General features: G+C 38.6%; 1 protein-coding gene across 1 annotated transcript; it reads left to right on the plus strand.

Moving 5' to 3' along the window:
• The first annotated feature begins 32,978 nt into the window (after positions 1 to 32,978).
• On the plus strand, positions 32,979 to 57,040 carry TMX3 (thioredoxin related transmembrane protein 3). The gene is made up of 16 exons (XM_070747462.1): positions 32,979 to 33,091; positions 35,680 to 35,737; positions 36,993 to 37,032; positions 37,599 to 37,722; positions 38,781 to 38,826; positions 39,151 to 39,231; positions 41,452 to 41,551; positions 42,323 to 42,400; positions 45,404 to 45,470; positions 46,355 to 46,453; positions 48,012 to 48,069; positions 50,220 to 50,273; positions 52,130 to 52,186; positions 53,015 to 53,144; positions 53,715 to 53,783; positions 55,289 to 57,040. Exons 1-16 carry the CDS (start codon positions 33,046 to 33,048, stop codon positions 55,550 to 55,552), a joined length of 1,371 nt encoding a protein of 456 aa, XP_070603563.1. The 5' UTR covers positions 32,979 to 33,045; the 3' UTR covers positions 55,553 to 57,040.
• The last annotated feature ends 15,049 nt before the right edge of the window (positions 57,041 to 72,089 follow it).

A 72,089-nucleotide genomic window follows, 5' to 3' on the forward strand; every position in this document is an offset into this window, starting at 1 on the left:
ACTTTATTATTATTTACATTGTTGTAACCTTTAGTAGTAAGACCGTGAGGGAAAAAAATTTAATTTAGAATTTTAAGAATTGCTAATATTGTATAAAATTAACAGAAAATTTTATACAGGAAGAGAGATAAGACCTGCCACGGAGTGAGTAATGAGAAAAGAAAAGTTTGTATATGATTGATTTTAAGCATTGTTGTTGGGTTTATAACCATATGTATTGTTTTATTTTATGGTGGAGAAAAAAATAAAAAAAATTATACCGAAAACAACAACAACAACAAGCAGTTGCAAAAGGAAAAGCCAAAAACTTCAGCATTTTATATAGCCAATAAGGATGCAATATTTGAGGCAACCAAAATTTGATACAGGAAATCTAGCATATATTTCACTATTAAAGACACAATAGACAGAATCAACAGTAGAGAGGATAACAGAATACTAGCATTTATTTATTTATTTATTTTATTTTATTTATTCAATTTTTATGCCGCACTTCTCCTTAGACTCAGGGCGGCTTACAACATGTTAGCAATAGCACTTTTTAACAGAGCCAGCATATTGCCCCCACAATCCGGGTCCTCATTTTACCCACCTTGGAAGGATGGAAGGCTGAGTCAACCTTGAGCTGGTGATGAGATTTAAACCGCTGACCTACAGATCTACAGTCAGCTTCAGTGATCTGCAGTACAGCACTCTACCTGCTGCGCCACCCCGGCTCTTAAAATTTAATAGAAGTGAAGTCTTAGAACCTTAAATGTATATATCTTTAAGATATCCTTGGTGTGGAAACCTGGGACCTGAAGCTGAAAAACAGCAAAGAAAAAAACTGTTTGAAGCAGTTTGAAACTACAGTACTAGGATTCTGCAGAAAAATTCCTGGGAAACTGAAGAATTAGCACAAATAATATTACTCTTTGGTACTGTTGAAACATACACATATTATTTTTGTACAATGTCCATTATGCAATTATTTGCCTATGAGTAAGCAGTGGTATGCAGACTAGAGAAAACTGCTAGAAATAACAAGGCAAAGAAATTAAAGGCATGAGATTTTTTTAAAAAAAGGAAACACAGCAAAATGGAGTTTACACCAAACCGTTGTTGCTTATCCAGCATTTAAATACTGCTTCATATATGACTTTTTAACTCTTGTCTTTCTCTTTTTCAGGGTCTCATCAACTCAATCCAACCACAACTTCTTGGATCTTCTCTTATTTTCTTAAGTATTTAAGATTTTTAAGTAGTCATTTCTCCTGCCATCAATTTACTTTTATGTTTCTTCTGACCTACCCAAATCTCATATTTATATGAAGATTTTATTTTACTTCTTTTGAAAAACATTTATTCATCACAATAAACCATTCACATATTTTGAAATTTTTGCATCCTTGTTTATTTCTTAGTATACTTCAACCAAGGTACACAAGTTCATCTACTTAGTTTGTGGGGGGGGGGGGGGTTACTCCTGGGTTGAGTTGCTCCTGGTTCGGACTGTTTATATAAAACTGGTAGCAGGAATTTCCACCTACTAGCTAAACTCGGGCGATCACTGGTTGGCCACGCACCCAAACCAGCTTCCTCGGTGGCACCATGGGCACCACCATCTTGTTTTGTGCTCTTGTGCATGTGCAGAAACTGTTTTTTGCTTCGCATGCGCAGAAGCTGGGCTTTCAGTACTGCACATGTGCACCCATGTGGTGTGGCCACATGGTGTTCAATGCATGCACACCCACATGGCACGGGAGGAAGCCAACTGGTGGTCAGGTAAGTTAGAATCCACCCCTGACATTTATATATAACTTGCAGATGTCCACTTCATTTTTTCCATTTAGCACAACTATGTTGGGTTCTAATTTATTAATTTTCAGATACATACTTCTTATTACAATTGAACATTCAATGCAAATCCTTCAGATTATCAGCCAACAATAGAGCAACATCAATATATAAAAGTACATGCTCATTTATGTCCCAACCAATACATTTTGGGGGCTGGGGGCCAGGGGGAGATTTAAAAAACTAAGAACTGAGGAACTGAGGATTACTTCTCCAACTTCCCCCCCCCTTCCCCTCTTAACCTTGATTCATGATTCGTGTGTATTTCTGCGTATCATCGCTGAGAAACTATGCCCCCTTGTGGATTGTGGATGGATTGAAGAACTATGTGGATTGTGGATGGATTGAAGAACTATGCCCCCTTGTGGTCTGATTTTAAAAGACAACCAGAAAGAGAGGAGGTTTAACATCAAGACTCTTTGAACTGAACTAGATTAAGACCTTAGACCATGGAGACCGAGGAACACCGCACCTGGACTGACTGTTTGATTACTGATGATTATAAAATGTTTTAAGATCTGATTTCATACCATCAAAAGAAAATCAATTTTTACTAATTTATAATTTTTATCCTATATTTATATAAGTATAATTTTAATGTTATTGTGTTTTAAATTTTTATCAATTGCTATTTTATACTGTTATTAATCTAATTGTTTTTTAATATAATTGGGGTGTTAAGTAATGGATGACTGGGATAAGTATACTTGTGGGTATGAATGGAATGATTGGTATAACTGGGTTGGTGGGGGTGGGTGGGGTTATGGTATGGATGAGTTGATTGATAATAGTATGAATGGGAGTTTTGGCCCACCTGACGCTCGGGAGACAGGAGAGGAAGGGGCACTGATCTCTGGGGTGGCAGAGGGTCGGAATATTCCAGTGTTGCTGGGGAGAGGCAGATATGGCGGGAGCCACAGAGTTAGCCGTTCCAGGGGAACGAGGGATCGTTGCTTAATAACGGTCCCTTGTTCTGGCTCTGTGAGCCCAATCTTGGGTACTGGTGATGAGTGTAACTCTGGCCCTGGGCTCAGGTTGCTGCTGCTTAATGCCAGGTCGGTGGTAAATAAAGCTCTCCTCATCCGGGATTTGATCCTGGATGAGGAGGCCGACCTGGCATGTATTACTGAAACCTGGCTGGGCCTGGAGGGAGGTGTTCCTCTCTCTGAAATCTGCCCAGCCGGGTTTCAGATATGGCATCAACCTCGACCCCAGGGAAGGGGGGGAGGAGTGGCTATTATAGCCAGGGAGAGCCTTTGCCTGCGTGGACTCATTGCTCCGGAAATTGCGGGTTGCGAGTCTCTCTTGCTGAAGTTGGACTTAGGGGTTCAGGTGGGCTTATTTCTCACGTACCTGCCTCCCAGCTGCGTGTCAAAAGCCCTGCCTGTGCTACTCGAGGAGGTAGCCGAGTTGGCGGTGGAGTTCCCCGGACTTATTGTCCTGGGGGACTTCAACCTGCCGTCACTCGACGAAACCTCTGGGTTGGCTCCAATCCTTCCCCGCAGGGAGGCGGAACCAATTAAGATGTTCCGCCCCAGATGCCTGATGGACCCAGAGGGCTTTCAGATGGCGCTTGGGGTTATACCAGAGGCACTTGTCCACAGTTCGGCAGAGTCTCTTGCGGAAGCCTGGAACAAGGCCGCAGCGGAGGCTCTTGACCAGATTGCGCCTTTGCAACCTCTCCGAGGCGCTAGACCCTGTAGAGCCCCATGGTTCAACGAGGAGCTCCGGGAGTTGAAACGCCAGAAGAGATGTCTAGAGAAGCGATGGAGGAAGAGTAGGTCTGAATCCGACCGAACACTTGTAAGAGCTTTTATTAAGACTTACAAAGTGGCGCTCAAGGCGGCAAGATGCGCGTACCATGCCGCCTTGATTGCATCAGTGGAATCCCGCCCGGCCGCTCTGTTTAGGGTGACCTGCTCCCTTCTTAACCAGGAGGGAGTTGGGGAGCCCTTGCAGAGTAGTGCCGAGGATTTTAACACGTTTTTCGCTGATAAAGTCGCTCGGATCTGGGCCGACCTCGACTCCAATTGTGAAACAGAGTCGACTGACAACGAGTCAGTCGAGGTGACTGGGGCACGTACTTGTCCACCTGTCTGGGAAGAGTTTGATCTGGTGACCCCTGATGAAGTGGACAAGGCCATTGGAGCTGTGAGTTCTGCCACCTGTTTACTGGATCCGTGTCCCTCCTGGTTGGTTTTGGCCAGCAGGGAGGTGACGCGGAGCTGGGCCCAGGAGATTACCAACGCTTCCTTGGGGAGGGGAGTTTTTCCATCACTCTATAAAGAAGCGCTCGTGTGCCCCCTCCTCAAGAAGCCCTCCCTGGACCCAGCTGTGCTTAACAACTATCGTCCGGTCTCCAACCTTCCCTTTATGGGGAAGGTTGTCGAGAAGGTGGTGGCACTCCAGCGGTCCTTGGAAGAAGCTGATTATCTAGGTCCCCAGCAGTCGGGTTTCAGGCCCGGTTACAGCACAGAAACCGCTTTGGTCGCGTTGATGGATGATCTCTGGCGGGCCCGGGACAGGGGTTTATCCTCTGTCCTGGTGCTCCTTGACCTATCAGCGGCTTTCGATACCATCGACCATGGTATCCTTCTGCACCGGCTGGAGGGATTGGGGGTGGGAGGCACTGTCCTTCAGTGGTTCTCCTCCTACCTCTCTGGCCGGTTGCAGTCGGTGTTAGTGGGGGGTCAGAGGTCGACTCCTAGGTTTCTCTCTTGTGGGGTGCCTCAGGGGTCGGTCCTCTCCCCCCTGCTATTCAACATCTACATGAAACCACTGGGCGAGATCATCCAAGGACATGGGGTGAGGTATCATCAATATGCGGATGATACCCAGCTTTACATCTCCACCCCATGCCCAGTCAACGAAGCGGTGGAAGTGATGTGCCGGTGCCTGGAGGCTGTTGGGGCCTGGATGGGTGTCAACAGACTCAAGCTCAACCCGGATAAGACGGAGTGGCTGTGGGTTTTGCCTCCCAAGGACAACTCCATCTGTCCGTCCATCACCCTGGGGGGGAATTATTGACCCCCTCAGAGAGGGTCCGCAACTTGGGCATCCTCCTCGATCCACAGCTCACATTAGAAAAACATCTCTCAGCTGTGGCGAGGGGGGCGTTTGCCCAGGTTCGCCTGGTGCACCAGTTGCGGCCCTATCTGGACCGGGACTCATTGCTCACAGTCACTCATGCCCTCATCACCTCGAGGTTCGACTACTGTAATGCTCTCTACATGGGGCTACCTTTGAAAAGTGTTCGGAAACTTCAGATCGTGCAGAATGCAGCTGCGAGAGCAGTCATGGGCTTACCTAGGTATGCCCATGTTTCACCATTACTCCGCAGTCTGCATTGGCTGCCGATCAGTTTCCGGTCACAATTCAAAGTGTTGGTTATGACCTTTAAAGCCCTTCATGGCATTGGACCAGAATATCTCCGAGACCGCCTCCTGCCGCACGAATCCCAGCGACCGATTAGGTCCCACAGAGTGGGCCTTCTCCGGGTCCCGTCAACTAAACAATGTCAGTTGGCGGGCCCCAGGGGAAGAGCCTTCTCTGTGGCGGCACCGGCCCTCTGGAACCAACTCCCCCCGGAGATTAGAACTGCTCCTACTCTTCCTGCCTTCCGTAAACTCCTTAAAACCCACCTTTGCCATCAGGCATGGGGGAACTGAAACATCTTTCCCTGGGCATGTTTAATTTATATATGGTATGCTTGTGTGTATGTCTGTTAGTATATGGGGTCTTTTTAAAATCTTTAATATTTTAAATTGTCAGATTATTTATGATTTGTTTCCACGTGTTGTGAGCCGCCCCGAGTCTTCGGAGAGGGGCGGCATACAAATCTAAGTAATAAATAAATAAATAAATTTTAACATCAACATCCTTCTATATTTATTTAGCCAATTGAAAAGAGATCATATGCTATGCATGCTCCAATATTCACCAGGCATTTCAAATTCTTATCCATGCACAGCTTTTGTTTTGTCCTTATTGCATTCAAAATGCAATGTTCATCTCCATATGCAAAAGTATCTATGCACAATTTTCTAAATCTGTAAACATTCTGTAATGTAAATGTCCTCTCAAGGAATGATCTTGGTACATAGATGGAAGACTGTGTAGAAGGAATAAGAGCGTAGCAAATGATAACCCTACCTCAATAACCAGGTAAATAATAAACATTTCAAATACCTACCTGACATAAAGGTACATTATAATTTATATTTCCCAACTTTGGTTTGTTGTCATTTTGGGGGGGGGAAATTCCTAGGCACATTTACTAACAATTCCTCACATTTCCTTTTGTCATTTTTCCTTTTGCATAAAGGAATAATTCTTCCTCCTCCTCCTCCTGTCAGATGAGTTTTTGAAAAAATAGAAGTCATTTTGGTTCTGTCCATTTACTGCTTTTTGTTCAGAGTACCGTTACCCATTTCTATTATTTGAAACATTATCTGCTTCTGACAATTTACTACAGGTAGTTCTTTCATCCAGATTTTAGAAAGCCACTTTTTCCAGTACAAAAAACTCAATGAATCAGGGTGATGGAAGGGCTTTTTTGTATTGTCATCTAAAAGGGGGGGGAGCACCCTATCATAACAAAAGTAGCTGAGAGGGGGAAAAAGTCTAGTGTGATTGATCAGCTCTAATAACCTATCTTGAAATGGCAGTGAAGAATAAGACCAAATTAACCATATGCTGCTCAGCTAGATTCCTGTATATAGTAAGTATGTTATATAAACTAAAGCACAATTACACCAGCATCTTAGTGGAAGAAATTTCAGGAACTAATAAAACATATTTGTGATATTGAAATGTTCAAGCACTGCCTAGCCTGATTGTTAGGGAACATGCTGCAAGCCCTCTAGTTAACTTTTACTTGAAGCTTTGGTATTGTTGCTATCATCACTGTTCCAATAAAAAAGACTGTATAAAATCAATGAATAACAAATGTATAAACTATGGTTCGTCATAGTAATAAATGCATACTTGTAACTATAATACAAGTGCCAGGTTCATTTTTTACCTTCTCTTCCTTATTCTAAAAGCGGACAATATTTTCCTACTACTAATATATTATAAATTCTTCTGAATATTTTTTGAATAAAGCACAGAGTAAAAATTATCCAAAGAAACACAAGAAGTAAATATCCTTTGTTAGATCTAAGTGCAAAATGCCCATGTTAAAACAAATTTAAAGTGCAACTTGTACAGGCTACACAGACTTTCTAAACATTAAATGGGTCCCAACTTCCCAAGCATCTAAATATAGAGAATTCATTTGACGCTCAATTCATTTATTTTCTTCCATAACAATCAAAAGACTGTATTGTATTACTTGCCTCTTAAAAATAATATAAACACATACATAATTGTTAATAAAGAGTAAAGTTTAAAGTATTCTATGGAACAAATTTATCATAATGGAAAACATGTATTTGTCCATCAATTTACTCAATCTGAATACAGATTTAGTATTTTCAAAATGTTATGTAGGATACTACTAGAGGTGGACTGGAAGTGGAAGTGGAAGTGGAGGCAGAAATTGACCTGTGCACGCAGGTCCATCATGGGTGGCCATGCAGAAGCTGAATCTTGCCACCCCAGCCAGTAGCAACAGTGCTAGTCCTGCAGGCATGAGGTGCCTCTGCTGCTGGGGCCAACTAGTGGTCATCGGGCTGGGTCCTGCGAGATGCGGCAGCCAGCAGGAAAAAATTTCCATCCACTCACCCGTTCACCCACTTCCCCTTGCCGCTCCAGGTGGAAGCAGCCGTGCCGCCACAAGACCCCACCTGGGCAGCCACGGCAGGCTTCTCCTGGGCCAGGAGTGCCTTTGTGGGTGACCGACGGAAGGGTTGGTTTTGGGGAGCTGCCAGGCAGGCTCTCATTGACAGCAGTAGCAGCAGCAGTAATTGTCTGATGCTCGCGGGCCTCCTCTGCCGGCTGAAAAAAGCGGCTTGGGCGAGCGGCTGTGGCAGGGGCTGCCTCTCCCTGGCTGAGGCAGCTTCGCTCAGAGTGCCCTTCACTGACAGGTGGGAGATTGGGGTGGGGGCTAATGGAGCCAACCCCCCTCCTGCCGGACGATCAGGGCTGCCCCATGGTCCTCCGCCACCGGCTGGATGCACAGAGCACCGAGGGGATGCCCGCCCACTTCTCTGCAGCTGCCACTATATCCCCACCTCATCTGCCCAGCGGTGGGCATGCCTCACGGGGTCCCTACTGGCACTGCCCCCAGTTCGGGTGCCCCCGGCAAATACAAAATGTTATCTCCTCTACTGAAAAGTTGTTTGATATTATTTGATATTATATATAATTAAATTATAGTAAACTAAAAGGACATTTGAAATAAAGTGATACAATAATGAATATAGTAATTACATGGTTCTATTTTTCTGGAAAAGAAAGCATTAAGGGAAACAGAAACATGATTTTCAAAAAGCATTTACAAGTCTACACTGCTGACAAGTGGACAGTAAGAGAACCTGTATTTTTCTGTGATAACAATGAATCATTTTTCGTTTTTCACAGATGGGTAAATAATAGCAGTTATCTAACAACACTCCTGAATGTATCTACTTTCAGTCTAAACATATTCAAGAAAACATACTGGTACTTTCATTCTTCTGCAAGTATCTAATTCATTAATTCAACATGGAAATTACTACATAAGTCATCATACAATTCATTAAAGACTTTGCTCAGATGCATTCAATATTTGAAAGTTGAGCAAAGTTGGAAAAGTTGGTAGCTAGTAACATTATTTATTGATTGATTGATTTGTTTAATTTGATTTATATGCTTCCCAATCCCACAGGACTCAGGGAAGCTCACAATAAAAATAACACTATATAAAATCAATTTAAACATTAATAACAGTAAAAATCCTTAATCTAAACAATACAGTGATACCATCACACATACCAATCAAAACCTGTTTTTATCTCTATCTCTATTTCTAACTCTATCTATTTCTATTTCTACACACACACACACACACACACACACACACACACACACACACACTATAAAGCAGAAAGAATAACAATAGCACTTAGACTTATATACAGTTTTACAGTGCCTTAAAGCTAAACGGTTTACAGAGTCAGCATATTGCCCCCAACAATTTGAGTCCTCATTTTACTCACCCAGGAAGGATGGAAGGATGAGTCAACCTGGAGCCTGGTGAGATTTGAACTGCCAAATTGCAATCAGCTGGCAATCAGCAGGAATAGCCTGCAGTACTGCACTCTAACCACTGTGCCACCATGGCTCATGAAAGCAGGTACTATATACAGTACAGTGATCCCTCGATTATCGCGAGGGTTCCGTTCCAAGACCCCTCGCGATAATCGATTTTTCGCGATGTAGAGTTGCGGAAGTAAAAACACCATCTGCGCATGCGCGCCCTTTTTTCATGGCCGCGCATGCGCAGATGGTGGAGTTTGCGTGGGCGGCGGGGAAGACCCAGGGAAGGTTCCTTCGGCCGCCCAGCAGCTGATCTGCTCGGTAGCGCAGCAGCAGCGAGCAGACAATGATCGGGGTTTCCCCTTTGCGTGGGCGGTGGGGAAACGCCGATCTTCGTCTGCTCGCTGCTGCTGCGGCCACCCAGCAGCTGATCTGCTCGGTAGCGCAGCAGCAGCGAGCAGACGAAGATCGGGGTTTCCCCGCCGCCCACGCAAAGGGGAAACCCCGATTCGGTTCCTCGCTGCTGCTGCGCTACCGAGCAGATCAGCTGCTGGGCGGCCGAAGGAACCTTCCCTGGATCTTCCTCGCTGATGCCCCTGCTCGCCCGCCCGCCTGCCCGCCGCCCGCCAGCAAGAGGGGGAGAGATAGAGAAAGAGAGAGAAGGAAAGAAAGAGATGAGAGAGGGAGGAAGAGAGTGTGAGAGAGGAAGAAGCAAGATAGAGAAAGAGAGAGAGAAAGAAAGATGAGAAAGGAAGGAAGAGAGTGACGTCATCGGGTGGGAAAAATCGCGATATAGCGTTTCGTGAAGAACGAGATCGCGAAAATCGAGGGATCACTGTATATCTATGCTTGGACAATTGGAATTATTCTAGCTTTTTTAAAAAAATAAACAAGATGATTCTGTTTTGTCTGTGTAAAATCACATATTTTGTTCCGGTTAGATAATTTTAAAATCTAGGTTTATTAAATTTAATCAATGAAACCTTCAAAGTTCTGATCAAATGCTGTACTTAAGTACATTTTAAAAATTACATTCCAAAAGCAGAAACATTGCTACAATTATATTTACCCACTTGGTACCACTATTTAATAACATACTTTTAATATTAGCACTAATACAAGTAGTAAGATGCTGTCAATAATATGATTTAAAATATTGTCAATAGCAATTAAAAAAAAATTTCTGGGGACCATTTAAAAAGATGAGCCTTAGTACTTCCAGATGATTCTCTGCTTGCAGACTTAACATGGACTTTTAAGATGACAAGAAAAATATATCTTAGGAAATTGGAAACAGAGTCTGCTTTCCATCCTATGCTATATACAATGTAGTTTGATTCCAAAACGGACTACTAAGAGAGTCATCTCGAAGTATTTCTTCAGAAAATATTGATTGAATAAATTCTTGAACTTTTCATCTACTTTTCTTACCTCCACAATATTTTCTGCATTTTATTAAGATGGAAATGAAACATTGACATATATATATAGCTTTTACATTTCTGAGAATGGATTGAATTACCTCTGTAGGAGTTTTTATTTTCCAGGAACTTTGAAGCATATGGAATCCTTATTTGAATCCAGAATTGAGAATTTTCAAGTTAGTTCTTATGCCTTGTTTATCTTCTAACACTTTTCAGATGCATAAACTTTCTAAAACAAAAATGCAGTTATATAGCATTTGCAGGAAGCCAGTCACATAGATACAATTGTTTGTAGAAAATTCAAATAATTATTTAGGTGTATAAATTGCTTAATCTGGTGATAAGAAACTTAACTTTAGATTAAAACATATAACATAATTATAAAACATGATTTTTCCATGGTATGAAATGTAGAATAAAGAATCAAAGAATCCAAAATAAAAATAATCAGTGGACTTAAATTTTTAAAAATGGTATATATAATTGCAATTTTAAGATATAATTAATTTAGTAAAAGCTGTTTGGTTTGTTTGTTCTTGAATTCCTCAGTAAATTTTAAAGAGGGTTGGTTATTTATCTTTCTATGTTGAAAGGTCAATAAATTTGAAGATGTGTTAAGAAATAAGATTTGGTCATGATCTCGAGCTTTCCATACCAATTAAAAATATTTAATATTGTTAATAAGTAATTTTTTTAGGTAGCTTATTCACAGATTTATTCCAAGTGGTGGCACATAGGTAACAAAGGATATTGAATTGGAAAAGAGAAAAGAAGTTAAATATATAAAAGGATGATAGCTCACATCTTTAAACACTAACAGAATTCATATTTCTTCTGTTTTCTCACTGCCAATCTTTAAGTACCTATATTTTCTATTCCCAGGGATTAGAGATAATACTCATGATTAAAAGGGGAAAAGTGGATAAGAGATCTTTTGATTAAGGTGATCAGATTTAAACATTGGTAAAGCATGACGCCATTGACGGGGTGAGTGGGGGAGTGTTTCAGTTTTTTGATTAAAAATTTAGTCTAAACTGTAAAGTAAGGTGGCCAGATTTTAACGTTCTGGTCACCTTACCAATGGATCGCCGGTTGCTTACTTGTTACAGCCACTTGAGGGAAGAAAAAAACAACACACAAACCCACAAGGAAAAAAAAGATTTAGAAAGGATGCTATAAATCCAAATATCCAAAGATTTTCTCTACCCAGGGAGGGAGGAAGCAAAAAATAATAATTAAAAAATAACAACAACGAAGCAGCCCAGCACACACACCTTTACAGAAGGAAGCGGGTGCTTCGGCTTCCTTCCACCATGATACTTTGGAGTTTCAAAAATAAAGGCAAAAGCCAATTTAGATGAGCCAGATCTTCATAAGAACAAAAGAACAGCCATGCTGAATCAGGGAAAAGCCCATCGAGTCCAGCATTTTGTCTCACACAGTGGCCCACCAATTGTTCATGGGGATCTTGAGCAGAAAGAGAAGGCAAGACCCTCCCTTTCCCCTGATCTCCAACAAATGGTACTCAAGGGGATCCTGCCTGCCTCAACCAACATAGAGGCGGCACATGAACATCCGTTTCAATAACCACTGATTTTCCCAGGATGGGCACACAAAGGGGCTTCCAAGCAGCCACATCCGAAGGAAGAGAGAGAGAGAAAGACGAGATCATGTTGTTTCTTTCTTCTTTCTTAATGCTGCCTGTCTCTGCCGATGTTTTCCCCGCCTCGTTATGTCCTGTCAAATGGCTATGCGTGGTCCTCTCTCCACATTTCCAGCACCGATTCAGACAATCTCTCCTAAACCAAATTAGTTAAACAAATGATCAGAAAGTCTCATAAATCTCTTAGGACCTTTTAGGACTTTTGTAGTGACTTGATTTCCTTTATATTCAGTCTTTTTATGGTTCGAGGCTCCAGCTTCAAAAATCGGGACATTTTTAAAACACTGCAGGACGCTAGAAAAATTGGTAAAAATCGGGACTGCCCCACCAAAAGCAGGATGTCTGGTCACCTTACTTTTGATCATATTCCTATTTTCTGTTTTCTAAGATATGTAAACATTACCATATTCCTCCAAACATGAATACCTATTAAGCAAGGGGAACAACAGTAATAGATTATATTTAGGATGTTTCATAGTACCATAATTCAACCATCTTGAGTCAATCTTCAAACAACAATCATGTCACTACATTTGAAAAGTTTCTTATATTACATAAATAGCCCTATTTCTCTTTCCATTATTGTTTATATTTTAAGTTTATATTTCTTATTCATTGTATTTTTGTATTTATTATGCTGTGAGCTGCCCTCAGTCTGCGGAGAAGAGCAGCATAGGAATCTAATAAATAATAATAATAATAATAATAATAATAATAATAATAATAATAATAATAATAAAAATAAATTTATAAGGCAGTTGAAATTTAGAGATGTTAATGTGATATTAAATTATATTCCTGAAATTTAGAACTTATTTCTAAAAAAAACCCCTTTAGATATACCATATTTAGATTGTGGAAGAAAAATATTATGTTTCTAGAAAGATATTTGTATGTGTGAGAGCAAAAATGAAGGCTTTTTAAAAATATATGTACTCAATTTTGAATAGACTCTTTTGATACAATGGAAAGACTGGACAAATGATTCAATGAGACTCAATTTTAACTTGTTTTATTATTTTTAATCCTACGTGATTTGTTGCCTTCTATCTATTTTTCTTTTTACTCTCTGTAACATACATTACAGAATACAGAGTAAATACAGTATATGCTGCATCATAAATTTGACAATGGTTCCTAATCAGCATTGATACTGATGTTGATTTGAAAACAGATAGAGAGTTAGTGGGAAGAGAAAGGTGAATATTGATAATGAAACATCTATAATATTGTCACACAAATATTTTGGTGTGTTTACTTGAGTCAGACATTAGCATGCTATTACATCAATCTGGTGTGTGCTAACATCACCACACACATTGCAAACTTTGCTGCAGGCACTGCCATGTAGCCATAAATTGTGAACAGGAATAAGCAGGTAAGTCAGTATCAGAATGCTTCTTTCTATAGTGGATAATGCCATTTCTCTGCTGAGGGCTTTGAGAAATGAGTGGAAGGTCTAGTTTAGAAAGCCCAATCGATTTACAATGTACTGCACCTTTAAGGAAACTGTGCCTTCTATTGTGAGAGAAAAAGGAAGGACTGGGAGATTCACTTAATGAAGTCAGCAATAAAATTATTCTTTCACCTGTGCCTGTAAGCTGTTCCCTAATGATGAAAGTAAAGCTGTACAAAGTTCACAATTATAGTGGGACCTTTTTGTTGTTGAATCCCTCAGAAGAGAAGAAAGTCTACCCTTAGAGCTCCCTTACTGGTGGGAGGTTGGCTGCAAATTTGTTTAAACCAGAGCTGAAAAGAATCCTGCTTGGAAAAACCCTGAAGAATGAGCTTTTGAATTTAGGACCGGCGCTGTGTTTTAGCGGATGCTATATACTTAAGAACAACCCGCAGAGAACATCTGAAAAATGTTGCATTGAGTCAATTGACTGGTATAGACGGATTGCCTAATAGCCTATCCATCCAGCCTAGAAAAAATAAATAATACTATTGGCAAGACACATAAAAGGCAAGCTTGACTACAGAGGACAAATCTGGAGACAATTTATTTAATGTAAATCACACTTGACTTCAAAAGCAGTTATTCACATTTTTAAATCCACTCAGAGGGTAAGTCAATAAAAATTCCATCTACCGAGCACATAGTTTTTTGCATATTGTTTTTATTCTTACTATGGATTACTTATATATGCTTGATCCAACCTACTTATATCTGGATTGTCATATATGAAAGGTTGAAATTTGGCAAATTCTGTGACATAGAAATGCCCATAAATCATCACTTGGTGATTTCTCCTTATTAATAACCTATTATTGACATTATTTTATAGGTAGAAATTTGGGGGAAAGAATTTATTTATTTATTTATTTATTTATTTATTTATTATTTATTTATTTATTATTTAGATTTGTATGCCGCCCCTCTCCGAAGACTACTACCAAATAAGAGGATGATTTTATTAAAGAACTCCAAGAGACTCATTTTTTCATCTTATATCATTATAATATCTTGGTGGTTCATAAGTATAGTCAGCTGGACGGGTAGGCAGCTTTGGCGCTAAGAGATACTATGATCAAATAGCGTGAAACGGGCACACGTTGTTGGTGCCACAGAGGAGGTGTGAGCATAAAGCTTAAGTGGTACTGTTCCTTCAGGCCTTGCTCCATCAGTGCAGCAGGCATGGTCCCTAGGAAGCAGCAGGTTGGCGGGGATGCGGGGGAGGGCCTTCTCTGTTGCCACCCCGGATTTTTGGAATCAATTCCAAAATGTCCATACTACTCCCACCCTACTGGCCTTCCATAAAGCTACAAAGATCTGGTTTGTTGGCAGGCCTGGCAACCATGAATTAACAACTATCATGGCCAAATTGTATGAACTGTATGCATGCATGTTGTTTTAATTGTTTAATTATGGGTTTTTAATCAGGGTTTCTTCATTGCTTATTTGACCCCTATGACAATAATTAAGTGTTGTACCACATGATTCTTGACAAACGTATCTTTTTCTTTTATGTACGCTGAGAGCATATGCAGCAAGACAAATTCCTAGTGTGTCCAATCACACTTGGCCAATAAAATTCTATTCTATTCTATTCTATTCTAGATTGGATATTCAACTTCTTTTTATTGTTTTTATATTTATATAATTACAGTGGTACCTCGAGATACGAGTTTAATTCGTTCCGGACCTGCGCTCTTAAGTCGAGCAGCTCTTATCTCGAACGACTTTTCCCCATAGGAATTAATGTAAATAATTTTAATTGGTTCCAGCCCTCAAAAAACTCACAAAGTTAGTCTAAATTATGCAAAAAGACATTGCAAGAATAAATGTAACTTTACTTATTAATAAGATGATAAGCTGACAGCTTTCCTTCCCTTCCTCTTTTTACCCAAAACAATCAACATGGCAAACTTTTATTTTTATTCATTAAACTGTAGTTATTTATTCAACTTCACTACCACCCAATCCTGTAGAGGGAGGAAAGAAGGGAGGAAGGAAAAGGAAAGCAAGAAATGGAGGGAGGAAAGGAAGGAAGGAAAGAAAGAAAGGAAGGAAGAAAGAAAGGAAGAAAGAAAGGGTGAAGGGACAGGAACAGAGGAAGGAAGCAAGGAAACTTATGAAAGGGGAGAGTAACTTCACTGCCACCCAATCCTGTAGAGGGAGGAAAGAAGGGAGGAAGGAAAAGGAAAGCAAGAAATAGAGGAAGGGAAGGTAAAAGAGAGAAAGAAAAAGAGCAAGAAAGAAAGCAAGCAAGAGAGAAAGAAAGAAAATGAAAGAGAAATAAAAATAGAGAGGGAGAATGAAAGAAATGGAAGGAGGGAAGGAAGGAGAGAAAGCAAGAGAAAGAAAGAAAGCAAGAGAAAGAAAGAAAGAAAGAAAAAGAAAGAAAGAAAGAAAGAAAGAGAAAGAAAAAAGAATGAAAGAGCAAGAGAGCAAGAGAGAAAAAGAAAGAGAGAGAGAAAGAAAGAAAGAAAGAAAGAAAGGCAACTTCAAAGAAAGGCTCACTGAGCATCTCTCACTCTCTCTCTCTTTCTATCCCTCTCTCTTTCTCTCCCCCTCTCCCCCCCTTTCCCTCTCTCTTTCTCTCCCTCTCTCTTTCTCTCCCCCCTCTCCCCCCTTTCCCTCTCCCCCCCCAGGCCGGCAGCGATGTCTTAAAACAGCCGCGCCGTTTGCGAGCTAACTCCTGAGGTGCGGAAGTTCGCCTTTGGCGTTTGGGCCACTCGGAATGTGAAATTCAAAACAGCGTTCGGATCCCCCCACCCCCAGCAGAAGCCAAGGACCCCCAGAGTGGGGCGGCAGGGGAGGCGACCGCCTCTCCACTCACCAAGTGCCGGGATACGAGCCGAGAAGAGCCGGGCTGGCTTACTTTCCTTCCTTCCCGCGCTGATGCAGAGCCACTCGAACAAAGCGTCATGCCCCCCTGACGCTTTTGGCGGCAAGAGCCCAACGTCGCTTCGGAAGCCGCCGAAAGCATCAGAGGGGCGCGACGCTTTGTTCGAGTGGCTCTGCATCAGCGCGGGAAGGAAGGAAAGTAAGCCAGCCCGGCTCTTCTCGGCTCTTCTCGCGGAGAGGGGCGGCATACAAATCCAAGTAATAAATAAAATAAAATAAAAAAATGTCTCTCCTCTCCCAGCTCTTATCTCGAGTAGCTCTTAAGTCGAGCAGCTCTTATGTCGGGGTTCCACTGTATTGTAAGCCGCCCTGAGTCCTTCGGGATTGGGTGGCATAGAAGTTGAATTAAACAAACAAACAAACAAACAAAAAACCAAATGTGCTGGTCTATTATTGTGTTGCAACCCTGCATCAGGGGCAAGCTCCAATGGCGAACGGGAGCTAAACTGAATTGCAGCCCATGTTCTTGACAGCTTGGCTGTCTTTTTTTTTTTTTTTAAAGATCTAAAATACCTTCTTAGATCCAAAATATTTGGATATTTTTGGATATTTTAAGCTTGCACTTTCAACACTTGTACTTATTTCAGTTGCCATATTAAATTACTCTAAAAATTATTTATATTCAATCCTTGCAATAAAATGTTAAAGCCTATAGGAAATGAATCACCTAAAATAATAAACTAATTGTATCAGCTGCATTAACCGAAGGCTATGTGTGCAATAAAAAATTATGAATAGGGTTATCTTTGCTATGCAAAACCAACTCTCTGTTATCATTTTATGGCAATACTGTGTCCTGCCAAATGTTAGGAATCTAATCTAATATAATCTAATCTAATAATTTAATCTAATCCTATGTAGTTTCTGCTCTGGAAATCTCACACTACTTACCCGAGCTTACAAAACTTTCGCCAGACCCATCCTCAAATACAGCTCATCTGTTTGGAACCCATATCGCATCTCAGACATTAACGTCCTTGAAAATGTTCAAAGATATTTCACAAGAAGAGCCCTTCATTCCTCCACTTGAAACAGAATACCCTACAAAACTAGACTTACAATCCTGGGTCTTGAAAGCTTAGAACTACGACGTCTTAAACATAATCTAAGTATTGCCCACAAGATCATATGCTGCAATGTCTTGCCTGTCAAAGACTACTTCAGCTTCAACCACAACAACACAAGAGCATACAACAGATTCAAGCTTAATATTAACCACTCCAAACTTGACTGTAAAAAATATGACTTTAGTAATTGGGTTGTCGAAGTGTGGAACTCATTACCGGACTCTGTAGTATCATCCCCTAACCCCCAATATTTTACTCTTAGACTATCCACGGTTGACCTCTCCAAATTCCTAAGAGGTCAGTAAGGGGCGTACATAAGCGCACTAGAGTGCCTTCTGTCCTCTGTCCTATAGTCTCTACTATATCTTATATTTCTTCTCTACTATATCCTCTATAACCTTCATTGTGTATTATTATGTATTGGACAAAATAAATAAATAAAATTAAAATAAAAACATTTGGCAGGAGATAGTATTGCCATTGAATTACCAGATGCATTACAATGATGTAATAAACTGAGATTTCCTTTTAGAAAATTTGAAAGAAAAAAGATGATAGGCTTGTGTGGCAATGCTGGGGGGAATATTTATTGCCTTATGGAAATAGGCTTTTCACATACAAAGTGCATCTCATCTGTGTGCTCATCATAATTGATGGAATTAAGAATTATTGGCACAAAACAGAGGAGGGTTGTTTTTTCTTAGCTTAGAAATTTGTATTTATTTGGAGCTAACAATAGTTTCAACTTTACACTGAGACAACAACTTATTCCCTAAACCTAGGATTGACATTTTTTTAAAAAATCAAGATATTACAACCGCACAGAGACAAGCTATGATGGCACTGCACAAGAATGGTATGATATTACAAATGTTTATCAACCTTATAGTGCAATAACCTACTTCGTTTAGTGAGAGGTTTTCTTTACTATACAATGTTATGCTTAAGTAACTTGCAGAAATTTGTTGCCCAAATTTTGGATGCTGTATTTGGTGAATGATACTTGATTGACTTAAATATTAGCCAACACTGTGTGGTGGTAGCCAAAAAAGCCAAAGCAATGCTAGGCTGCATTAATAGAGGATAGAATCAAGATCACAAGAAGTATTAGTACCACTTTACAAAGTCTTAGTATGACCACACTTGGAATACTGCATTCAGTTTTGGATGCACCACAATATAAAAAACCCTTGAGACGAGCAACAAAAGAAGATATTGCTATCACATATTGTGGTTTATAAAACACAATGATTGAATCTGCATAAGAAAAACACCAAAAGCAAGCAGCGGCCGATAAGGTCCCACAGAGTTGGCCTTCTCCGGGTCCCGTCGACTAAACAATGTCGTCTGGCGGGCCCCAGGGGAAGAGCCTTCTCTGTGGCGGACCCGGCCCTCTGGAATCAACTCCCCCCGGAGATTAGAACTGCTCCCACCCTCCTTGTCTTCCGTAAACTACTTAAGACCCATCTATACCGCCAGGCATGGGGGATTTGAGACACCTTTCCCCCAGGCTTATTATAATTTAGGTTTGGTATGTATGTGCTGTTTGGTTTTTAAATTGATAGGGTTTTTAGTTTTTTCTTAATATTAGATTTGTGCCTGTACAATATTGTTTTATCGCTTGTTGTGAGCCGCCCCGAGTCTTCGGAGAGGGGCGGCATACAAATCTAATAAATTATTATTATTAATTATTACACTGCATTATAGCTTAGTGTGATATGAAAACCAAAGTATTTGTTTACATGTGTTTGATTCTCAAAAGCCAGCTTAGAAAATTAAATACTAGACAAAGCTGGAAGTGGATTTCTCTGTAGCAATACTGAAGTTGGATTAAATTACTTTCTTGGACTTTTTGATTTGATTTTGATTTGTGAGTTGTGCAGTTTATTGTCTGCTCAAAGGAGAAATTGTTGATAATAATGCATTCATGTAATATTTCTTCAAACATTGCTTGTAAATTGCTCTTGTATTTAAAGTCCCAATACTGACAGATAACCTTCAGAAAGAAAAACAATTCCCAATGAATATAGAATGTGGATAAATTAAATAAGATTTTAGCACATAATATGTGATTATTTTCTAAATGGTTCCAGATGACTTCCATTCAATTCTTCAGGGAAATAACTAGCTTAAGAGGAATTCAAAATTGGAATTTATTCAGCTGATTAAACTATGACTATCACTAAACATAAATCCTTTTATGAAAACAGTTGATCATATTCTCTAGTAAAATACATGCCTTTAGAGAGAGAATATTTTATTTGCATTATAAAGCAGAAACAAAGTACAGACTGCAGCTGTATGGATTATTTTGCTATATAATTGTTATGTCCTAAAGTCAGCATTTGCAGTATAGCTGAATGTTCCATTCTTCTGCTGAACTAAGAATAAGACATTAGTAAAACTTTTTGGCATTATTGTCCTGAAAGCTGCATGGATATATCACTATGGTTATTAGGAGCTGAATTTGAAGGCATTCTTTATCTTACCAAATTTATGCTTTCGGATAATACTATGCAAATGTGCAAAAATGCACATTTTTATATGAGACATATAATTACATCCTTCATTGTGTTTGTGCTTAATCAAGGCCTACATTTTCAATGAATTATTTCCCTTCATGACACAGCCCTTTACTTTCTCACCAGTTTGCATATACCGTACTTGGTGAGAGAGTGAGGGAAAATATTAGTATTTTGACCAGGGCAAAACAATAGATACAATTTACATAGACTTCTATAAAGCCTTTGACTCATTGGCTCACGATAAACTACTTCTAAAACTGAAATCCTATGGCATCTCTGGACCCCTACATGACTGGATAGCTGTGTTCTTGTCAGCTTCATGTCACTGGATTGCACATGTACATGTCCCACTGAGATTTTGCTTCTGCGTATGCTCCAGCAGCAAAATCTCACAAGGTGATACATGTGTGCGTGAGATTTCAGTGATTTTTTTTTGTTCTGTGCATGTGTAGAAGCAAAAAAATCATAGAGAACTCATGTGGACATCCTCTCATGAGATTTTGCTTCCTGCACATGCACAGAAGCAAAATCTCACTGGGACGTGCATGCGTGCACGCTGATGACTCAAAACTGTGCCTGCAGCGCACCAGTAGTGGCGGTAAGTAGCAACCCCCACCTGCTAATGATCCAAGTGCCAAAGCCCACTGTAACATCACCAAAGAGGCTTACCTAATCTTATATAGCTTCTTCTCTGGTAATATCACACTACTAAAAACATTAGTCAGACCAATCCTGGAACCCACATTCCATATCGGACATAAATACATTAGAAAGTGTCCAGAGATACTTTATGAGAAGAGCCCCCCCACACTCTTCTACCCACAACAGTATACCTTACGCCAGAGGTCCCCAACCTTTTTAGCACCAGGGACCGGCTTTAAGTTAGACGAGTTTTCTACGGCCCGGTGGGGGGGGGGGGCTTTGGTCATATGGGGGTGGGGTTATGGAGGGGTGGAGCTTAGTGATGCAGCCCTCCACACTTCTCCACAGGGCGGGGAGAATGAGGAGGCTCCTTTGGCGGCTGGGGGCTGCCTGGCTTTGTGATGCCCGTTCGTAGCTACCAGCCCGCCAAGCGTCGAGAGGGCTTCTGAGGCTGAAGGGAAGAGCCGGAATGCCCTTCCCGCGTTTAGATTGGGGGAAACGGAGGAGGCGGCGGTTGTTTTCTCCTCGCTCCAGAAACTAGGCGATCGCGCCCCACCGCCGCCGCCGCCTCCTCCGTTTCCCCCAACGGCAAGCAATCTAAACGCGGGAAGGGCATTCCGGCTCTTCCCTTCAGCCTCAGAAGCCCCCTCGACGCTTGGCGGGCTGGCGTAGCTACGAACGGGCATCCCCCCGCGAGCGGGGCTGCTGGTTATGAGGGGAGCGAGCAAGGAGAAGAAGACGGGAAAAGGTCTCCGGGTGGCCCCGCTTGGCTCCGTCTCCCTCCACGCAGGATGGGCTTTGGGTCTCCGACGCCGCGGACCGGCTGGAAAACCCCAACGGCCCGGTCCCGGTCCGCGGACCGGCGGTTGGGGACCTCTGCCTTACGCAACAGACTTGAAATCCTGGGCTTAGAAAGCTTAGAACTACATCGCCTTTGGCACGACCTAAACATAACCCATAAAATTATCTGCTATGTCTTTCTTGTCAATGACTTTTTCAGCTTCAAGCACAACAATACATGAGCACACAAGAGATACAAACTCAAAGTGAACCGCTCCAAAATTGACTGTAGAAAATACAACTTTAGCAGCAGAATAGTTAATACCTGGAACTCACTACCTGACTCTGTGGTTTCATCATCTAACCCCCAAAATTGTATCCTTAAACTGTCCACTATTGGCCTCATCCAATTCCTAAGAAGTCAGTAAGCGGTGTGCATAAACGCACCAGCGTGCCTACTGTCCCTGTACTAATGTTCTCTCTTATCAGTACCCATCTTATGTATATAAACTATATTATATCTATGTATATTACCAATACATACTTGACAAATAAATAAAATAAAAGATTGCAACTTGCTGTGTGATTCCTTTGGATGGGAAAAAAGCTATAAATATTTAAGCAGATAAAAAAATCTACAGTAGGGCTGTGCAGCCTTTCAGAGTTCTTCGGAGTGCAAAAGGACACAAACATAGCAACTGTCTAGACTTCTAAAGCAACTTCTGGAGATCAGTTTTGAAAGATGGCACAGCCTCCTGGCTCATCTTCCAATTCAGGAACTGGCAAAGAATATAGAGCCTTTTAAAATATTATTCTCACTGTTTGGCAACTGCTTCCTTCGTTCACAATATTTCAATTTTGAAACCACTGAGACTGCAAAGGAAGCCATCTCTTTAAGATAGTAGGACACAGGGCTGGGGGTAGGTGGGAAATCTGCACTATAAGCAATTTAAAGCAAAGCAATTTCTAAAGGCAAAAACACATGGAAGCTATAAGTTATCTTCCAAATACCATTGGGACACATTCTGCCTTTTTTTTTCATCAATATAATTTCCCAGCAGAAGAGGTGGCGGCGGCCACACTGGCAGAACAGCCCAAGAGGCCTTTCTCTCTGCTTCAGCGGGTGCTCCAAGACCCTCCCCACAGCGCTTGGGCCACGCAAGGCAAGGACTCAGCTGAGGCAGGGGTGGGCAGGACTGAGGGCACTCGTAGCAAAGTTACCTCAGCTGTGGGACAGGTAGGACCTGACTGCCCCTTGCCACAGCCACTCGCCTGGCTCGACTGAGGCGACTTCTCCGCCATCACTGGGGATGCACCACATGCATACCTCTTGCTGCCTGGCTAGTCGGCCTGCAATCGCGCTGACAAGCCGAAGGAAACAGCATCCTTTCAAGCCACATGTTCACATACCGGAAAAGACATGGAAATAGAGACAAATCAGAGAAGGAATAGAGAAATGAGAGAAAGATTGAGAGAGAGAGAGAGAGAGAGAGAGAGAGAGATGGAAACAAATGAGAGGGAGAAGAGGAGAGAAATAAAAAGGGAGAGGGAGAGGGAGAGGAAAGAGAAAAACAGAAATGAAAGTGAGAGAAATGAGAACAAAAAGGGGAGAGAGAGAAACAAATGAGAGAGAAGGGGGAGAGATAGGGAAAGGTACACAGAAATGAGAGGGACCTGGAGGGAGAGAATGAGAGAGAAGGAAAAGGGAGAGAGAAGAGAGAAAGAAAGAAAAGGTAGAAAGAGAGGGAAGGAAAGAAAGAGAGAAGTGGAGAGGAAGGAAGGAAAGAAGGAAGGGAGACATTTCCCACAGAAAACACCAGGAACCACAAAAACCACCCACTCATGGCTGGAGAGGTTACTATTACTATTTAATATTACACCATTTGGTTCAGAATACTTTTTTCCTTGTTTTCCTCCTCTAAAATCTCGGTGTGTCTTATACATCGGTGCGTCTTATACACTGAAAAATATGGTATATCCCTTGGCCTGATAGGAGTGGAGAGCTCAGCTTGCTGGGAAGGAGGAGGGCCATAGATGTGGGAGAGAGGATCTTTAGGGTGTTTGAGAGCTGGAGTATTATGCTTGTAACTCAGAGATATGGTGAGAAAGGGGTAGGCCTCTCTCTGGGAACTAAGACCTGGTGACTTGGGATATCAGGGCCCTGGCCTCAGACTGCTGTTGCTTAATGCCAGATCTGTTTTTAACAAAGCCCCGCTCATTCAGGACTTAATTCTGGAGGAGGAGGCTGACCTGGCATGCATAATTGAGACCTGGCTGGGTCAAAAGAGGGGTGTTCCCCCCTCAGAGATCTACCCAAATGGATTTCAGGTTTTACACCAACCACAGCTCCAGGGAAGGGGTGGTGGAGTGGCAGTCATTGTCTGGAAAAATCCTCATAGGATCCCTGACCAGAAATTGTTGGGTGTGAGTCTCTCCTCTTGAGCCTGGACTCAGGGGTTCAGTTGGGCTTGTTACAACAGTTCTGCCTGCGCTGGTAGAGGTGGTAGACAGGTTGGCGGTTCAGGCTTATGGGGAACTTCAATTTGCTGTCACTTGGCGATTCCTCGGACACGGCTCAGGAGTTCATGGCTTCCATAACAACCATGGACCTGACCCAAGTAGTTCAGGGTCTAACACTTAACCTGGTGTTCCTCTTGGGACAGTGGAGAGATGATCAGGAATTAAGGGGTATAGGTTCTTTTCCCTTGTCATGGTCAGATCATTTCCTGCTGAGTTTAGACTTTAGAACATTACTCCTCCACTACAGGGAAGCGGAGCCGATTAAGTGGTTCAGTCCCAGATGCTGAATGGACCTTGAAGGATTCCAGAAGGAGCTTGGGATGATATTGGACTCCCTAGTCCACAATCTGGTGAGTCTCTGGTGGCTACCTGGAATAGGGCGGCATCAATGGCACTGGACCGGATTGAGACTTTGCGACCTCTCCACAGCGATGGATCCAGGAAAGCTCCCTGGTTTACTGAGAAGCTCCAGGAGATGAAGCTCCAGAAGAGACATCTAGAGTGACGCTGAAGGACCAGTAACTCCGAGTCTGACCGAACACTTTTAAGAGCCTTTATTATTTAGTCTCAATAGGGGTGACAAAATGTTATTTATTGACAGATTCCAAGCAATGACTAATCTGGAAGATTCTTTTTCTGTTTTTACACCGTATTAAATGGCTTAATGGATACACTTAATCTGGCTTTTCCAATGACAGCTATATGACATACATATACATTCTGGGAGAATGCACTACCACCACCATGCTCTCAGCATTATCAAAATATCACAAACCTCTCCCCTGCAACAATGAGGTATCCATCAAGGGGAGTATTATAGTGTACAACATTTTACACTATATGAAAATAATATGAAAATAATATAATAAATAAAAAACAATCATATCCTAACAGAGCATTAAAACATATAATCTGAAGTAAATGTATCAATTGTGCTAACTGCCAAAGATACTCACCATTCTGGTCTTAATTCTTTGGCTTTTGAAGTACTTTTTAAAGTTGATTTCCTTCCCCCCCAAAAAAAACAATTATTCTGCTGTGACACAGTCATTAAAATACTGAAGATTGGATGTTAAGCCCGTTATCTGTTTGTTTGTTTGTTTGTTTGTTTGTTTGTTTGTTTGTTTGTTTATTTATTTATTTATTTATTTATTTATTTATTTATTTATTTATTCATTCATTCATTCATTCATTCATTCATTCATTCATTCATTCATTCATTCATTCATTTATTTATTTATTTATTTATTTATTTATTTATTTATTTAGATTTGTATGCCGCCCCTCTCCGAAGACTCGGGGCGGCTCACAACAAGATAGAACAAATCATAAATAATCCAAATAACATTAAAATATTTAAAGATTTACTGATGTTACGGTATTCCTTCCAGGAACATTGTATACAATGCATACTTCATGAATATAATCATTCCACTATGTTCATTTGCAATATTATTAAAATTCAACTATCATGCAAGTCTATGTTTCCTAAATGTGTGAAAAACAACAGAAAGAAAATGCTGAGATTAATATTGAAAATATAGGCATATTTTTTTTCCAGACGTAATCATCTTGTTTTGGAAATCCAAAATATTTTCTACCCTTGCAAATTTAAATCAAGGGGGCAATTATTATTTTTTGAATCCATCTAGAAAATTAGATCTGTTGATTTTGTGCCAGATAAATAAGAATACTGATAATTTTTAAGAGTGGAATTCATCAGCTGCAATAGTTTTTTTAAAAAGTATACAGGATCATCAAAAATAATAAAGGCTAGCTATTCTGTTGTCAAACCTTAACTCAAAGTTTGAGTACTCACCTAATGTTCAGATCAACACTTAGCAATGGCTAAACAGCTGCCCAGACTGAAATTTTAAAATAAGAATTGATTTCTTCTCTCTTTTTTTCCAAAGAAAATATTTTTAAAATTGTAACATTGTAACTGCTCAGAGTCCGTTTGGAGTGAGCAACAAACAAACAAACAAATGGAATTTGCTTTTATCTTGGTGATGCAGTGGTTAGAGTGCAGTACTGCAAGCTACTTCTGCTGATCACTAACTGCCAGCAGTTTAGCAGATCGATTCTCAGTATGCTCAAGGTTGACTCAGCCTTCCATCCTTCCAAGGTCAGTAAAATGAGCACCCAGATTGTTGGGGGAAATATGCTTACTCTGTGTAAACTGCTTAGAAAGGGCTGTAAAGCACTGTGAAGTGGTATATAAATCTAAATGCTACTGCTACCTGAAAAAAAAAATAATCCAGAGAAGCCAAAAAGACCATATAAGATATGCATTGAAAACATTACATTCTGAAGATACTTTGGTTATTGCTTTTAAAGCAAAATATTTTAGCTCTTAGACTTCTGTATGATTTTATTTTAATTTGATTTGGGTTTAACTGGCTTCTTGATGTTAATAAAAATCACATTTTCTTTTTGATGCTATAAAAGGGCTAATACAATAAAAACGTCCTCACATTTTAGAAAAGATAGAATGCTAAGAGAAGGCCTTCAACTGTATTATTTATTTTTATTTTACTATTCCTGGCAGATGCAGTAAAGAGTTTTATCATAAATGTTTTTCCACGTGATGAATATCTGTTTTGTTAACAGCAGGATATTTCTGCAAATACTTTGGATAATGTCAACATGACAGCACTAAACATATTTTAGTTTAAAGGTGCAAGACAGTGACAGCCTTTTTCCTGAGCCAAGAAAACATTATTTTGTTTTATAGCTAAAAGCTGGAAGAAATAGTGCTGAATTTTATAAAGCCAGAGGAGGTTTGGAAGATAAAAGTCTAAGTTGCCTTATAGCTCTCCCTGAGTTTCCAGAGGAAATCATCACAAATCATGTTCAGATTTCATATTGACACTATTTTCTCCACAGAGTGCATAAAAACTAGTCATATTTTCATGTAAACAAAATTCTCTTATTATGGGCAACTGTGACTTATATACCATGGTTAACACTAACTGATTTTGAAATGTGATTTATCAACAATTTGGGAACTAAAACATTACCTATTCATTATCGAGTGCTAAAAAAATTCTTAACAGAGGAACATTAATAAATATAAACAACTTACATTGCTATATAATATCCCCACAAATGTATGTGTACAGTAGTGCAGATTGTTGTGGCTAGATTTATAGTATCTTTTCATTTCTGTTCCTTTATGCCCAGTTATAGATTTGTTCTGGAACGATGACACACAGATCTATTTCTTTGTGCGTTATTCCAGTGTTTGTAGTACTGCAACCACATTCTAGACCCAGACATTTGCCCCAGTCATGCCTCCATTTGAACTCAGGATTTATTTTTCATGCCCTACTAGCTGTGACAAGAAGAAGTTTGAGCACTACTTTTAGATTCCTCATACTCATGTTACTGGCTTTGCGTCATTTCCCGCCTACTATCGAGGCAAGTGCATTTGACTTTAGCTATTTACAGTTTGAAAGTACTATATTTTCCCAACACAAACCTTGCCATATAAATCTTATACAATGTCTTTCCCATTGTGGGCATTGTTAATGGTGGTCAGAGGCTGGGATATGCTTGGTTCCCATTTCATTTGCTCAGTGAGCTTCATTAAATCACATGAGTTAAATCATGTGACTTTTACAGAGGCAATTTCATACATAATTAGTGACAGTTAAGCTATACGTGGACTCCTCGTATTCGTATTCTTATTTATTTATTTATTTATTTATTTATTTATTTATTTATTTATTTATTTTGTTGAACAAGTATAGGATTGTAGTTTGTATAAGCATAACGTAAGTAGTTAGTAATGATAGAAGAAAATAGAACAGTAGGACAGGGCTGGTAGGCACAATGGTGCACTTATGCACGGCCCTCGCAAACCTCTTAGAAAAGGGGAGAATTAATGCATGAATGAATGAACGAATGAACGAACGAATGTCTGATATGCAATGCGGGTTTCATACAGTTGAACTATATTCTAGAATTGGTCTGAGAAAAGTTTTGTAATCTCTTGTTAGCAGTTCAATATTTTTGGAGAAGTTATATAAGATTAGATTAACAACATGGTCTACAGTTCTGAAAAACTATGAAACCTGCTTTTAACATGTATTTGTTGATCTTGAAGCATGATTGATGCAGCTTTAAAAATCAGGGCTTATTGCTTTCCCACATGGAACATTGATTTAAATCTAGGGAGTCAGTTGTTCCTAATTTTACCCCATCTGAATACCACTTTCTATAGTTTTATTACACAGTCACCATTTTACACAGTCAAATGTCATTTTGCATACTCAGTTCTTCCAGAGGCTGTCAAGTGTGGATATTAAATGCACACTGCCTTCCATCGCCACAGGGATCTTTATAGCTACTGCCTGGAGAGGGAACATGAAGGCCCCTGCTTGGTAGCCCAAATAAATCAGATACCCATACCTAATATGAACTCTAGTTATATTGTCTCTATGTATCTGTTTTGTTAGTACAACTAATTTAAAACTGGCTGAAATCAATATACAGTACGTATTTTCAAATAAACCTATTTCATTAGAATTAAATGCTAAGCTGGTTCTTATGCTTGAACACAGCCAGACCTGTATGAGCTTATTGCATTTGATGTGCATTTGTTTTCCAAACATAACTTCTTCCCTTTTAGGATCATTAAATGCAGACTCCGACATTACCTAATGGTGGCACGATGCACATCAGTTCTAATCACTTTACATAAAACTTCTTTAGGTCTACTAATGTTTGTTACCACAGGCTATGACAGCTCTGCTATATTCAGAAATATATAAAATGAAGGTGCGTGCAAAACTTTTAGTCATTTCAATGAATAACAGCATAATGAATAAATAAAACATTAGTTTAATGTTACTCTAAGAGGAAAACTGTCTGCCAAACTTCTTGCCATTATAATTTTATTGAAAACTGTAACTAGTATACAATTTCAAATACAGCCTTGAAAATACATTAAAAAACACCATCACCATTGTCAAGACACAATATTTATGTTCTTTGGAATACAGTACATCTCTTGCAGATTAAGTTTGATAGCAGAGAATGTTGATAGCTATTCCATTAAACAGAGATCAGAAATTAGCAAATCCATTTAGCTGAAGTGCCACAATTGCTACCGGTACATACATCACTTTAATTCATCATTGAACACATTTGCAAATGTATTTCTCCTTAAACCATAATTGTGTAATCAGTAGGCAAAAATATGAGATAATGGAGGCAGAAGGAGAAGAGATTTTACAAACAAAAAATAAAATGAATTATGTGCAAATTATAGGTAGCTCACAATTTATGACTGGTTGCTTAGTGACTATTCAAAGTTAGAACACAGGTAAATAAAAAGATACTTACGTCCCAGAGTCAAAGTTCCAATAGGTGCCACACCTGTGATCAGATGATCACATTTTGAGCACTTAGCCTTTATTGCCATCTGCAGCATCCTGATCACCATATGATCACTGTTTCAGATTTCTGGCAAAAATACCCATTGCAGACAACTGTTTTGCTTAATGACTGTGGTTTCTCTTAAGGACCGTGGTGATTCATTTAACAACCATGGTGATTCATTTAATGATTGCTACAAAAAAGTGTTGAAAAATAGGGTCAGTCACATGATGATCCACTTAATGGCTTACGATGGTAAATCCTGACTCAGTTATGGTTATAATCCGTAGACTATTGTAGTGCCTATTTGTCTGATTTCCACAAACCATGTAGTTTGTTGTGATGCATCACAAAACAAGAAGCAGAGTCTGTGACTGGTTAGTGCTCACTTCTGTACACCTATAAGTAGTTCTTTCTCTTCTCTGTATCATGCCTCTTGGATACTCTACTTATATTCTAGATTTCTCCTGATTAATGTCTCTGATCCTGTCATGTAACCTAATAGTAATTTATTGGTTGCATTTTAAGCATCCAAGGTATTTTGTTTGAGTCAGTGTCTGAAAAGGATATGGACTACTTAGCAATCTACTGTAATATAAAGGGAAAAGACTTAAAAATCTTCACATTGGCTCCTACGGTATTATTTTGAGATCAAAATATTTGAAATATTTCTATCCATATTTGTAAATAGACTTAATCTTGAAGAGCATTTCAACCAGTAAAAGGATAATGGCAATATTATTAGCACTAACATACCAATTAATAGATTCATTCAAAATGCAGGCTTGGTAACATATCATAGTGTCTTCAATCAATAATAACTGACTATTGAAGAGCAAAGAACAAATCACAAAATCAATTATCACTGACAAAATATGAAATAATTACAGTAGAAGAATACAGTATATGAGATTTCTTTTTTAATCACAATGAAATTATTACCACAAGATGTCACCCTAACATAAAGAATGGAGAAATAAAAATCCTGGTGCTAGAACTAGAGGAATAAAATACAACACATTTTAAAAGTTATTTGTTTTAGAATATTTCAGGTTGTATGTACCTTGATTATCATCATTTTAAGTAATGTATGATTACTTAGATTTAGTATGATCAAATGGAAGAAAGATATAAGAGAAATATCTGTTTTTAATAATATTGGCACAAAGTTGAGCTACTATCAGTGAAGGGCTACCAAAATTTTTACTACCACACTGTGGGTGTGGCTTATGCATTTTCTTTCAACATATTTTAGTGCAAATTGGGTGGAGCTCCATTTTCACTACCCCACTGCGTCCCTCTCCCCTCCGTACAGGCAGTAGCCCATCCTTGGCTACTATATGACGTGATGTTTGTCCACCATTTTCGAAGAGGACCTTGACATCTTGGAAGGGATGTCAAGACTTGCACATGAATTGGATTAAAGTGAGGTGCGCATAATCAGCCTCACTCTCTCTTCCCAGATTCCATCTTGCTCCAATAGTAGGACAAAAATCAAGACTGTTGGAGATGGACTGGGCACAATGGTTGACCAGGGTGTCTTTTGTATCTTGCCGTGCTCTTAGCGTACCACATTGCTTGCAGAGATCGCCTTCATGACTGTTGTCCTAATCTAGTATATTTCATCTGCTCAGTCTGCTAGAATCTGTCTTCACATGGTCGGGATAGACAAGTACCTATCTCACTGAGGGTCAATGATCCAATGGCTATTCTCAACCTGGTTTGGCCAGCCTGTCGGAGATGTTGTGCCTGCTAAAGCTACTGGGTGCCACAGATGAGAGCTGAGTGATAGGTGGGGACCAAAGGTAGGGAGCTACCCTAAAAGCTGCCCTAAAATGGGCTGCCATAAAAGGACAACACGGTCCTACACTGGAAGTGCTACCCATCCCTGAACACCCCACACACCCCTGAGCTAGTATATTTGTATTTGTATTTATTAGATTTGTATACCGCCCCTCTCCGAAGACTAGGGGCGGCTAACAATAAAAAAGACAATGTGAACAAATCTAATATTAAAAATAATCTAAAAAAACCAAATTTAAAGAACCAATCATACATACAACCTGAACAGGAAACAATAGTATTTTGACAGTGTCAGCTATGGAATGAAAGATTCATATGAATGGGGGTTCTATGACTATGGTTTTATTCTAGGCATATGTAACGTGGATTCTTTAGAGAAAAGAATATTTTATAACCCTTTGAGTAATACTGTGAAGCAAACAAATGTGTAAGTTGTTATAACCAACTTATTTCTTGTTAGATTGTGGGTGGGGCTTATGAATACAACAGTAAATGAAAAGCCTTTAAAAACAAGGAAAATGTAAATGCCTGTGTTTTTAAAGTACTAAACAAAAATAGCAATGTTTAAAATATAAATATGAAAAATGTTGAGAGGAAAAACAGAATGCTATACTGTATATACTATTCTTGAAGGAAAGGTGGGATATATATCTAAAAGTTATGGGATATGAAATTTGATGATGTGTAATGATTTCTGAAATAAAAAACCATATGGGTAAAATTCTGCCACTATTCCCCCAACTTGAAAGGAAATTTGAAATTTTATGCATGACTGTATTTTTCCAAAGACTACATTAAAACTCTCAAAACATTGGGGAAAAAAAATCACCTTTACCTCCCACCAAAAATGTGTGCATACAAGAAAACTATTTTGGCATCTAGAACTACATTTCAGTTGGGGGTGAAAAATGTCAAAAATCATCCTGCAATAATTGAGTGGTCATTTTTTTTCTAACCAGAATTGGATGGAAACAAAAAATAGGTAAGTATACCAGAAATTGTGACAAAGTTTAAAAGTCTGGAGTCAAAACTGTTTCAACTAGCCTTTGTTCTATTTGTAAAACAAAACTGAAATTCTCCCTTCTACACCACTGATCCTTCATTCCTAATATTATGAGGTACCAAATATAAAATACTGTTGATTCTCACCTAAATTAAGAAATCAGCCTAATCAGCCTAATAAGGACTACATCGTTCACCCTCAAGATGGCCCCTTGTCCCTTAGGAAAGGATTGCATGCATCTTTTCAGAAACCAAGCTGTTGCAACAACTAACTTAATCCCAGCATTTACCTTCTGAGATGGGTAGAAGGACCCAGATTGTTGGGGGCAATATGCTGATTCTGTAAACCACTTAGAGGGGGCTGTGAAAGCACTATGAGTCTAAATTATACAGTATTGCTATTTCCATTCGACCAGAAAAGTTGCATTTGTCAGGGGCTCTCTTCATCAGAAGTTGCCATGAGGGAGCTCGAACTTTTCTTCACTGCGTCTTTCAGGGAAACGATAATGGCCGACAGGAGCCTTTCTTTTACGCAGTACTTTTAATAATCCCCCTAACATTGAACTAAACAAGCTAGAAGAGTGAGAAACAGACCAGAGCATAAGAAAACCGGCGCCCCACGCCGCACCCCCAGAAGGCAAAACTCCGAGCTATCCGGAGGAGCGTCGCCTAGTAACCCGCCCCGCCCATTTTCAAACAACGAAACAATGGCGGAGGGACTGCCGCCGTAGTAGCGGAGGGACTGCCGCCGTAGTAGCGGCGGCGCCTACGCGCATGCTCCAAAAGGCAAAGCAAGGGGCGGGAGAAATCTTGTTTCCCCTTCCGGCTGATAGTTCTCTTTGGGTTCTGTCTACCGGCTCCTGTCAGGATGGGGGCGACGAGGAAAGAGCGGTTGGGCTTGTGGTGGGCAACAGGTACAGTGGCCGCAGATGAGCTGCTTAAGGCGAGGGGGGAGTGCAGTGTCCCGGGCGGGGAGGAGTCGGCCTGAGCGAAAAAAAAAGGTTTAAAAGCTGTTGTGGAGCGATGAGATGGTGTTTGGGGGGGGGGGGGGGGAGGAATGGGGATGGGTGCGGGGGGGGGGAGTTACGGAGAGGAATGGGAGAAAGAAAGCGGATGCTCTTCTCTCCCCCGTGTTGCTGCCTCCCTTCATCTCTCTTGGAAAGGAGGCGAGGGGCGAGGAAATGGGCCCGAGCATCGATTGGATGTTGCAGGAAGCGGACCGAAGGTTGGTGGGGGGAGATAGAAACGAGATATAACTCTGAATAATACCCGTCTGCCTTGGAAGTATCGTAGGTAACCTTAGGTGGAAGGCAGAACGGGTGTGTGTGGGTGTGTTGGCTTCGTTGTGGGTATAGGAGGACTCCACCTCCCACCCCCATTCAAATCATATTTATCCCACGCTCGTGTTATTGATGTAAACAATTGGCAAACAAGCGGCGGACATCCCGACTTGGATCTCTAGCATGTTTATTTTAATTAAAAATATATAAAGTGTATACACATAAACTTGTTAATGTCACCCAATAGATGGAGATTTGTGCATAACTTTGATATATATATATATATATGTATATATGTATGTATGTATGTATGTATGTATGTATGTATGTATGTATATAGTGACTATTTATTTATTTATTTATTTATGCATGCATACGTACATGCATAAATAAATGCCGCCATACTCCCAGAGGATTCTCGGCAACTCACAGCCAAATAGACATAAAATACAATATAAATCCCGATTAAAAAACCCAGTATGAAACAATTTAAAACCCACAATACTTAACCAAAACAGCATAAGAAACCCATGCATATCATTCCTGGTTGGATCTTGATGGCGTGCCATCGGATCAACAACCCCAGGTCTGCCGGAAAAGCCAGGTCTTTATGTTTTTTTGGAAGGCCAGTAGGGTGGGGGCAGTTCAGATCTCGGGAGGTAGCTGGTTCCAAAGAAACGGAGCAGCCACGGAGAAAGCCCTCCCCAGTGGGCCTTTCAGCTGACACTGTTTAGCTGACTGGACCCGGAGAAGGCCAACCCTGTGGGCTCTTATCAGTCGCTGAGAGCTATGCGGACAAATACATTCATTCTAAGTCTGAGTTTTGGTAAGGTCACACTTGGAATTTCTGCCTCCAGTTTTGGTGGCCAGGATGTGAAAAACAAGATGTTGGAATTCTGGAAAGAGTGCAGAGAAGAGCAGCAAAGATGATCAGGAAAAATAATATGAAGAATGGTTGCTGAAACTGGGAATGTCTAGTTTGATGAAAAGAATGATCAGGGGTGACATGATAGCATTGTTCCAATATTTGATTCCACAAAGAAGAGGGAGTCAGACCATTTTCCAAAGCCGGGATTCCAACCTTTGTAACTTTAAGACTTGTGGACTTCACCTCCTGGAATTACTCAGCCAGCAAAGCTGGCTAAGGAATTCTGGGAGTTGAAGTTCACAAGTCTTAAACTTGCCAAGGTTGGAGACTCCTGCTCCAAAGCATCTGAGGGTAGAACAAGAAGTAATGGGTGGAAACTAATGAAGGAGAGAAGCAACGTAGAACTAAGAAGAAATTTCCTGATAGTTAGAATAATTAATCAGTAGCCAAGCTTGCTTCCAGAATTTGTGAATGCTACAACATTGGAAGATTTTAAGATGACATTGGACAACCTTTTGTCTGAAATGGTGTAGGGTTTCCTGCCTGAGCAGGAGGCTGGACTAGAAGACCTCCAAGGTACCTTTCAACTCTGTTATTCTATTCTGTTCTGTTCTGTTGTGAAAGGATTAATTTATTATGCCACTCTGCCATTTGGGTTGAGAGAGATGGAGAGGGATTGAGCTCCAGCACTGGTCCGAAAGAAAAAGCTCCTTGCATCTTGCTCCTTGTTCTATCATAGGAAGGATAGAGCCGACTTTCTCCCGAAAACCTCATTTAAAAGAAGGCTGTTTTGAAATGTACAGGTAGTCCTTGACTTGCGACCACAATTGAGCCCAACATTTCCATTGTTAAGTGAGACATTTGTCCCATTTTACGATCTTTCTTGTCATAATTGTTAAGTGAATCACTGCTATATTAGTAAAACAGTTGTTAAGCAAATCTGGCTTCACTTCACTGATTTCACTTGTCAAAAGGTCACAATAGGTGATCACATGACATTGGGACAGAGCAATAGTCATAAATATGAAACGGTCACCAAGCATCCAAATTTTGATTATATGATCATGAGGCCCCTACAAAAGTTGTAAGTGTGAAAAAATGGTAATAGTAACTTTTTTCAGTGTCCTTACAACTTTGAACGGTCACTAAATGAATTGTTGTAAGTCGAGGACTGCCTTATTAGAAATAAGGGAATTGGAGGAAACTTTTCCTGTAGCATTTTGGAGTACAGATGGCTTGAGTAAAAAACAAAAGGACATGTGTAGGGTTTAGTGTATATGAGATATTTATATTGGCATCCTTCAGTCTTGAAAGACCATGGTATCATGCTCTGGATTCCAATTTTTTCTTCCAGCATTTGCTGCCTTTATCCTTGCCATAGATGCATCATTTGTGGAAGACTTAGATGAATCGTAAGTATTTAGCATTTAGACAAACTACGAATTTAGAGATTTATGTTTTACTTTACCTTTGATAAAATTATTTAAGCATCAGTTTTCTTCTTGTGTATTAGTGCATTATAGATCACAAATATAGAAGAGAGATCACAGCTTAAAAATGTCCTTTCTGTAGTACATAAATTAAAGTTGATCATGTTACTCTTGTAGTTGATGATCAACTACTATTAACTACAAAAAATTTAAAATCCTGAATTTACGTAGCATATGATGATAACCATAATCTTTGTCCTATACAAATTTTCACATACTTTACTATTTTGTTACAAATTATGGTCATTGTGGCTCTTTTGAAACAAATACAAGGGAATTAGTGCGGTTATTTGCTACAGAAGAAAAAAAGCTATTTTGGTCTATAACAAATATCAAAAGTTTTAAATCAGAAATTTAAGACTTTGCAGGAAAAAAAATTCCAATTCATGAGACCTGATGGATGTTATTTTTAGCAGCAGTTCCATAAACTAAAAGATCTTAAAAATAATGTAATCATTGTACATGTGAAATAAAAGTTTTATGTATTCACATGTAAAAGCAACACATAATAGCAGCATGTGATAGTGAACTGGATTATTTTAGGATGGGGTAGATTCTTTTTTGCTAGAGGTATTGAAAAAGAGCTGTGTTGTCATCTATTTGGAATGCTTTAGTAGTGGATTCATGCATTGGGTAGGGAATTTGAATAAATAATCTATAAGTTCCCATTGGACCATGGCATTCTATATTTCTATTGTTGACCCAGGATGTGGCACTGAGTTTGTTTTGTTCTCTTGGTGGATGGCCTATTCCTAAAACTAGATTTGAAAAGTGCTACCGTTTTTATTTTTAAGATTACATTTTTCATACTTAACTCTTTAGGAATAATATGATTTGTAAGCAATCTTTTCATTTAATGTTATTTATATTGTTGCATTGTGTCTACTTAACTGTAGTTATATAACAGGGTTATAATCCATATTACACAGTAAGTTTGTACAAGTCCTTTGAAAGAGATGATTTTCAATGCATAGCAATGGACAAAAAAGCAAAGTGAAATGATTGTGAGGCTGAAAACTTTGAAGCAGCTGTGCAAACCTAGAAAAAGAAAGCTGTTTAAGTATATGAAGAGAGATGCTTTGCTCACCATGTTTTTCAGAAAATGTTCATAGCTGTAAAGTATACAAAATCAATACCAAATTCTGTGAAATATTTATTGTTTATGTATCTTTTGTAGGTTTAAAGAGAAACGTAAAGATGACATTTGGCTTGTTGATGTGAGTAACAGATTTGTTAAATCTTTTAAATATAATTTGCTTTATTTATTTTTATACAGTTCTTTTGTGATTAGCCTAACCTTTTGCAAAAGTTGAACATTCAGTTAATAATAAAACTCCTTTGAATGAAACTCAACCTTAGTGGCTCATGAACGTGTCCATGTAGATTTCTTTGACAAATATGGAAGTGATTGGCTGTTGCTTTATTAATCTTGTATATGCAGTATAATTATTCTTATTAACAGTTGGTTTTAAAAATCAAAAGAATCTGATATAAATTAGCACTGTTGTGTGAAGCAGTGGTTTAGAACTCATTGTTGGAAGATCTGACCTGCTAATGTTAGTTATTATATACATACTGAGATGATCTATGGATTGACTATATTTACAACTTTACTTTGCATATGTATTATTTTGCACATTAAGACCCAGTATCTTGCTATTGCATTTCCCTCCAAAAGTATTATAAGTATCCTTCTAACAAAAAGTATGTTTAAAGGAACAAATAGGAAACTGCCATTCTTTATTTGTAGGTTAAATTCTGAATGATTATGTTTTGTTCATAGTTCTATGCACCTTGGTGTGGCCATTGTAAGAAATTGGAGCCAGTGTGGAATGAAGTTGGTAAAGAGATGGGAAGCATTGGGTCTCCAGTAAAGGTTGGCAAGATGGATGCAACTTCTTATTCTAGTAAGTTTACTGCCAAATTTGTACTCCATGTTATAGAATTGTAGAACTGCTGATACAATTCTACAGAGTTGAGTCTGTCATCTGCACCTCTATAACTGTCTGGTTTGGTTCTGCCATCCAACACGACAGACATAGACTTCAGAGGATAATTAGAGCTGTGGGAAAAACAATTATTACCAACCTGCCTTCCATTGAGGACCTGGCTTCCATTGAGGACCTGTATACCTGCCTTCCATTGAGGACCTGTATACCAAGTCAAAAAGAATGGCTATGAAAATATTTACAGATCCCTCGCATCCTGGACATAAATTGTTTCAATTCCTACCCTCAAAACAACTCTATAGAGCACTGCACACCTGAACAACTAGATACAAGAACAGTTTTTACCTGAACACCGTCACTCTGTTAAATAAATAATTTCCTCAACACTGTCAAACTATTCACTAGGTCTGCATTACTATTACTGTTAATCTTCTAAGGATTGTTCCTATCACTCATCTCTTCCCACTTATCTCTGTATGACTGTAACTTGTTACTTGTGTCCTTATGATTTATATTGTTTCCTATTACAGATTTTAGACTTATACACTGCTTCATAGTGCTGTACAGCCCTCTCTAAGCCGTTTACAGAGAGTAAGCATATTGCCCCCAACAATCTGGGTCCCCATTTTACTGACCTTGGAAGGATGGAAGGTTGAGTCAATCTTGAGCCTACTGAGATTCAATCTGCCAAACTGCTGGCAGTGGGTGTCTAATCACACTTAGCCAATAAGGAATTATATCTTCTATCATCTTCTATAATGTATAATTTTGGAAACTAACAAAAGCTCAATTAATTATTGCTGCAAAATATTGGTAATTAAAAATTAAGTGCAGCATATTAATTGTCCAAATAATTTCTTCAGTAAAAGAACACTTTTAAAAATCATAATTCCTGTTCTGTATTACACTTGCTTCTTATAGTAGTTCACTAGTTTGGAGTGTATGAATTTGTCAAAGAGAAAAATGACATGCTTGAATTTTTTATTTCCCCCGTTTTATTTTGTTTCTTTTGGTAGGTGTTGCTTCTGAATTTGGAGTTCGAGGCTATCCAACAATTAAACTGTAAGTTGACTGTTGTGTTTCCTATATTAAAAAAAATATGTGTTTTATAATGTCTCACTTTGTTTCTAAGAAAAAGCTTTGCAAATTTGTATAAAACTTAAGCCAATCTTTTCTTTCGGTTTTGTGTGCATTAGCTAAAAGGCAACCAAAACTTTATGAATGGTTATTTTTCTGTGCTGTTTCCAAAGTATATTTTAAATACTATTGCTACACTAGGGTTATCTCTCATAATTGAATTCCATATGCAATGCTTTTATTGGTTATTAGTAAGCATAAAAAATCAAGCATTAAAAGTATTCATTGGTTTCATGTCTATTTATTTAGGTTGAAGGGTGACTTGGCATACAATTATAGAGGACCAAGAACCAAAGATGATATTGTTGAGTTTGCAAATAGAGTTGCAGGGTAAGTATTTATGGGCTCAATACTATTTAGCATGTAAAATAAAGAGCTCTAATGACTTTTGCTGTTTTAGAAGAAAATGAAAGATTATTGTTGCCATTTAGAATAGTTTAATTAACTTCTTTGAGATATGAAAGATTTAAAAAATAAGATTTAAAGAAATAAGAAATAATCCATTAAGTATGACAGAATATCAGTTTAAAGCTTTAAAATGTTATATTAAATTTTAATCTATCTTTGATTCCATTGCCATAATCTCTGTAATAATTATGTATTTACTATTGCTTACATAGAATTTTTAAATTGATTATAGCAGTTACTGTTTTAACAAGAGTCAGTTGCAAAGAAATTTTAGAAACTTTCTCCTTTTTCTTTAAATTTATTATAGTGGTCAATAGTCTTACAAAATTCCATTACTAACTCTTCAAATGTTTTTATATTATCTTTTATATTATGCAATCTTTTATATTATGCAATTGTAAAATATAGTTACTATGGTAAAATAGGCTAGTATGATGAAATATTTGTCTAGATTCTGGACTGCAATGAATTCTGGTAAGATTTTATTTTCAAAGCAAGTTTCTTCGTTGGCAATAACATAATTATCTTGATAGTTTTCACACAAGTGTAATATAAGTGCTAATGACTGCTGAATCTTGTTCCTTGATAAAGAAATTTTTTTTGCTTTTAAATGTAAATACAAACAGTACTCTGTCCCCTTCCTATATGTGCATGTATTTTAATTGTTATGGCAGTCTTCATCCAGCTTTAAATAATACATTTTTAAAATTTAAAACCTTATCAGATTTAGGATAATTATGTTCTTCCAAGTGGGATTGTTGAGAATCATTATTCTCTGAAATACAGTAATACCCCGGTTATTGCGTCCCCAACCATTGCGAACAGGGTAATTTGCGATTTTTGAACCCGGAAGTCAAAACACCATCTGCGTATGCGTGCCCTTTTTTTTCTATGGGCACGCATGCGTAGATGGCGCCGGGCAGATCAGCTGCTGGGCGGCTTCCCTGGGTCTTCCCCCCTCTTGCTGGCGGGAGGGCGAAGCCCCCCCCCAGCACCCGCTCGCCCGCCCTTCGCCCGGAAGTTCGCCAGGAGTCAGCTGAGAACGGCGCGCCTGTTTTAAAACGATCGGAGCCGGCCGGCTCCGATCGTTTTAAAACAGGCACGCCGTTCTCCGCTAACTCCTAAAGCGGGGAAGTTCGCCAGGAGTCAGCGGAGAACGGCGCGCCTGTTTTAAAACGATCGGAGCCGGCCTGGGGGGGCTTTCCAGCAACCCCCGAGCCCCCAACCCGGGCTTAGGGGTTGCTGGAAAGCCCCCCCAGGCCGGCTGCGACATTTTAAAACACGCGCGCCGCTTCGCAGCTGTCTCCTGAAGTCGAACGCTAACTTCCGCGTTCGGCTTCAGGAGACAGCTGCGAAGCGGCGCGGGTGTTTTAAAAACGTCGCCGCCGACATGGGGGGCTCGCTAGCACCCCCCCCAAACCCGGGTTGGGGGTTCGGGGGGTGCTAGCGAGCCCCCCCATGTCGGCGGGGACGTTTTTAAAACACCCGCGCGCCTTCCCAACTGAGCCCTCAAGCCAAGCGCCAGGGCGAACTTCTGCGCTTGGCTTGAGGGCTCAGTTGGGAAGGCGCGCGGGGTGTTTTAAAACGTCCCCCGCCGACATGGGGGGCTCGCTAGCACCCCCCCCGAACCCCCAACCCGGGTTTGGGGGGTTGCTAGCGAGCCCCCCATGTCGGCGGGGGACGTTTTAAAACACCCGCGCCGCTTTCCAATGAGTCCCGAAGACAAACGCGGAAGTTTGACGTTTGTCTTCGGGACTCATTGGAAAGCCGCGCGGTGTTTTAAAACGTCGCCGCCGACATGGGGGGCTCGCTAGCACCCCCTGAACCCCCAACCCGGGTTAGGGGGGTGCTAGCGAGCCCCCCATGTCGGCGGCGACGTTTTAAAACACCCGCGCCGCCCCCAATCTTCGGCTCCTCGCTAGCGCTGCGGAAGTAAAAACACCATCTGCACATGCACAGATGGTGTTTTTACTTCCGCAGTGCTACTTTGCGAAAACCCGCTCGTTGCGGGGGGTCCTGGAACGGAACCTTCGCAACGAGCGGGGGATCACTGTATATAAGGACTCTAGGAATAGCATTTAGGAAATAGTTTGTTGCCTTTTCCTACTGATGTTGATTTTTTATTGTTTTCCCTATCTACAGGCCTATTATTCGAAATCTCCCTAGCCAACATATGTTTGAGCATGTTCAAAAAAGACATCGCATATTTTTTCTGTACATTGGTGGGGAATCTCCATTAAAGGTGCGAAACTTTGCTAACCAAAAATATTTGTTTTTCTCATTTTAGATATAGTTTATGAGTTTCAATGCCTATCTCCTTAATAAAGTTCTGTTATTGAAGAATTTTGCAAACTGGTAGAAATTTACTTTAAACAGCAATGTCAAAATGACTATGTTCCATTTAACTGGATAGAATTCATGAAACGGGAGTAATATCTGAACAGCTATATTCAGAATTCCACATTTTTTTCCTTTTCACTTCTAAAAAAAGGTTACTATAGAGTTAATAACTTGGAAAAATTAAAATGGGCGGCAGATTGTGATATGCAATGTACACTATGAAAATGCAAGACAAAAAGGAAATGCTATGGTTTCCTGAAATATTTATAATAGTATTGAAATGGGGGAAGCAGAACTATCTTATTGCTATACTAAGATAAAATAAATGTTAATAATACAAGATGAAAGAATTAACAAAAAATTCTTTTTGCTTAATATACCAGACAGTTGGGCAGAAAACAGACATGTCATTTGATTTAGCAAAAGAATGGGGAGATTTTTAAAAGCTGTACTTATCTATAAGTGCCTGCAAATAATTCTGAAGTATAATTAAAAAATAAATACAGTGACATTTATTAGAATCATTGGAGAGGCAAAAGACCTGCATTAGTTGCTTAGTCATTAAGCAAACTTCATATGTGAAATTTAACTAAAATGGTATCTTGTTCTGTTACCAGAAGAAGCTTATGAAGATCAAGAAACGCATTAAGACTACCCATTTGTATTTCCACAGGAAAGATACATAGAAGTTGCTTCCGAACTAATTGTTTATACATACTTTTTTTCTGCATCAGAAGAGATACTTCCCGAGGTAAAATAATAACAATTATGATGATGTACCTGATTGAACACTTGCTTGTATTGAGAAATACCTCTTTCTCTACTGACAATATACTGCTTACTATTGACAGTAGTTTTAATGAATGCCAGGTAGAGTAAGCAGTTAAACCTCTGACTATTAATTCAAAGAACTATTTATTGTCTGTGTTGCATGATAGAACCTAAACTTTCTTCATTGGCTACTGAGCTCACAAAATATGTTAAATTCTAATTTATTTTTGCATTGATTTGTTCTAAAAGCTGTAGTGATTATGCAGCACTCAGCCACAGTGATTAGTTTATATATTGCTTTTAGTCAAATTGCCTTCAGGTGTAGTGCAATCTGTGAATCCAAGTTAGATAAATGAAAATTTAACAGTTAGAGTGTTTAATTGCACATTTGGAAACATAGAAGATTGACAGCAGAAAAAGACCTCATGGTCCATCTAATCTGCCCTTATACTATTTCTTGTATTTTATGTTAGGATGGATATATGTTTATCCCGGGCATGTTTAGAATTTAGGCCTCTCTCTTTTTTTAGTACAGTAAAGAATGGGGAGTGCAAATCAATCTTTGCATGTAGATTTATTATGGAAGTATTGGGAATGATATCCTTGTTGATAACTGGCAACCCAATATTAATTTATGTTTATGTCTGAATATAAGTGAATAAACCAATAAATGTTGCCTGCAAAATCTGTTTTGTTTTAAAACAGTAGCATTTTATTGAATAGATAGACATTTCACAGAACAATAAAATACCGAAAAATAGAACTGAGGGGGGGGAGACCACTACTCAACATTTAAAAAGCAGATTAAACAAATGTGCCAATTTATTTTTTAGAAAGTTGGAAAAGTGGCAGACTAATGTTAATGCTTAAAGAGAGCTTTCCTAGGTTTGGAAGCAATGTAGGTAAATGACCTTTAGAGAAATAGCTCTCTGTGAAAAATGAATATCCTCAACGGGCCTTCCTGCAGATCTTACTAACTATGCAAGCTCACGAGACACATCGTTTCTGAGCCAGGCTTTCAGCAGTTCATTATTTTAAAGGTGAAGAACAACTTAAATTGAGCCTAGAAAACAAGTCATCTTTATTACCACCCCCCCAAAGAAATACTTTATAATCTAACTTAAGTATCTCTGAATGCTTTCTGCTTTTTATGTTCTTTTTCTTGCATTCAGAAAAGTAGGAGAAAAAAACTTTTTCTTTTAAGTTGTTAATTTATATGAAAGCAAGCACTTTACCTGTAATCATGACCTTAGTAAGAACATGGCATGACACTTTTATTAGTACAAGTTAAATTACATTCACATAAACCTGATATTACAGATGCATGGCACATCTTCATTAAATGTATTTTCTCTATTTATATTTTGATGTGGCAAATTAAAAAACATAACCTGTCACACAGATGATTAATAAAAGCAACAAAGAACACTTACTGTTTTGTTAGTAAGCACAACTGAATTGTTTCTGTTAAAAGTATTTATAGTGACTGTAGTATTCTCTGGGGCTTTTATTATATGAGTAGAAGTTATGAAACCTGATTCAGAGTCAAGGGATCATTTCAGCTCTTTGTTGCTCAAGAGATCATTCTGCCTTGGGTCCTGGTAGTTTTTCTTATCTTCAGAGCTTAAAAATGAAAAATTGGAAGAAGAAAAAGAATTAAGATGCAAATTTCCAAATTCTTTAAAAAAAAATAATCCAAACATACCTTTCTTTGGAATTTCTTTTTATTAAGAGTAGCTTATAAACATATATACAATAATTGGCATTTAAACAGCTTTTTAAATAGTTATATAATGCATAAACTAGTTTGTTTTTAATTTAGTATTGGAAAAACATAAGCAAAATATTTATGAATTGAATTGTCATTTTAAAAGGCACATCTGGGTTCTCCTTCATGGTGTGAATAACTTTTTTTTAATTTCCTTTTTTCCTGTTTTATAAAATCAGCCTAGTTTTTGCATGAAGAAGGAAAAGAAGGGAGGCAGACATTAACATGATTTTTATAATTAATTGCTTGACTTTTTAAAAAACAAATTAGTGACTTAATGTGTATAATATTCACAATTTACAAATACTTTAAAAAGATAAAGAGCAAGGGAACAAATAAAAACAATTGTTAGGCTCATGTTTTAAAAACTATTAAAACTGTTTATGAATTAAAAAGTGAAATGTTTTTTTCCAGGCATCAGAAATGATCAGAAGTTCAGACAGTTGGTTCTTTGGGAGACAATAAGTAAACCACTAAATAAAAGGATTTTAAGCTTGATTATTAGCTCAACCAAACAGAGTTAAAAGTATGACATAAAAGCATACATACCAAGTAAGATAATGTCCAAATATCTTAAAAGCTGCCAGAAGCTCCTTAATAACAATAGCAGAGGTGCCCCAATGGATGAGCAATTTCTCAACACTACCCAGCATTAGGTTCCTTTGCAGAAGCTCTCCATAACAATAGCCCCATGGTTGTTGTTGTTTTTTAAATCAAAACTGGCGCCATGATTTCACGGCTCTGCTATGGTCAGGAGTCCGCCAGATCTGACCTTGACTGGATGGCATATGACTCTGGGATGGGAATTCAAAGCCTGAGATTTTTTATTGAGGACAAAGCTATGAAGCTATGTGAAGCTCCCTCCCCCCCCCCCCCCCCCCCCCCACTTTTTCTATTTCCACAAGCAAGAGAGAAAATCAAGCAGGCTAGCTCAGAATGAGTTCTAAACTTCTAGACTTTTCATAATACGATTGCGGGGGGAAATGTCATTAACTCCTCAGAATAACAATGGCTCTTCCATATTGCCACTACATAAAGTCAACTCAGATTTAAAAAATAAAAACTTAGTGACAAGATAAACACTTCAGACAGACTACTTCTATTGCCATTTTTTTATTCCAGTATTAATAACTGAGAAATGAAATTAAAAACCAATTAATGTGTAAAGGCTATTTGCTATTAAACTGCTCTGCTTTTCTTTTCTAATTTTTTCAGCATATAACACTCCCTGAGATGCCTGCTGTTCTAGTTTTAAAAGATGGAACTTATTTTGTGTATGATGGTAAGTGTAGTTATTGGCCCTTATAAGCTATACATTTATGGACCTTAATTTTTTTATCCACATTTTTTTCCTTTCTTGAAAACAGAAGCATGTTTATTTTGCAATACAATACTGTTGTTTCATATTTAGAAAGATTCAAAAGCAGTGCAGTGCCAGGTTAGATTATTTGCAGATTATCTGAGAATTGCTAATATATGTAACTAGGTCGTACGGTAGCAGGTTGCTGAAATAAGCAAGTCAGCTGAGATTAGTGCTGAATAGACACCAGGAAATATATGCTATGCAGAGAAATAAACAAAATCTTAAATTACTGCAGTAAAGCAATGGATCTGCTTTGATGCATATTGACCAGCATGGTTCCCTTAAAAAAGTTCACTTAATGACCATGGCATTCACTTAATGATTGCCAGGTTCTTTAATGGTCACCAAAAAAAAGTATCTATCCTCCATATTCTTAGATATTTCAGCCATTGATTAGAGTCTTTGCAGGTGGGAGGAAGAACTAGGGTATTTTACTCTGTATGTGACCAATTGTATCTCTTCTTTAAGGGAATGGGTAGTCTAGCATGAATAGTGGGCTGCTCTTCCTCATAAGGACTGACAGTTTGGAATGAGGGGCTGGTGTGCTGGCTACATTGACAATATTTCTTTATATTCTTGACTCCTAAATGATTAGCGACAGTTTGAAATCTTACAAATTTTGACAACAACTGCAATTTCCAATAAGCCAATCCATATCCTTTCATTTCCTAGGTGGGGCACAGAGCTTTGAATTTCTGTTTATGGTCTTTATGTGCTTCTAATATATACTGTTGAACGTAGGAGGTATTTCTTGATTATGTATATCTTCATTTTCTTCACTTTCTCCCCTTTTCTCCATAAAGAGTATGTAGATGGTGATTTGTCAGGCTGGATAAATAGGGAAAGATTTCAAGGGTACCTTAATATAGATGGATTTACACTCTATGAGCTTGGAGACACAGGTAAGACGACTATTCCATCTTCTTATAGAACTTTAAAATGTCAACTTCAATTTAAAATAACCATTTATTTATTTCTGCATGCTGTGCTAGAAAGAATTGTGTAAATAAATGTGCTTTAAGTATGCATTTTATATTGGATCATGATGATAAATCCTTCAATTTTTCTTAGTATCCAGAATAACTTCAATTGCCTCCAGATTCCTTTCCCATAGGATATGTACCATTTTGACTTTGAAGCAGAAATTTCAACACTTCTGGCCATGGGGAAAACAGCACTAGTGGTTGAATGTATTATTCTGAGTATGGAAGAAAGCACCATACTTAAAATATTCAAAATGGCATGTTAAACAATCTATAATATTCCAAATGGCATTTTAAGCAAGGTGACTTTAGTGTTGTCTTGCTTATATTATTTCCTGTGTGGATCATTAAAAAGCGTCTGTATTTAATCAAAGCAGAGTGATCGGAAGAGTGTGGATTTTGAAGCAGTAGGCATTTAAATAGTGATTGGCATATTGTGGGAGAAATTCTAAATTTGACTGGTGATGTGGTGAAGAGAGAAGACCAGTGTGGCTGTGAAGATCTGTGATTGGATTCATTGCTGTTAGAAGTTCTGGTTGTCTGCCTCCTCAGGGCATTCTCAGAGAAGGCACTTTTAAAGTGATTTAAAAATGTATGTGATTAGAGAAAAAGAAAAGAAAGAAAAAAAGTTTCCCATTGATTCTGTCTATATAATTAAACTATGCCTTGTTCTTTATTTGTGGAATTATAGTTAAATGATGTAAGGATTATTTTTCTGTGGGTTTACAAGTAGTCCTTACTTACCAATGGTAATTGCAACCAGAAACCATGCCACTAAGCAATACAGTCATAAGGCACAATATCATATAACTCTGCAGATTTTTAACAACGGTTCCAATAGTCCCAATTTCCATCATTACACTAAACTGACAATTGCAGCATGAATAGTTATGTGATCTCCATTTGCAACCTTCTGCCAGCTTCCCATTGATTTGCTTCTTGGAAGCTGTCAGTGAAAGTTACAAATGGCGATTATGTGACCACAGGACACTGTCACATCATAATTGTAAAGTGGTTGTTGAGCAGTCAAATCACAATCATATTACTCCAGGGCCATAATGATTGCCACAGTTATGAGGACCCATCATAAGTACCCCTCATTCAGCAACATCATAACTTCCAATGAATGCTAAAGGGGTGGATGTTAAAGAAGCACTACCTGTAGTTAATATTTCCCATTTCAACTTTTCTGATCTAAAAGAGACGCTTCTTTGTAGGCCTTTCACTGCACTACTCCCATGTATGGAATGTAGTCATTCAGGAGTTGTATTTGCCCCGTCTCCAGTTCTCTTAAGTATTTAGAAAAAACTATGATAAGTTTAGATTTATTTTATTGTTAATTTTAATCTGTAATTTTAAATTTTTATATGTTACTTTTGTTTTTAAATTTTATTGACTGCCTTGAATGCTGATGTAGAATGTAATGATAGAACATAAATCAAAATAAATATGCATTATGCATCTTACTTTATTTTAGGAAAGCTTGTGGCTATTTCGGTTATTGATGATAAAAACGCTTCTCCAGATCATGCAAGGTAGGTCCTGGGTTTTATCTTAAAATATGAATTATTATTTTAAAACTGATGTTGAACTTTAAAGAAAAATAATTGACTTTATGTAGAAATAGCAATAGCAATTGCACTTATATGCTGTTCCACAGTATTTTATAATACTCTCTGAGCAGTTTACAATTAGCAGTGTATTGCTCCCAACAATCTGGGTCCTCATATTCCCGACCTCAGAAAGCTAAGTCAACCTTGAGCACCATCAGGATCGCCCTCCAGGCTGTGGGTAGAGTTAATCTATTATAATATATTCTAACCACAGTGCCACCAGGGTTCCTAGTGTATACAAGGATCGCTCAGAAAGTAATGCACCACATATTTTTTCTTCAACAATTATTTATTGAACACAATGAAATTTACATACAAGAAAGAATGATGTTTCTTCTACACTCCCTATTTTTCCATGTAATCTCCATCCTGTTCTCTAGCCGCCTTCCAGCGAGACACAAAGGTGTCGGTACAACTCCTTGTTCTGGTCACGAAACCATTTCTGCACTGTGCGAATCACCTCTTCTTCATCCTCAAAATGTCTTCCGTAAATGGCATCCTTTAATGGCCCAAACAAGTGGACGTCTGAGGGAGCTAGGTCAGGGCTGTGGGGTTGATGGGGTAATATTGTCCAACCCTGTCAAATATTAGGAGAAAAAACTTTCTAGCCATTTGACTTCAAGTACACAAAGCTTTCATTTAAACAGTGGCTACCAGGATTTTACCAGGATACTTTAATTCAAATTCCTGCATTGAGAAAGATTGGATTCAATCTAACCCTGAGTAGATATTACATAAATCAAAGCAATGAGATGACTGTGGTTCAAAGTCCTATCTGAAATTCTGTGCTGGAATAGTCAAAGCAACCTATGTTCTGGTGCAGCGGGGGTCCCCAAACATGGCAACTTTAAGACTTGTGGACTTCAACTTGTGAAGTGGTAATCTGTGCTGAAGAAGCGACCAATAGAAAAATGGGCCAAATGAAATTTTTTCCCTCCAAGTTGAAAAATTTCATAAGGAATAATTTATTGCACACACTACCATGCAGATACTAAACCAATTGAAACAAATGATATTCTAGGAATCTGTCTCATTAGCAACTGACGTCTTGAATATTGCCATACTTATATACCAATAAGTACTGTTGGCTGCAGAACCAAATACCGCTATTTAACTCACACATTTCTTATACAATTATTATTAGCTGTAATATTACCATTTATAATATCCCCAACCACTTAAAGCCTATATGAAAATTCATCCTGAAACACTGGGGATATTTATTAAGGATTGGATTCAAAATCTATTTCTGTAATCTTTTTCAATAGGAAATTCAAATTAAAAAAGGATACACTAAGTTTCTCTTGGTACAGATTTCCTAATATTTCATAACAATAAACTTTTTTCTGTCTAATTTGAAATTAAAGTAGAAAATGGATTTGATTAAAAAAAAGATTTGTAGAGAAATTCAGATGTCATGCACAGATATACAGTGGTACCTCTACTTAAGAATTTAATTCATTCTGTGACCAGGTTCTTAAGTAGAAAAGTTTGTAAGTAGAAGCAATTTTTCCCATAGGAATTAATGGAAAAGCAAATAATGTGTGCAAACCCATTAGGAAAGAAATAAAAGCTCGGAATTTGGGTGGGAGGAAGAGGAGGAAAGGGAGAAGGAAGACAGTCGCTGCCCAGAGCGAAGGGATTGTTTCTTTTCTCTGGGTGCTAGCAGAGGTTTATTCCGTCTCCAAGCGCTCAGAGAAAGGAAAACGCTCCGTTCGCTCTGGACTGCCAAAGCCTCCTTAACTACCAACAAAAGGCTCCTCTGGCAGCCCAAAAAAGCCAGAGATGGCTGGGATTAAAGGGGAAATGGCAGGAAACTGTCTGGGTCTTCGTGCCACTCTCAAATTTCCTGGGAATTTTTTCCGGGCTCGGGTTCTTAAGTAGAAAATGGTTCTTAAGAAGAGGCAAAAAAATCTTGAATACCCAGTTCTTATCTAGAAAAGTTCTTAAATAGAGGCATTCCTATGTAGTTCATTTCTCCTTAAAAGACTTCATGCTTGTATTCTTTATTTCCTTTGTATATTTTTGACCAGCTAAAGATCTACTGAAATCCATTTTTTTAAATCTTACAGATTGAAATCTATTGTTCAAGATGTGGCTAAAAATTACAGAGAGCAGTTTCATAGGTAATTAAGTTATACTTTTTATGTTTATAATTTAGCTCTGCACTTTTTCTACATGGATACATATCCAGTTTTGATAGATTTTACTATGCTTCTCAGAAATCTGTGACTTTTTAATAGGTAATATATTTTTCTTTGGGAATCCTAATGTTAAAAAAAGTCCAGTGAATATAATGGTTTAAACAGTTTAAATAGGCATTGGATTGCAGTTTAAACCATTTGAAGTTTTCTGCATTTTAAAATTATGTACATACTACAAAACATATTTTATTTTTATATAATGTTTACAGTGTAGCTAAACTAATAATATATACACGAAAAATGCAATAGTCTATAAAATAAGCTAACTAAAAAAATGAAGAGCATAAAACAGCAGCAGCATATAATTTCAAATAAATTCAACAATCTTGGCCCTTAGTTATACAATACTTGCTTTATCTATCATTGAAATATGCGGCGTTGAACCATTAGTTGTGCTAATTAAAAGAAGGTCTTGATAAAAATAGAGGTAGTTGGGTTAGTAGCTCTATTATGTTTTGAGTTTATTGGTGGCTTAGGAGAAGAAGGATGGGTGGATCAATGGGATATGCCACGATGGAACATATACAGCAGCAGTTAAGAAGAGGAAGGGAATAGAAGTTACCAAAATGGTAGGCCACTGAAAGCTGCAATGAAAGCTGTGGAAGAGAAAGAGGGGTGCTGACTTGGGATATGGTTGTCTGTTTAAGGACATGAAACAAAAACTTTCCCTTTGCTTCCTGTACATATGTAGTTAGGAGCTGTGATAACTTAATTATTTTCTTGAGACCAGGTACTGCTATCTGCTAAGATTCTATAAAGAGCTATAGAATTAATAATCAAAACATTAGAAAAAAGTTATTTGTATTTCCAAACAGTTTAATTTCATGTAATTTTTCTGTATTTTAATATGCTGGTAACTACAATCATCAGGAGACCAATACATCCATGTTACACTCTTAGATCAATATCCCACTTTGCTTCATGGGTTACTTTGGATCTCAGTAACTTTTTGGGGTGCAATTCAAGATCTGTTTCCCCTTATGTGTAGAAAAACTGTATCTGTTATTAATTAGTTTATCCTTTATGTGTTTTAGTTGCTGCATTTTTAATAATATTGATGCTTTTATTGTGTTAGACATCCAAAGTTGTTTATCTGATATAGATGGCCATATGGATTATCATCATCATCATCTTAAGATCATGAGTAGTAATAAGCTTCTTTTACTTGTGTCAGCTTTCGGATCTGTCTGTCAGATCCTTAGTGCAATACTAAAAGTTTGCACTGCTTTTTCAAGAATGGTTTGGTAGTTTAGAGAGACATATATGCAAAATATAACAGAGTTCTATGTTCCTTTTAGCTGTAAATAGTACTCTAATATTGCCTTATTCTAGTTTAATAATTAATTGCAACACAAATGAACAAGACATTAGAAGTATTCCATAACTTTACTTGTCCTAATTAGTTTCTGAAGCTCAGAAACAAATCCTGTCTACTTTCAAGACTCTTCCGGATGCATGTAAAGCAAATTTTGGAACAAAAATCTCTTGTAAGTTGAAAGGATAAAATCCTACATTTGCAGCTATTTCTATTCCAAATCCTTAGTTGCTTTTTCCTTAGACATGTTATTTTATTACCAATGATTGCAATGGGGTGTTTTGAGTAGACAATGATTGATAATCAATTTTATTTATCTGTTTCTACTATCCTAAAAATTGAATCTTTTTTCTTTGAATTTTCCTTTCACTAAATTTATCGATTGATGTCATATATTTTCTCTGTTTATTAAGATCATTATTTATTTCAAATCAGGATAATATTGTAAATTGCTTTTTAATAGAAACTTCCAGTTTGGCTATATGGATGGAAATGAATACATTAATAGTCTACTAATGGAGTGAGTAAAACCATTTTTGTATTCTTTTCAGATAGAGAAAAATTGTTAATTGTTTCTTTCAATTAAATTATTTAAATAAAGGTAACAGAAACATTAAAAATATTTAAATGCATTTCCACTAGGTGGCAGTATTAAATAACTAATTTTCAGGTTTTGAGAATATTTAGCATTTATATGTATTTATGGAGTATGCACTATGCCTAACATGGTAACACCAGATCATGTATGTCTTTCAGAAGGTCACATTTTTTTTTGGAATTGACAACTAAATACATACACCTCCCTCTGAATTAGTTAGCAATGAATTGCAATGACACCTTAAAAATGGAAGATTTCTTTTATCAGTGCTTACTGTTGCTTTTGCCTTTTCTATTCCATACTGTTTCCACTACTGCTATTAATGTTCTCTGAATTCATTTATAATACCTTTAATTTCTTGTTAGTGGCATTTTTTGGGTAAATATTAAAATTGAAAAACAGCACTACCATCAGTTTGTAGCATAATTAATGCCTGATCCATTAGCCTGACAGGCTAAGTTCAGATGTTGAGTAAAATGAAACAATAGACAGAATTGTGAATACTTTAGAACCTTTGAAAAGGATAATTAATTAATTAATTAATTAGCCATAACTATTACATTTATATAAGAAATAAGTTAAACCCATCTATCAGAACCCAGTATTATCCCATAAAGATTTAGTAGTAATATGTTAAAAAAAACACCCCATCTTCTTAGTTATTTTGATAAGAATGTGATCATTCTTCAAGGCTTTATTAATGAATTAGTTATATTCCGAGTTCTGGATTGTTTGGTTTTACTTTTTCAGTGATTTGATAATCCCCACTATTGTTGTCCTGAATACATCCAATCAACAATATTTCCTACCTCATAAACCAGTAGAGAGCACTGAAGATCTGGTCCAATTCATTAATAATATTTTGGAAGGCACAGCTGAAGTAAGTATTGTACATTTATCCAAAAATCTCAGCAGTTTTTCAAATTACCCAAGTATGAGAGCAGATCATTAATTATCTTACTTCGTTTGAATTGTCTTCCTTGAAGCATCTTTAAATATATTTATTTAAAAAGCAAAGCAGAATCTTTGGAGAGTCACTAATCTCATTATTTGAAATGTGTCTGTGGTATAGTTGATTGTAAGAATCATGGAAAGATTTTGATTTTTGAAAATGAATAAGACTGATGTGATGGGAGAGCTAGAAGGAATAAAAGTAAAGAGCAGACTTTCCAAGAAAGACATATGGAAACCCACTTAGATATAGCATTAGAATGACTTTATTATTAGTTTAAGCTCTCTAAAATAATAACACGGGGAGGATTATCCAGTTATATTGCTCCACAGGAATAAAGTAGAATCCCTAATTGTACATGAAGTAATTTCTCTTCAGTGAAATAATATTTCTGTAATGAAGTATTGGTAAGATGACACTGTAAATAAAATAATTGAAAACTAAAAATATAAATAAATAATGCTGATCTCCTTTAATCTTTTATCTTTCATATTTCAGGCATATGGTGGAGATGGAATTCTTCAACGAATCAAGAGAATTATTTATGATGCCAAGTCTACTGTGGGAGTACGTAAAGTATTAGAAAGTATTTATATCTATCAAGTTAAAGTAGATGCACCAGTTGCTAAGCGCAGAATGAATCTGGAAAGGTTTCATTCAGTCATATTACTAAGTTTGTTGGATTTGCCTTGGTTACAATATACAGTGGTATCTCTACTTAAGAACTTAATTCATTCCGTGTCCAGGTTCTTAAGTAGAAACGTTCTTAAGTAGAAGCAATTATTCCCATAGTAATCAATGTAAAAGCAAATAATGCGTGCAAACCTATTAGGAAAGACATAAAAGCTTGGCGCTTTTCCTTCACTGTAGTGACTTTTTGGCTGCCCAGAGCGAGGGAAACATTTCTTTTCTCTGGGCGCTGGCAGAGGTTTATTCCCTGTCCAAACGCCCAGAGAAAGGAAACTGCTTTGTTCGCTCTGGACTGCCAAAGCCTCCTTAAGCACCACCAAAAGGCTCCTCTGGAAGCCCAGATGGCCAGGATTAAAGGGGGAATGTCAGGAAACTGGTCGGGTCTTTGTGCCGCTCTCAAATTTCCTGGGAAATTTTTCCGGGCTCGGGTTCTTAAGTAGAAAATGGTTGTTAAGTAGAGGTAAGAAAAATCTTGAACACACGGTTCTTATCTAGAAAAGTTCTTAAGTAGAAGCATTCTTAAGTAGAGGTACCACTGTATTTTGTTTTTGAAGCAAACTTGTTGACATACAAAATGTGTTATTGGTAGTAATTGGATAGCATCTGAATCTGTTATATTATATATGAATAGTTGACAGGTAGAGCTTTGACACTTCCAAATCAGTCTTCTCTTGTAGATTCCTTCCCACAGAGAATATAACATTTAACTATTACAATTTTGTTTTCATTCTCTGGTATACATTTCTATTACTTTCAAAATATGTTCAAGTTGGATGTTGTACTGCTGGAAATTGTGCTGGAAACGTTAATGTTGGTAGTAGCTGTCCATCAGTACTAGTTGGCATACGGCCAATATTGTGTAGACCTGAATACAGTTTTTCATATGTATGTTGTGTTCTTCTGTAGGATTTAAACTGTTAAATAATCTGAATCTAGGCCACCCTCCATCTATGGAAGATGTTCTGACAGAATTTTAAGTGCCGAAGAGTAACATTTGCATGGATGTGCTTTAAAAGCCACCTTGCAAATTTCTGTAATAAAAATAAATAGATCTATTTGAAATATAATACCTTTTACAAAGATAGATAAGGCAAAGTATAAAGAAGAAAAATGGGGCTTTACATATTTGAACTACTGGGGATTATTTCTGGCAATGCTGATCATTGTAAAGGTGAATCATGAGAAGAGTGTAGGGATACTAGCAAAGAAATAACAGTCTTCCCACTTTTGTTAAAGTTTCGGTATGAATTCAGTGACATTCTCCATGTCTTGATTGTTCTTAAAATATGTTAATATATAAGCATGGGGAAGTGGGAATCATCTTCTCCAAATTATTCAAAATGTTATGAAAATATAACTGATGGCCGATTATTTCTCTACAGTCCGTTTTCAAGAGTTCGCCACTACTTGGTTGCTTTCTCTTTGGTCTACCACTGGGTGTCATCAGCATCATGTGTTATGGGATTTGCACTGCTGACTCGGGAGGAGCAGATGAAGCTGAGGCATCTAAGAAGGAATCGACAAGCAGGGATCTAACTGATGAAGGCACTGAAGAGGAAGTAGAGGAGGAAAGCAGCGAAAGTCCTGTGGAATTTCCAGAAAGAGAGCAAGAACAGAAAACTATATTGGAAAAAAAGATAGACTAAACTGTTGGGGTTTTTTTCTGTAGAATTTCCAAATAGAGACTTATTTATTGAATTCAATTATACCTGTGATCTTCAGAGATAAGAACTTTTTCATTCATTTGTGTTATGTGCATGCATTCAAGTTGTTTGACTGTGAAGAAGAATGGGGTTGGAATTGTGAGGTCTCTTATTGTCTCTGTTCTGCATAAAAAAGGAAATTCAAGAGAGTAGGTGGGTTATTTTATATAATGAATTCTGAGTTGGATGGGGAAAAAATCCTCTTATTTCTTTTTTTGGATACTGATATGTACATTTAAAAACATTTTTCCATTATGGCCAAAACCAACTATCCTTCCTTCCTTCCTTCCTTCCTTCCTTCCTTCCTTCCTTCCTTCCTTCCTTCCTTCCTTCCTTCCTTCCTTCCTTCCTTCCTTCCTCCCTCCCTCCCTCCCTCCCTCCCTCCTCTCCCCCTCCCTTCTGCAATAAAACCTATAAATACTCAGCTGTAGAAATCTTTTACGGGAAATATGCTTTGAGATATTACATAATTTAGTGGCTATACTTTCAAAACAGTATTTTTTATTTTTTAAGAAAATAATTTAGACTTTCTCTTTAGAAAATGGGATAGCTAAAGAGAAGTATTACAAACTCCCTGCCTTTAAAAATATGATTAGTAAATATAGAAATAACATTTACTTAGTTTCTGTTTGATCCCGGGGTCCAGTTGGTTACTTTTATATTATATTGGTCCAATGTGTTAAATCTTTTTCCTTTATAGGAAATTTCCCTATATTTTAAGCATATGACAGTCTCAGGATTCTGTTTGTTAATTGCTGCACTAGCATAATAGTAGGTGAAGTGGCTTCTGCATAGTTAATTGCAAATCTTTTCTTTAAAAAAATAAAAAACTTTAAACAATATTTAAGCTAAAACCCTTGCTACATCTTTGGTTCCTGCAGCTGAAAAGAAATCTTAATATTTTATTGACTTACTTACATTGAACATTCACTTGAAATCTTTATATGGCCAGCATTTATTTTAATTAAAACTTTTTGCCATATGCTTAGTTATATATATAATTCCTTGTCCTGTCCTATGATATGAATAGGGACCATGCCTCCAAGGTTGATTTCTCAAAGGATAAGCCATAGGGTTATATTTGGAATATTGAAACCATGGTGATTGCCATAGCAATCAAGCTTATGCTACTGACTTTTAAGACTATGGCTGTATAACATTCAGTTTAATGACTGAAAATAAAAATTGTAACCTTATGTCTCATAGTGGAATACTTGGTTTTAATCAGCACAGTTTCTTATATGTCTTGTCAAATAAATATTAAGTTTAATTTTTAAAAAATATGACATTAAGGTCAATGAATCTTCTGCTTCCTACTTCAATTAATTTCATTCTCTATAACAAATTCTCATATCTCTAAAGCAAAGTTGTCAAGCCTAATTCTTTCCCATACAATATTTTATTAATTGGAAATAAATTATACGATTCTTATTGCCGTTGTTTTGAAAAATAATCTTACACACTTTTTAGAAGAAGAACCCCTTGGTCAAAATGAATATTGGTCTTTAGAAACACTTTATATTTCTTGTGTTTTCATACCAAGTACTTTTACTAGGAGTTACTATCTTTCCAAAGAATAAATGATTTTATTCTACATATAGTGAATGGAAATGTTTTAACTATTACTGCTAAGTTATATATAAAATGGTTTATTTTTTATTGAAGCTTATTGAAAATTCAACTAGTCTATGAATGTAGAAATATTTTATAAATATTTTTCCCTCAGGTGTTTCAGACATCTGTTCAAATCTAGCTTTGACTGATGTAGCAGAGATCACTTCTAGTTTCTTCAAAATAGTTGCTCAAAATGCCAAAGGATAGTTTATAGTTCTGCACATGATACTTGTCGCCACAGTTTAAAGGGAAATTATAAGTCTCTTTTGTCACTACCATTTCTATGCCCATTAGATACTCTTAATCAGCTGCTGAGACTCAAATAATAACATTTAGACTAAATATAATTTATCATTTTCCCTTTTGAATGACTAAACATCCAGGTATTTACTAAACTGAGATATATTCTCATTTTCATTCGCAACATTTTAACATAATAATTAGAATGAAAAGCCTCTGGTATAAAACAAAGTAAGCGATCACATGAAGTGCTTCACTCAGTAGCTATTATGACTTGAATCTAAAGTGCTCTAATAACTTAAATCCAAAATAAATATTATCAAGTGTAAATTGGTTGTGTATGTTGGGAATTGTATACTGTATAATGACAAAGGTTGGTACTGCATTTATGTGTATTTTGGCACTAATTTTTCTAATAAAGGATATAAGATTCCTTTTCGATCAGACTAAAGGGTTATATAAACATTTAATCTTTCCCAGAGAAATCAGGAGGTGCTTGATACAAAACCCATAAGTAGTACAGGTGATCCTCAACTTAAAACTGTTCATTTAGTGAGTGTTTGATGTTATGACAACCCTGAAAAAGGTGCCTTTTGATTGTTTTTCACACTTAAGGTCATTGCAGTGTTCCCATGATCATGTAATCAAAATTCAAAAGCTTGGCAACTGACTCATATTTATGACTGTTGTAGTGTCCCAAGGCCTTGTAATCACCTTTTGTGACCTCACAAGCAAAATCAATCTGGAAACCAGATTCACTCAACATTTGTGTTACTAACTTATTATTAATTGGACTTTTATGCTTCCCCCTCTCTGAGGACTTAACAAGTACAGCGATTTAATTTAATACATATGGCAGGAAAAGTTGTAAAATGTGTTATAAAACTCACTTAACAACTGTTTTGCTTAACAATAGAAAGTGTTGTATGTGAAAGAGTACCTGTATATAAGAAAGACATCTAGCAATTAATATTTACTTACCCTTTTATCTCCTCAACTCTTTTCTCATTGGTCTACTTACTGATATAGCCTGACAGTAGCCATGGCAATACCCACACAGACTTCCATCAGTTTAATTTATTACAGTGTGAAACCAGGTCTCTTGGTGGTGCTGACAGGTGTTTTTCATATTTCTTCACACATTTGCCTGGACAATGCAAAAATTTTTACTCCATCCTGAGAGCCCGTTGCTATGCAATCAAATTGTTTGCTGCCTCTTTAATAATGTATCCTTAAGATACAGTTTAGTTTATTTAAACATCTACTTAAAGATGGAAATCGTAGGATTGTCATTTTTAAAAATCTGTTTCTGTGCTAAAAATAGCCTTGCATGAGCAGATCTTCTATTGCTCAATAATTTGTCCTTGTGGAAACAATGCTGTGTTTATACTGTCAAAAGTGGGTAGGAGGGAGATCACCTATAAGAATGTAGCTCAGATTAGGTGCAATTTGTTGCTCTTGCAATCTTCACAGGGCCTTCAGATACATCTTCCATTTAAATGACATCTTATTAAGAAGTGAGATCTAGACATTTCTAATATTAAAGTCAAATGTGGATGGTAAGATAATTGTGAAAATTAGAAAAGTAGAAATTGGAGGGTGGACAGGAAGACTAATCTCTGGGGCCTCCAAATATGTGATAATTGCAAAGAAATCTCAGAATCAAATTGATATAAAGAGGTAGCCTTCACTTAATCTTCCAATACTACAGTCTTAGTTCCATGGATGCAGAAACGGGAATAAGCTGTTTGCTTAGACTACTCCATCTGACAATATAGATAGGGAAATCTATGTAAAGCAAAAGGGCTTGCTTACTAGGTATAATCTGTTATAATGTCATTTTCAAAGTCACACACAACCGAGATATCTAAATCCTGTGCATATGGTCAAAAGTAATCATTTATAATCTGTGTTGTAGTGAAGCTGTTTGGAAATGCACTAGCTGCGGGAAAGTATCTATATAAATCACAAATATATATATATAAATCATCAGATAGGGTGAATTTACTAAAATGACAGTAATGTAATAAGGATGCATGCCCTACATGTGTAATGGTATGTGGATTGATTAACTCTTCATTTTATTAATCTTGGTAATATATTCTGGGAGGTGAAACATTTCAACAGTGAAACATATTTAATAGGATGTGGGCCAGTGTGTATTTCTTACAGCGGTGCGCATTTTGTTAAGGAACATCAAGAGAAAAGCTGTCAGTGCGGCTAACTAGAAACATGATCTGTATATTTTCCCTCAAGCAGAACTATGTTATTCCCTTTGAATAGGTCATAATCATCTGTCATCCTCGCTAGAAACACAGAAACCTGCTGGCAAAACAATTGCCCATTCCTTGTTGTATAGTTACATTTAAGTGCAAGACCTTTGGTCTAAGGCCTCTGTATACAGACCATTTCCATGTACCATTTATTTTATAGAGATCGTCAAACACCATGCAAAACATAATTTGCCTGTGTTCGACCCACCTTGTGTAACTGATGCCTCTTTGAAACTATATCTTTGCCTCTGATACACCCACCTCTATTGTTGTGTAACTAATATTATTCTGAGTGTCAAATAAGTGCTGAATTAAACCAAGTAAGACTATTTTACTTTTCAAAACAATTAGGACTTTTTTCTGAGATTTCTTCTCAATCTTTCCAGTTTGGTGGCTCAGCCCAATGGGATGTGTGTGCGCATGGCAGGTACATGTGTGTGTTTACAGCACCATGTGTGCGAGCTGTGGGTGCAGGCATGTACATTGCGAAGTGCCACATGTACCAGCAGATGTGCTTGCACACAAAGACCCTCTTGCACAAATGGAGCTTTGCATGTGAGCGCAAGCACCGTCCACTCTCACAAGTGGAGCATCATGTGCATGCGCTTGCCCATGTCTTGTGGCCCTTTTTCAAAGAGACTGCGGCCGGGGGGTTGGGGACTCCTGCTCTAGACAGGAGAGGTTTAACCTTTTGCCTAGCAGGAGTTTTATTAGAAATAGTTAAGCAACTCAACTTCCTATTCTCACCCCTAATTTTAAACTCAATGAAGAAGTAGCCTGATTGAAGTGATAACTGGACAATCATAGTTCACCTTGCTGTAAACAGGCCAATGCAAATTTGTCCCAAATTGTTATTTTAAAATAATTTTGTACCCTCAAGTTGTAATATGAATATGTAGTTTGATGGAACTCTAACCCTTAATTCCAACCCCCATTTCTCAGCTTTCTGTTATGTGTTTATTTTACCCACCAAACATTAATAAATAGGAACTTAGGGCAGTATTGGTAATGCAATTATTACAAGCAAGTGCACCTTTGCAGAGCATCCTTCTCTTCAATGCAAAGTGATCTGGATCTGGTTATAGAAGGTGAATCTTTCTCCTCATTCTTCTACTATAATGGATAATATCTAATGGCTTAACTTCAAATCCTGTTCCAATTATGATTTCAGGTTCTAGGAACAGTCATCATCATGTGAGATGGGTTTTATTTTTGAAGAGAGTCGGTTCTGGTAGAGTTACACTTGCAATATATCAACTGGGGCTGTTGCACAGATGTGTAAGAGAGGGTCCTCTTTAGAGCAGAGAATATCCTTTTCTTCCCTTTGTAATGAAAGAAATGTTATTATATGAAAATAAAAATTAAATAAAAATGAAATTAAATAATTTATATCAATTAAAATATATGATGCTTACTTATTCCTAACCCTAAATGTAACTCAGCTGATTATGTTTTATCAAGTCATTTTCAAATCCTAGTGACCATATACATTGATTTATCCCACTGATTTATCCTTAACCTGGTGTTTCAATTTTCGCAACAGTGTACTCATTGCCACTGTAACTGAATCGATCCTTCTTGCTATTGGTCGTCCTTTTTGACTCTTGCCTTCCAATTATTATACCTACATTTATTTTCTTATTTCTGTATGTGTTACATGTCTGATTTTAAAGGTTCTTATGTACGGTTATTGTGAGCCTTCATAAATCCTCCCTTTCCCCTTTCTTCCTTAGACTTGAATTGCCTAGATGCATATAAAATAACTCACATTTAGTCACTCAAGACACCATGGTACGATGGAATAAGGTGAAGGATTATAAGTTGAGTAGAATCTGTGATGTAAATGTGAAAAATAAACTGCAATCACTCTTTTAGTAATATCTAATGCAAGATAGAGCCAAGGAAATACAGATAAACAAAATCAAAAACTTTTGAATCCCCTTGTATGGGTGGTGGTGGTGAAGGGGGGTGTCTTGTTTTGTAGGGTGATGGGCACATGCACTGTGCACTGTTATATGATTGTTCTATGTAATTATAAAATCAATAAAAATTTATTTTTTTTTAAAAAAAGACACCTCTTCCCCAGTTCCCTCTCAAATTCTGCAGTCTCCCTTCTCAACATATATCCAAGTGCTGAAAATATCCTCTTCCCATATAGATGTGGTCTGCTGTCTTAAACTGAAGGGGAAGCAGAGAAGAAAAAGGAATGTTGATCTTTCTGAAATTCTTACAGATTTACCATATTTTTCAGTGTATAAGATGCACCTTTTTCCTCCCTAAAAGAGGCTGATAATTATATGCTGAATGTAGCTTTTTTTTCAGCCCTAACTAGCTGCTAACAATCTTCCCAGCTCTTACCTTGCAAACTCTTTCATTGTTACTCTCTGTCAAGAATGAATTCCAAACTCTGTCTTTGATTTTTTTTTTTCATTCTCTATTTGCTCCCAATGTTTCTTTCTAGCCCTAACCAGGTGCTAACAATGTTCCCAGCTCTTACTTTCTACCAATAATGTATTCCAAACCCTGTCTTTGTAGGGTTTTTTCCCCTTATTGCCCTACTTGCTCCAGATATTTATTTCCAGCCCTAACCAGGTGCTATTAATATACCCAAGCTCTTTCATTGTTACTCTCTATGGAGAATATTTTCCAAGCCCTAAGTCCTTGCAGGTTTTTCCCCCATTGGTCTAACTTGGTCCAACTGTTTCTTTCCAGCTGTAACCAGGTACTAACAATGTTCCCAACTCTTATCCACTTGCAAGCTCTTTCATTATTACTGACTGCAAAGAAGAATGTTTTCCAAGCTCTAAGTCTTTGCAGGGTTTTTTCCATTGCTCTACTTGCCCAGACTGTTTCTTTCCAGGTGCTAATGATGTTCCCAGCTCTTTCATTGTTACTCTCTCAGAATACATTTTTAAGCCCTTAACCAGGGCATAAAATAATGTGCTGAAGCTGACCAGGCTAAGGACGCTAGCTAGATGAATATCTGGTAAGCAGATTCTTTTCTCTATTTTCCTCCCCCAAAACTAAGGTGCACCTTATATTCTGGTGCATCTTATACTCCAAAAATATGGTATTTCCTCTTTGTGAGACACATACTTTAGTACCTGCCCTTTGTATTGTCCTATTCCTACTTTTTGTTGCTCTCTGCATTGTTTTCCAATTCCTTGATATCCTTGCATTGATTTGTATTGGCAACTAAGCCTAGACCCAGTATTCCGGCTCAGTCTGACCAAAACAGATTAGAGTAGAGCAATCAGTGAGTTTGACTGTGATGGGTGACGATACTAGAATTACATTTAGGATTGCCATGTTTCTGGTGTCTACACTGTGATTTTAAACAAAGGGGTTTGGGATATGGCAGTTCAAGATTGCTAAATTTTTCTCCCATACCTTGAGTTGCAGACACATGGTGCAGACAAATTTCAGCCCTTGTATGCCCTATTGATTTTAATCAGAGGATTAAAGGTGAATTAGGACAACTTTAGGTGCTGAAAATGATAGCATGGATTATTTGTTTAATGAGCAAGACCATGATTATTACTTCTATTCTTTTGAAGCTCCCCACCCCCCAATAGTTTAGTATTTGCTATTGAATTCAAGAAATGCTTTCTAAGATTCAGTAAGCACTTAGTCTGCCTTTCAGTCTTCCCTCTGGGGTTTAATTTCTTTTCCTGTCCAATTTCTTCCAGAAACAAATCATTTTAGAGACAATTTTTTGAATGTGCCAGAAAAATGATCCAGATTCTACTCACCACGATGAAATTCAAAGCTAGCAAATGGTTTCTTCCTTCAACATTGTCTTCGCCAATTCAATTTTCAAATTCCATATTTTAAACAGTTTTCACTGCTGGCTTGTTTCATGGGTACAAATTGTACATGCATAGGATATTGATTGCTTTTTTTAAAAAACTAAAAAAGTATTGAAATTCAGATCTTGCAGAGTAAAAACATTTCCTTAAATTTCTTGGCATTATATGGTATATGAATATATGAATTAGAGTTCATGTTCATCAACTGGCATAGAAAGAATTTCTTTAAAAGTTAATGTCACTTCCTGTTCAACTGTAAGGATTTGTTTGACAGCTAAACTTTTTATAGAAATGTCAGAGTGACTGGTATGTGATTTGCTGTTTAGCAAAATATTGTTTATTCTGAGTGACATGAAAAAAATTGCAAAGAAAGAAAATTGAGGTATTCAAAGTTAATTTCAACTTAACATCCTACATTTTCAGTATATACCTATTGATTTTACAAGAGCTTGAGTAGTTCTCAAATATGAATTGCCAAGCGTTATTATGACAAATATTCAGTTATGACAAGCACACAAGATACATAAAACAGATTTGGCTTTAAGGATTCTAGTTTCAGTTTTAAAATATTTCACTAATATCTTTATTTGTTGTATACCAATGCAGATAAACAATGAGAGAATAGTTTCATCTTGACCTTCAGTGTTAAACATATTCCAGCACATTACTATTTTGTTATTAGTTAAATGCTAATTTCTCTGATTAAAACACTGCACATACTCAGTTATCATTTCTGCAAGTACTGATCATGCATGCAAGTAATTACCAAATCTCTAATTAGGACATAGGGCATATGTTTCTCAGAATGAAATATATATACAGTATATATATTTTTCCACTGAATCTTTGTGTCTATGCTGATGGTGAGGTTTGCTTCTAATAATGGAGCTAATTAAAAAGTATTAACTATTCAGAATCTGGAAATAACTCTAGCACTCTTTTTGTAACAATAGAAAAAAAGATCCAGCTTCTGCACTCATGCATGCATATCAGAGAACTAAGTATGAATCATTCTTATCGAGGTTACAAATATGTAGAGCCGTGATGGTGAACCTATGGCACACATGCCATAGGTGACACGCAGAGCCCTCTCTGTGGGCACATGAGCCATCACCCAGGCCAGCTCCACCGTGAATGTGCATGGATTTCCTGCCAGCCAGCTGATTTTCAGGTATCTGCCATGCATGCATGGAAGGCGGGGTACATGTGGGAGACTTTCATGCATGTGCAGGACTGCTTGGGTTGTGCATGCATGCATGGGGTGGGGAAGCGTGAGGGTGGTTCCCCCTGTAGCCCATTTATGGTCCCAGGAGGGTGCATGGAGGCCTGCTAGGCCCAAAATAGGGCATGGGGTGTGTGGTGCACCCACCTGCAGTCCATTTATAGTCCTAGGAGGCTGCAGGGAGGCCTGTTAGGCCCAAAATAGGGCATGGGGGTGTGGTACACCCACCTGCAGCCCATTTATGGTCGCAGAAGGCTGTAGGGAGGCCTACTAGGCCCAAAGTGGGTCATGGGGGAATGTGTCACCTCCCATGGCTGGAGGGAGGCCTGCTAGGCCCAAAATGTGCTGGTGGTCGAAATCACATGCACAGGGGGAGCATGGGGGTCACACACACGTGTGTGGAGGTGGGGCACACAGAGGGTGTCACATGTGCATTGCATTATGGGTGATGTATGCGCACACAGTTTTAGCACACAACAGGAAAAAGGTTAGCCATCCCTGAACTAGAGCATCATTGGGTAGAAGGGAAAACTTATAGAAAATCTCTCCTTCTTTTGAGCCACTTAGCAGTTAATTGAATTTTTGCAGCCCAAATCAGTATCTCTATTTTATAGAAACATAGAAACATAGAAGATTGACAGCAGAAAAAGACCTCATGGTCTATCTAGTCTGTCCTTATACTATTTATTGTATTTTATCTTAGGATGGATATATGTATATCCCAGGATATATGTTTATCCCATTATAGGTAGTTTAACAACGTTTACACCTTTATATGAAAAATGTAAAGTATTGCAGTAATGAATCGATGTGGCATAGTTCATCACAGTTAACTTGAACAGTTGATTGCAGAATGCATCTATTATCTAGGACAGGGATGTCAAACTCAAGGCCCGTGGACTGGATCCAGCCCACAGGTTGCTTAGATCTGGCCCTCAGGGCAACCCTGGAAATAGTGAAGGACCAACCCATGGTGCCTCTGCCAGTGAAAACAGAGCTCATGACCTCCGTTTTCACTGGCAGGAGGCCATCCCAGCTGAAAACAGAGCTTGGGAGCTCATTTTTGCTGGCAGAGCACTCAGGCCACTGAGTTGATGTTACTCATGTCTCCTGACATGAGTAACATCAACCTGGCCATGCCCACCCTGGCCACACCCACTCCAGCCCCCCTGAAGTTAAACATAACCCTGATGCAGCCCTCAATGAAATAAAGTTTGACACTCTGATGAGAAGAAGACTACCAGGCAGCTTTAAATTTTGGCAAGTTAAAGACAAAATCAAACTGTTAAGTCTGTAAAAAGAAATTCTGTAAAAATACTGTCTCTGTAAATTTTAAATGTGAATAAATCAAGGTCGCGTCTGATTGGTTAAGACGCACGGCCGTTTCTTTTAGGCGCGAGCCTTTAAAGTATAAATAGAGCTGTTTTTGACACTGACAGCTCAGACGCGTTCCTGGCTGGAGTCACTTGTTTACGAGCTGAATAAACGGAACCGTCTTTACCATTTCTGACTGGTCTGCTTCATTTCACTGGCGACGAGAGAACGAAGAATCCACGTGTCAAGAATGAACAACCTCCAGATCGGCCGGGCTCCCGACTACTTCGACCCCGAAAAGTCGTCATGGGACGCCTACATGGCAAAATTCGAAATATTTCTCGAAGCGGCAGGAATGGGAGAAGCCGAAGCCGACAGGAAGCGGGCGATTTTTCTAAATTATTGCGGGACTGAAATCTTCGACCTCGTTCAAACGCTGACCGACCCGCTCCCGGCTAAAACCGTTCCTTGGGACGACCTACAAACAAGACTCGCCAATCATTTTAAACCAACAAAACCTGCCGTAGTCTACAGACACCAATTTTCCCAAATGACACAACTTGAGTCGGAATCCATAAACCAATTCGCCACGCGACTTCGCACGGTACTGTCAAAGTGCAAATTTGACAACCCGGAAGCTCGCCTCACCGACGCTCTTATTTTTGGAATGAAAAACGCCGCAGTCCGAAATAAAATACTAACAGAAGACGAGCCAACGCTTCAATCTGTCATCAAGCTGGCTCAAACTGCCGAAGTAGCTGACGCGGCCGCAAAAGAACTGAAGGAACACGAAAAAAAAGAAACCGTTTCAAAAATCTCCGTTGCTGTCTCCCACGCCGAGGCTCCAGATGACCTCAGCCCAGCTGCCACGGACGACGACACCTGTCTCCTGCTGCCATCTGACCAAGCCAGACAGCCCAGATACCAACGACCATCCAACCCTTGCCCTGGATGCCGAGGGAACCACGCAAGACAACGCTGCCCATTCCGCGACACCATTTGCCGCCGCTGCAACCGGCGCGGACACATCGCAGAGGCATGCAGAGCGCCCCTTCCCGAGGAGTCCTTCTCTGCACCCCGCCAACCAAGATTCAACAATCAGGCACAACAACCGCGAGACAACAAATTTTCCAGAGGCTTCAACCGCAGAAACTACTCCACCGCTAACCGTGACTACTCACGAGGTAACGCACAAACTTACGTAAATTGCGCAAACACAAAAAAAGGGAGCAAAATTGTTATCTCGTTACATTTAAATGGCAAACCCTGTAATTTGGAATTGGACACAGGGTCAAAGTATTCTATTATGCCTTGGGACAAATTTAAAATGTACATGCCTAATTTTCTGAAATCTGATTTAATGCAAACAACTCTGGTTATAAGGGATTTTCAGGGAAATGTTATACCTGTATTAGGAAAAGTAGATGTGCCTGTCCAATTTAAGAAATGTAAATGTTCTCTTCCATTGGTTGTGGTCGAGGGAGCTAAACACTCCCTCCTTGGGTTAACATGGATGTCTCCTCTAGGAATTGAAATATTGGGAATTTGTAATATTAATGCTGATAATGATGTTCCTGACTTTGTTCAAGAGTTTCCTGAGGTTTTCAGCCCTACATTGGGCACATATAATGGGCCCCCTATTTCTTTTTCTCTAGACCCCAAGGTTCCCCCTGTCAGACTTAAGCCTCGCAGGGTTCCTTTACCACTCCTCCCCAAATTGGACATCCAACTGGATAAACTTATAGCTCAGGGCATTCTAGTCCCGGTGGAACAAGGGCCATGGGAAACCCCTATAGTCACACCGCTTAAACCTGATGGCTCCTTAAGGGTCTGTGCAGATTACAAAGCAACGATAAACAAAGCCCTCCAACACCACCCATATCCAATTCCGGTAGTCCAACAGCTCCTGCACTCACTGGGGGAGGGAAGGGTCTTCTCTAAAATCGACCTCGCACAGGCATACCAACAGCTCCCGGTCGATGAGGCCACATCCCTGGCACAGACCATAGTTACTCACAGGGGTGCTTTCAGATGCACCCGCTTACAATTTGGGGTCAGCATAGCCCCAGGCATTTTCCAAAGCCTAATGGAGCGGTTACTGGCAGGCATAAAAGGAACCACCCCATATTTTGATGATATTCTTATCTCAGGGGACGACCAGTCACAATTAAATGGAAGAATTAGAGAAGTATTGTCCAGACTACAGTCCAGGGGTTTGAGAGTAAAAGCAGACAAATGTGTATGGGGAGCCAAAAGCATCGAATTCCTGGGTTACAGAATAGACGGCGAGGGAATCCACCCCACAACAGAAAAATTAAAAGCCATAACAGAAGCACCCGAGCCAAATAATAAGACGGAACTCCAAGCATTCCTGGGCCTTCTTAATTTTTATTCTATCTTTCTAAAACAGAAGGCAACGGCAGCAGAACCTCTACACCGACTGCTGCAGAAGGGAATTCCCTGGACCTGGGGCACACCTGAGCGCGAAGCTTTTTGCAAAATAAAACAATTATTGACATCTAAAAGCGTAGTGGTTCAATACAGCTCAATATTGCCCATAAGGCTTACATGTGACGCTTCGGCTTATGGGGTAGGCGGGGTATTAGCTCATATAATGCCCAACAAAACAGAAGCCCCAATCGCTTTTTTCTCCAGGACATTGTCCATGGCCGAAAGGAATTATAGCCAATTGGACAAAGAGGCATTGGCCCTAGTTTCCAGCGTGAAGAAATTTCACAACTACCTGTGTGGGAGGAGTTTTGAACTTATTACAGATCACAAACCCCTATTAGGTCTACTGGCTTCTAACAAGCCAACTCCTCCTTTCATGTCCCCCAGATTGATTAGGTGGGCGCTATTTTTATCAGGATACCAATATGAGTTAAACCACAAAGGGGGAAAAGCAATAAACCATGCAGATGGCCTAAGCAGATGCCCCATGCCTGAATTAGTTAAAGACCCAACCCCGGCAGAAGACATATTGCTATTAGACTTTGAGGAAAATCCTCTGACCACAGCCAAAGAGGTAGCTGAATACACAAAAAAGGACCCAATATTGTTAAAGGTTATTAACTGTATACAAAAGGGTTGGATAGGAGACCCTGAGGAAGCAGGACTAACAGATTTTAAATCAAAAAGGTTGGAATTGTCTTATATGAAGGGTTGTATTTTATGGGGTGACAGGGTAGTCATTCCTAACAGTTTAAAACAAAAAGTGCTATGTATGCTACATGAGGGCCACCCAGGTATTGTGAGAATGAAAGGTTTGGCCAGAGGACACTTGTGGTGGCCAGGCCTAGACTCAGACATCGAGCAGTGGGTAGCAAACTGTGACCCTTGCCAGGAGTCACGTCCCAATCCACCCAAAACAACACCGGTTGAATGGGAGAAACCCACTGGGCCATGGTCACGCATACACATCGATTTTGCGGGCCCTATTGGATCCCAGAATTTTTTGATTGTAGTAGATGCTTTCTCCAGATGGGTAGAAATAATAGCCATGCAAAACATCACTACTTGTGCCACTATAAAGGCTTTGTATCACTTGTTTGCCACTCATGGGTGTCCAGACATCCTGGTTTCTGATAATGGGCCACAATTGACTGCCAGGCAATTTGAATGCTTTCTCAGTAATTTGGGGGTTAGACACGCCCTCACATCCCCTTATTCGCCATGGGTTAATGGTCTGGCAGAACGTTATGTTCGGGTGGCCAAAGAGGCACTGCGCAGGGCAGGCCCAGGGGAATTACAACACAATTTGGATAAATTCCTATTAATGCAACACATCACCCCAAATTCCAGCACTAATAAAAGCCCTGCAGAGATTCTATTGGGTCGAAAAATAAGGTCCCCTCTGGACAGGTTGCACCCCCATTATTGTACAACAAATTATAATGATGTAACATGTAGAATACCTGAAAGAAGTATGTACCTAGGGCAAAATGTATTTGCTAAAAATTTTGATGGGGGTTTAAATTGGCTCAAAGGTAAAATAATCCAGCAAACAGCTCCTAAAACATATTTTGTTTTACTAGAGGATGGCCGCACATGGAAGCGGCACATAGATCACTTGCGGGGGCGTTTTACACCTGACAATGATCAAACCGCTAACAAACATTCTTCCCCCCAAGCAGACTCTCACACAGAGCTTGAACTTTTTGATTGTTTAATGGACTCACCACGGCCGGGATTTTCCAACAACGACTCCGAGCCATCCTCCTCGTCAGGAACCGGTGCAACGCCATCATATCCACAGCCGCAGGCCGGAGCCCCAACTCGGGCCCAGCCGCGGACAAGAGACAACAACGAGCCATCCTCCTCCGCTGAGTTCACAGACACAAATGATCTGCGCAGGTCTGAGCGAACTTCACGCAGGCCAAGCAGACTGGAGGATTACATCACATGGCTCACTGATTGACAGTTGCGCTCAACCAATGAGGGAGGGGTGTTAAGTCTGTAAAAAGAAATTCTGTAAAAATACTGTCTCTGTAAATTTTAAATGTGAATAAATCAAGGTCGCGTCTGATTGGTTAAGACGCACGGCCGTTTCTTTTAGGCGCGAGCCTTTAAAGTATAAATAGAGCTGTTTTTGACACTGACAGCTCAGACGCGTTCCTGGCTGGAGTCACTTGTTTACGAGCTGAATAAACGGAACCGTCTTTACCATTTCTGACTGGTCTGCTTCATTTCACAAACAGCAAATTGGTTTAACTGCTTTGTTTGAAGACCTTGATTTGAGTTCTGAAAGTTGTTGATGTTTTGTTTACAAAGTTGATATCAGGCCTATATTTTATAAAATTAAATGTTGATGATGGTTTATATTTCCAATTTGACACCTGTGGTTTTCATAAAAGATGTGTGGCACGTTTAATTGGCAGTACAATAAATATAGAAGTCTTATTATGGTTGAAAAGGTTGATTAGCCATTAGGGCTAAAAAGTTATCCAGTGGTTTTCTATTTGTTAAGAAAGGGCATTTCTGTTTCTATACAACCTGAATAAAACATAAGCTATGTCATTAAAATGCATTGCTAACTATGCTTTTCCAATATTGCCATCTATTCATGAATGCAAGAAACTGAAAAGCTATTAATATTAATCACAAAAACATTGCATCTTTATATTTCTGTAAATGGATTAAACAGGGTTTTTTTAAAGAAAGCAAGAAGGGTTTCATCTTTTCCTCAAAATTGCATAGTTAATATAAGAGATCTGCATTTCTCTAAATGGAAGGGGGAAATTATTTGTTTATTTTATTCATTTATTTTTGTCAGCACATATAACATTACAGTAAAACTATAAACATGTAGAGTATATTTATTTATATTTATTTATTTTGTCCAACACACAATGAGGGTTTTAGTGGGTATATATCTATATACACATAGTAAAATACATGATGAAGGTTATAGAGGAGATACTCATAGTAAAATATATCTAAGAAAGAATAGAAAAGAAGATATACTAATAGAACATATCAATGAAAGAAACATAGAAACATAGAAGACTGACGGCAGAAAAAGACCTCATGGTCCATCTAGTCTGCCCTTATACTATTTCCTCTACAGTGGTACCTCAAGATACTAACCCCTCGTCTTACGAACAACTCGTGATACGAACCCGGGGTTCAGAAAAATTTTGCCTCTTCTTACGAACTTTTTTCGAGTTACGAACCTGCGTTCGGAGACTGCTGGGAAGCCGCGCGGCTGTTTTAAAAGGTGACAGCCGGGCGGCGGGGCTTCCCAGAAGCCTCCCGAACGCCGGTTCGTAACTCGAACAAAGTTCGTAAGAAGAGGCAAAATTTTGCTGAACCCCGGGTTCGGTTCGGGAGGTTGCTGGGAAGCCCCCCAGGCCGGCTGCAACCTTTTAAAACACCCGCACCGCTTCGCAGCTGTCTCCCGAAGCCGAACGCGGAAGTTCGGCTTTAGCGTTCGGCTTCAGGAGACAGCTGCGAAGTGGCGCGGGTGTTTTAAAAAGGTCGCAGCCGGCCTGGGGGGCTTGCCAGCACCC

Source organism: Erythrolamprus reginae, chromosome 3 (genome assembly GCF_031021105.1).
Source record: "Erythrolamprus reginae isolate rEryReg1 chromosome 3, rEryReg1.hap1, whole genome shotgun sequence".
Classification (NCBI taxonomy): domain Eukaryota; kingdom Metazoa; phylum Chordata; class Lepidosauria; order Squamata; family Dipsadidae; genus Erythrolamprus; species Erythrolamprus reginae.

Excerpts from the sequence above, each read along its gene's own strand:
- TMX3 (XM_070747462.1), top strand. The coding sequence starts at position 33,046 with ATGGGGGCGACGAGGAAAGAGCGGTTGGGCTTGTGGTGGGCAACAG. Across the intron at positions 42,401-45,403 it reads CAGAAGAGATACTTCCCGAG|CATATAACACTCCCTGAGAT; the intron begins GTAAAATAATAA and ends TAATTTTTTCAG. Across the intron at positions 53,145-53,714 it reads TTTTGGAAGGCACAGCTGAA|GCATATGGTGGAGATGGAAT; the intron begins GTAAGTATTGTA and ends TTCATATTTCAG.